Below are 68040 nucleotides of genomic sequence, written 5' to 3' on the forward strand. Positions count from 1 at the left end.
CCTTAATAAACAGTCATGAGGGAAATGCTGAAATCTCAGCAACAGAAAAGGGGAGTAAGGTTGATCAAATGACATCCTAAAGCACTTGGGGGTCAAAAAAGACAATAGCTAAAGAAAGAATTATTCATTAAAAAAAAAAAAACTAGTTCTAAATTTCTAAAAAATACATAAGCAGGTTGAGGAGAAAGGAGTTAAAAGAACTACTTATATCTTTCACATACTTGGATTTCACCCTGACAAGTTGCAAAAAATAATATTTAGAGAATAGTAACTCTAAGAGAATAGTATTATTTGTTTTTTCAAGGAATGCTCTTACATGGTTGCAATCTCTAGCCTGAAAAAAAAAAACACAACTGAAAATGTTGACGTTTATAAAAGTACGGAAGGAGTAAATAAAGAGTATTCATTTTTAGAGAACTTTTTTTTTTTTTCCAGTAGCAAAACATTAGAACCTAAAGGTCCTTCCAGGCTGATAAAAACAATCTTAGCTTTTACGACTCAACTGAACTGAACTGAATTAAGGAGGCATTGTTTTAAATCTGAAATAGATTTAAAATTGTAACATTTGAGTCACTACACACAAAACCCTTGACATTTATGGATTTGTATTTGTGGCTTAAATATATGTGATGCATAAAATTTCCCCCTAAGCAAGATGATGACCATAATCCCTTGCTATTGTCATAATATAGCATTCAAAACATGTTGTAGTCAACATGCTAGGTTGACTACAAAATACAGCTTGGATTTTAAAATAATATATATATTAGTACCCTGCTATGTTGGCTAGTCTCTACACCCCAGTTGCCACAGCCTCTGGTAATAAAAGAACTTATGGAAAGGCACTTCTCTAGCCATTTGCCTTTTCAAAACTAAATCTACTAAGTGTAGAATATAAATGTCTTAACACAATAACTATGAAAACAAGGTGAAGGCTATGTTAACCAGTTTGATGAAAGTATCTCAAATTGTATATAAAACCAGAACATTGTACCCCATAATTGCATTAATGTACATAGCTATGATTTAACAAAAAAAAAAAGTAGGTATCTCCTGTCACCTATGCCTGTTAATGAGTCTCCATAACCAGTTCCCTGGAGGTGGCTAACTATTCTCTTCTGTTCTCCCACAGGAAGGGTTTACATTTACTCCTACAATAAACAACCACGGCTAACTGCTCTTTCTGACTTTTTCAGCTTCTTAGTAGTGCGGGTTTCTTTGCAAAGATATTATTATTCCAGAAGCTTTTGGCTCTTGAAACCTTGTCTTAAAGGGCTTGACTCTGTCCACAATAAATAGTCATCCTAAACAAAGCACGAACTTTGCTATTTCCCCATCATGTATCCATAACCTCTCAGGATACTCACATGGCATGGGTCACAGGCAGTTGTTGGGACCTTGCTCCTTGATGCTCAAACAGCTCTCATAGAGGTCGACATTTTTCCAGTAGCAAAACATTAGAACCTAAAGGTCCTTCCAGGCTGACAAAAACAATCTTAGCTTTTACGACTCAAAAATATCACAAATGGAAGAAGTGTAAACATGCAGTCCAGTGTCAATTTTTCTTTTTAAGAGCTAAAGTTAGGTTTCTTAGGTAAACTCTCATTTAGGCAAGTTATTGCTGGCTTATTTCCTAAATCTCAATTTACTCACCTTTAAGGAAGGATTGTTACAACACTTGAGGTTGAGGGTTTACTGCAAATGCAATATGCCCTTTGCATGGCACTCCTTCAATGAATGCAAATTCTTTTTGCTTCCAAAAATATAAGCAAAGACAAATTATGAAGACTTAATTCTTTAGGTAGTCAGTAGTTTGATCAAGGTAGAATCTCAGCAAAATGGTAGATCTTTAACACTTTATCAGAATAACACTGTAGCTACATTGAAAGCTGTATTTCCAATACCCTTTTCAAAGAGCTTTCCAAAGTTTTCTAACATAATGATTCTAATGTTTCCTTTCTCTCTCTTGTTCACCATTAGAATATATTCCCATCTCTGTTTGCTTCCTGTCAACGAGGCAATTTTCAAAGGGACTTAATATTTGTAATATTCATATATTAGGGAACTAAGATGTGATGTTCATTCCTCCCCCTTACTTTAATTTTTTAAATTGGTTTTTAGTAAATCGTGCGATATGCACAAAAGGGGTGAAATCTAGTGCTTATGCTCAGATTGTAATTTAAACTTATAGTAATTAGGAATAGCTGTGTAAGATTGCTGCCTGTTGTAATTTTGAACCAAAGGTGAACCAACTGACATAATAATCCTCCTCCGCAGTTCTTATACAATTTCAAGAATTGTTTTAATCTAAATCCTCGGGTACCTTAGGGCCCATAAAACTTTCACCTAAGTAAAATACAGTGACTGCTGCAGGCACTGTCATATATTAACAATATCCTGTCTTTGAAAAAATCACTGTCGCTTTGGGGAAAAAGAAAGTAGCATTATAAATATTTTATACTATTTTATTTAGTCTCCAAATAATCAGAAAAGTCATCAAACGATAACCCATATTGTTTCTGTATGGGGGACATGCTTGTAATCCTAGCATTTGGGAGACTCACACAGGAGGATCGCTTGACAAAAGGGACTTGAGATCCAGTCTCTACAAAGCCCAACCGACCAACCAACCAACCACCTAACCAGCCTGCGGGGAAGCGTGCGCCCGTAGTTACTGCTATTCCGGAGACTGAGACACAAAGATCGCTTGAACCCTGGAGTTGGATGGCGCAGTGAGCTATGTGACCAAACCACTGCACTCCAGCCCAGGCAACAGAGCAAGACCTCGTCTCAAAAAAAAAAAAAAAAGAAAAAAAAAAGTAGTAATAAACTCCTATGCTTAACTTCACTTTTTTTTTTTCAAGTTTCAAGAGCAAGTTTTTAAAGAGAGATACTTCAGTTGGCAAACATGCATTAAAGGGGCTCACTGCTTTAAGAGAGATGCCCCATTTCCTAAACATTTTCAAATAAGACTCCAGACACATTTTGGAAATAGACGCAGTGTCGCAGGTCTAAACCGCAGCGTTCCATTTTCCGCCCAGTGCTAACGCACGCCTCTCCGTGAATCTGACCTCAAAACTCACACGTGCGCTCACTGCACAAGAGTAGGAAGTAAATGATCTGCCAATATTCAAACGTCAACGTTGGCGCGCACTTTTCGGAGTCCACTTCACCTTCAGTAATAAGTTTAACCAGCTATTTAGTTTCCTCCAAACGCCCCCCTCAGGAGACCCTAAACGCCCGGTTCCCACACTCCCAAAGCCGCAAAGGATTATTGGAACACGATTGCGCAGGCGCTACAGTGCCGCGCATGCGTCCAAACTCTGCGCATGCCCAGTGGCAGAAGCCGGCCGGGTTCACAGAGGATAACGGAGGCCGACCTGCCCCGCCCCCGCCCTCGGAGCTGGGCTTCCCTTTCTAGCCGGGTAGACTCTGCTTCCCTTTCCGGGCCAGCAGGCGGGGATTGCCGGTGTCTCTTTTTTCACTTATGCAGAGTTGGCTCCTGCAGCTTCCCATGGTGAGCGTGGTAACTCGGAGGAGCTTGGCCGCCCTGCGGCTCTGCGCCACAGGTAATGGGCGCGCAAAGGTGATGCCGAAGGCGCGCGGGGACCCGGCCCCGAAGTGGGTGCCAGGATGGGGCCCGCCCTGGGGTAGGTGCCAGGGGATGGGGCGAGGCCTGTGGGTCCGCGGAGATACCCACCTGCACCCACCTGCTGCCGGCCTCTTCCTGCCGACCCGCCGAGCCGTCCTGCAGCGACCTGACTGAGCGGACACCTTCCGGTCCTTCCCCAACCCGGGCTTTGCTGGATTGTGCCAGGCGTGCCTTCTGGGTTTTTTGTTTTTTGTTTTTCTTATCGTGGCAGGAATTTTCAATAGCGCTTACTCCATTGATAGGCGTTGATGCCACCATCCTAACCTATGGCTAACTCTTGGCTTGGTTTTCGGAGCCTTGTTAGAAGGATTTTTACCACCCAGCGTGAGAGAGGGCTGGTCAAGGGCAGATCGTGGTTAGACCGCCGGGACTGCGGTGTGAAAAGTGACTTGAGCGTGTGTGTCAGCCTGTCTCGGCCCCTGTCAGCATGGGCTACCCGGGTTTTCATTGTGGCTGACTCACTTACTCAGCAACCTTTCAGAGCCCACTATGTGCCAGGCACTGTTCTCTAAATCGTATTAGAATCGTAGTTTGACTCTGTGTCTCTCTATTTTTCCACTTTTGGGGGGGAAAAAAGAAGACTAATAGCATTTTGAATGGCATTTGAAGTTTTTACTGAAGAGATAATTCTTACTAGAGAAACAAATACAGAGGAATGGTTTTTACCTCTACTCCAAAATGATAGAATTGTAAAAAGGAAGAACAGAGGAGAGTGGAAATACGTAGAAAAAGAAACCCTATGTATTACATTTATTGACCTACATAGAACTTGCCAGTCACAGTATGGTTGCATGCGGAGGAAGCTTTCATTAAAGGGATAAACTGCTTATACTTTTGCATCACTTGTACCCTAGGGTGGATCAATGATTAATTGTTGATTAAGAAACCAAAAGCACTTTACAGGTAACTAAACATTCAATGTGAGACAAATTGCAAATCCACATTTATTGTTTACATGTCATATTTTCTTTTTTCCAGTTATTTTACTTGATGTAGCCGTCTGTCAAGGATTTGTAGAAGATTTAGATGAATCGTGAGTATATGTTAATAATATATATTTTAAATAGTATTTTAACTTTTTAAAAATAATTTTACCGTGTCTTTGCCATGTCTTTTTCTTGTAATTATATTGAGTGCTAAAATTTGATAACTACTGTTTGCTTATCTTTATAGTATTACTGCATCAATCATAAGGCCTTGCTTACAGTAGGTAAGGACTCTAGCACCAGGCCAAGATCCTATGCTTGGTGGTAGGCAATTACAAGGCTTTTCCTGGCAGGCCACAGGGGGAAGGTGCCCTCCCCACACCAAAGCTGGTACACAACCAGAGCATTGCAGTCTCTGGAGGGAGTTGTAGTCAAGGATTCAGGCCTCCCAGGCCAGCTGTGCTCATATGCATATGTGAACTTCTAGCCCAGTGGCATCTGTTTGGAGGCCTCCTTATTGGGGACTCCCCCAAGGCATTTTCTAGGCATCTCTGCCTGAACATCCTTATCAAAGTTCTCAGCTGAGTCACATTTTTGTCCTAGTCCGTTTTTCTCTTGTCCGCCTCATAAAGAGGCCAAAGCCTTTCTGTCAGCCTTCCTCCCCAGTGGGATGGAGTCCCCTGTCAGTGCTGGATCCTACCTGGCCTTGCCTGCTGCTGTTTCATGGGGAGGAATGGGACTCTGAGGAGCTAGTGCCTCTTTTTGCTTCTTGGCTGGCATCGTTACAAGAGTGAAAAAAGGCTTGCTTTTTACTCTCAGTACAGTTTCTGCTAACTGACCCCCTGGACACCTGACTGCATGACCAAATGGGGCATTGCTAGGGTAATCAGTTGAATACAGTGCTGTTCTAGAAGAGCAAAAGCCCTGGCTCTGACTACCCCACAGAGGCACGTGGCCATTTCTACTAATGGGTCTTGGGGGGGTGCACAGTGTACTATTTATAGAAACTTTGATTCTGAGAGAACTGTTGTTAACAGAGAGGCAGTCTTGCTGAAGTTAATGGTACATACGGGGTGTATCACAGCTGACCACCTCCTTCCATGTGCCCTAATAGTGGCAACTCTGCCTGAGGAGCAGGCAGGGGCTTTGCTCCTAATAATTGTTTTGTTACCCATGTGGATGGTCACCAAAAAGGACCCTACACTAACAAAGGGTCCTTAGCATGCTTGTCAGTTAAATTGAAAACTGAATTGTTCCTCACTCCAGAGTAAGCAGATGTAAAACCAGTTGCTTCTTGAATCCACAAGAGATGGCCCATGGAAATTCAGCATAATCCTAGACTAGGCAAGGACTGACAACAGTTGTGAGAAGACACCAAAACAGCATGAAAAAGCTGTCCTGCTTGTCAGATCCTGATTAAGGCTAAAAATATCACTAGGAACAGATCTGTGAAAACAGTGGGCCAGAGTGTTCTCTGCATCTGTAGTGTGGTGGACTCTGTGGTCCATCGGTAGTGTTCCTCCGGATCTTGTCTACACTTGCTGTTTCTCTGAGTTTGGCTTCACTATCGCTGTGTGTTCCCTGATTGGCCCACACTCTACAAGGCCATCCTTGTTTCCTATTCAGGTACCCCACAATCTTTTCATCTGAAAATGACCCTGATTTTTGGCCCAAGCTATATATCAGTGGCCTCAATCAATCATGGGGCGTATAATGACCTCTTCATTATCGTCCCTAATTTACAGGCTTGGCCGAATATTTTAATAAAGTTAAAGGACAGACCTAACCAGCTAATGGTGGGATACAAAATTACCCAAACCTATAGTACACATCTCAGGCTAGTGGTCTGAGATCTTAACTTAGCAATTCTCCAATTGAGTACTTTTCACAAATACTTTATGAACATGGAGCCATCAGTGCCAGAAAATGGTGGAAGCTGTTCTAAAATTCAAGTTCATCTATGCCATCCAACAACAATTTTGTAAACAGGTCTTTGTAAGAATAGCAGCCTCATGTCTGCTATGTTAACTTTTCCATACAGGGGTAAAATGAAATAGAAGTATGAGGGCTTAAATGTATATTTGTGTTTCTGCTGAATCCTACTTTAATTCTTTTTGTTGGATTACTTATTCCTGTTATTTTATTTTTGGTCAGGTAATTAGCTTTTCTTCTAAAGATGTTTAGTGAGTGGGTATGCTTTAGCAGTCCCTCAATAAAAATTTTACGTACAAATTTATTGAAAGACTTTGTTTCATGTTCCCATATTTATAAGTTTATTGTCCCTACTTATACCATCCAGTTGTAAAATGGACACAACATGCAAAGATTGGTTTTTCTTTTTTGTTTCTTTAGATTTAAAGAGAATCGAAAAGATGACATTTGGCTTGTAGATGTGAGTATGTAACTCTTATATGCTAATTATCCACCCTTCCCATTTTAAGTACCACTTTCTATTCTCCTTTTAAAGATGACAATATATAGTTAGGCTTATGTATATGCTCAGTTTGTTTTCTCAAATATTATTGTATTTGGGTTTTCATGTCCAAATGAATCTCAGAACTTTAAGGTTCTGGGCAAGGGAATTTATTGATGAAGCTGTAAGGGTAGAGGTGTTAAGAAAGGATGTTGGAACCCTATCTTATAATAAGATTACCTTAGGTAAATTATGGTATGATTTTATTCCAAAATTCACTCTTTCTTCATATTTTCTAAGAGATTGAGTATATTAATAATACTTAATATTCAAAATTACATTTTTAATCTTAATAGGGAACAGAATTTAATTTTTATCTCCCTTTCCTCACTTCCAAGTTTAGAATATATTTAAACCTTACCACAGTTGAGATTTGTTTTAACATATCTCAGCACAAAAGTAGAGTAGCAGCAGAAGAGATGGAATGAGAGTGATAGTCAGTGATTGTTGAAGCTAAAGGGCAGGGCATGATGGTACGTTGTTTAATTCATTGTCCATCTGTGCATATTTGAACCTTTCAATAGTATACAGTTGAAAAATCTTATTTCATGAAAGTAGAACAAGCAGTTTATTATACCACTTAACTAGAGGAACCTGTCACTCCCACCCTATAGTGATTCTGAGAACTGAAGGACTGTAACTTTGAGTTTAATCAGCCGAACTTGTCCCCGTCCCAAACCAGTCCTCCTCTTGATCTCCTGTGTCTTGTCAGTGCTTGTGATGAAAGTCAATAAAACCACGTACTGTCTTGGAATTCTTATGCTGGAAATAGATTGATATTCTTCATTAACACTTAGGGGGTGTGCATATGGTAAAGTATATGTGTGTTTATTTGGTGGTTTCATTTTATATGGAACATCAGCATAGGCACTTGAAAGCAAAGATGTTTTTATTGCAAAATGCATATCTGTTTTAAATAGGTATCAATAGTCATTTAAAATGAACTTAAAATTGTATCAGTTTTGAGTTACATGCCAGGAGTTAACTTATCTCGGTTTATGTGTCTTTTATCTTTTGTTATGTAACTACTTTGAAAATAAAATTTAAACTTTATTATTAGAACATTCAGTCAAAGATTCTCTAAACACTAAGATTGATATTTACACTAGCACAAAATTTTAATTTTTTTTTAACAAGTTTTATGCACCATGGTGTGGCCATTGTAAAAAACTGGAACCGATTTGGAATGAAGTTGGTCTTGAGATGAAGAACATTGGTTCTCCAGTTAAAGTTGGAAAGATGGATGCTACTTCCTATTCTAGTAAGCCTTTCCTTAGTTTACTGTTTTACTATTCTCATAGCAAAAATGTTACAATTATTTGCAGCAGTATTCAATGTGGGAGGAAGACATTTATGTTTTGCTCATATAAAATCAAAATTATCTTAATAATTTAAGACTGTATACTTTATGACTTAATGAATTCGCCATTGAATAGTGAATATGCAGTATTCTTTCTCCTAATATAGATGATTAAGCCATTTTTCTGACTTGGAATCTACTTGATATGATCAGTTTGCAAATGGCAGTTCCAGATAGTAGAGTGTTAAACTACTGATATTGCTGTATAAGTTAAGAAGAAAGTTTTTCATCTGAGTAGCTTTTGTCTGAGCAGTCTGAGATTGCAGGGAGAGGATTAAGTAGGCACTTGAGGGATGAGTTAACTTAGAATAAATACAGTGAGGATCAGGAGAACATTCACATTAGAAAGAATATTAGAACAGAATCACGAAGGCGAAAGTGAGCTTCATGAGTGTATACCAGAGAATAGAATGAAGCTGAAGTGGGCAAACTATACAAACTATGGGCCATAGGCTAAATCTGTCTAATTACCTTTTTTTGTGAATAGAATTATATTGTAACATAGCCACACTCACCGTTTACTGTTGTCTGTGTCTACGGCAGAATTAAGTAGTTGTGACAGAGACTCAGGCCCCAGAAAGCCTAAAATACTTACTATCTGACCCTTTTTATATAAGTCCTGGGGTAGGATTCTGGGATCCCAGGGTTGGCTGGTAACAGTAAAGTGAAGTAGGTGGAAACAGTAATTCTTCAGACGTTTTCAAGGGTAAAATCACAAATTTAATAGATTGGCTTTTCATTATTAAAAAGAAAAAACAAAACAATAAAAATGGTGGTGTATTTTTAGCTGTGTGGAAAAGAATACGCTTAATTTTATGTTCAAGTTATCAGTTATTTTGATTTTGTGGTCTTTTCCTTTACTGATGTTTGTGAATAGGGAATCTAGGGTATAAGCACATAAGATGTTAGAGCTGGAATTACTGAGTCACACAAATGAATTGTTGAAATTTTGAAAGAAGAGGAGATAAATGGCAGGAAATTGTTAGCGAGAGGAAGGCTAATGTGCTGGGATTAGTATTTCTTGAAGTCAGCTTTTAACAGTGTTTAAGAAGTTACAGCTCTCTACTATTGCTCGCGAAAGTACGTCTTATATCTACAGGTATATGTTGATTAGACTTGCATACACATCTTTATTCATAGGTGCATTTGTTTATTCAGTCAGTATTTACTAATTCGTGTTTGTGAAGTCCTTTGTATCTAGTTCATTAATTTATTATTCAGTATTTATTAAGTGCTCATATGTTTTAACTATTGATTAAGTGACACGATGATTAGGGAAAAAATAACTGAGATTTTTTTCCTGCATAGCTTAAGGAAGAAATTGGGGTGTTTTTTTTTTGTGTGTGTGTGTGTGTTTTAGGGTATAAAAGTCTAAGTTTATATTAGAGAAAGGAAGGAGTGGGGGAAGAGATGAGAATATGAGAGAGAAGGGAGCAGATAGGAGGGAGGATGGGACTGGAAGAAATTGTTTTAAATGCTATAAATAAAAGGCTGTATTCTTATATGTCTTTAGGCTTCATATGTAGTTTGCAGCTTTTTATTTTTTTAGGTATTTTATGGTGGAAACTTTTAAATTTTATTTTTTATAAATTAGTCAATGGTTCGATTTTTGCCTGATGCCATGATTGTTGATAAATTTTATTTCTTGTTCATTTAGTATTATATAATACATTATGTTGAATTCATAGGAGCAAAAACCTCTATCGGGGTTGCAGTCTAGGAAACATACCTGTATCTCAAGCAAACCATTTAGCCTTGGGGAAAAGGAAAAGAGAGCCTAAAATCTATACTGACAACCACCTCCCACCAGGCACTGTGATAGGTGCTTTTGTATACTCTAAGGTGTAAAGCCTGTTTTTTACTCCTTGGACATAGAATGCTAAACTTCCACACCCGGTCTCACACCTTACATCCCAACCTGCATAGTGATGCTTGCAAATCCTTGGGGCTCCTTCAATGGTCGAAACGTAGTTTATTGAAAAAAATCATCCCTTTGTAAAAGGAATAGTCCAGTCAGCATTCATTCATTTAGCAGATGCTGAAGAGCTCATCATGTGTCAGATGGACACGTCACTGAGCAAACATGTAAAAGTTCTGCTTTCATGAAACTTACATTCTTGTCAGGAGAGACAAACGGCACCAGTAAACGTAAGCAAATAGTCCAGTGTTGTTTAAGATTTATGGTCAGTGATGGATGGATTATCCATCTAAATATAACATCATGGAGATATTCTATATGTGTACAGAAAAAGTTGATAAGTATACAAAGTATTATGAATATATTTTTGCTTATAATTCCCAAATTTTCTTTGAATCCTTAAAGGCAGCTCAAATATAGGAGTTCAAGTTCTTTTTAGTAGAACTTGGAATCAAACGGTAAAGAAATTGAATTTTTTTTGAGCCATCTGTCAGTATTGTTTTATGCCTACCTGTAAGATATGAAGGATCGCCTGTCCTCTAGATAACACTTCTGTCCATACAGATTGCTGTTTGGGCAGTTAGAGTGTTAGTATTTCCAGCTTGGGGTCTATAGACTGTCTGTGTTAGGATGACCTGGATGCTCACTGATTATGCAGATTCTGAAGGCTTGCATCAGCCCTACCCAATGAAAATCTTGAAGATTGGGTCATAAGAGAATTTATATTTTTAATTTCACTTTAGGTGATTCTGCTGCATACTTAGGTTGGAGAACTACAAAGTAGAATTTTTTTTTTTTTTAAAGGACAGGTAGTTACAGGATTTTGGTTCAGGATGGGGTAGGATTATTCAAAGTGATCCAATGTGTATCGTCTCTAAGAATCTTTGATGGTAGCTTAGTTCTTTTTTATTTTATTTTATTTTTTTGCTGTTTTTGGCCAGGGCTGGGTTTGAACCCATTACCTCTGGTATATGGGGCCAGTGCCCTAATCCTTTGAGCCACAGGCACCACCCCGGTAGTTTAGTTCTAAATCATGAAATTGTAGTAATTGGAAGAAGCAAATGTCCTCAGACTCGGTCCAGTAAATTTCTATGTATAGTTTTTCACTATAGAGAAATATGAACTCTTATGATTCATCCTACTTTGTGTTTGGAATTGTACCCAAAATTTTGATGCATGATTTTAACTAATAATACCATTATCAAATAACATGAGAAGAGTTGTGTAATATCCATTGTAAATTTAGATGTGTGTTTGAGGCTTTTTTGTACATACCCCTTCAAATAAGGGTACTAAAAATGTTTCTCATGAGCAAGTTAAAATACAACATAATGCTGTCTATAATAGTGTGTGCTGGTTTTTATTATGGAACCATTGAAATTCTGTTAGTCTCCAACTTAGTGTAACATCATTTTAAGGTAAAGATCATATTTTCCCAATTTGATGTATAATTTTTTTAGTGACATATTTCTACTAACATTTTTATCCTGAGTTGTTCACAGATTATAGTTACAAATTAATTTTACTTCTCTAGATTACAGAGTATTTTTGGTTAATGACCATATTTCAGGGTTTTCAACCTTGTACTATTAAAATTTGGGGCTGGATAGTTCTATGGGTTTTGGTTTTGGTTTTTCAGTCAGTGACTGTTGTTCAGAGTTTATCATCTTTGCACTACTGGGCTAGGACATTGGCCTTCTGTTGTGGGGGAGGGTCCCTGAGCATGGCGGGATGTGTAGGCGCTTCCCTGGCCTTCCTTGGTAGACACATAATGACACTCACTAAATACGAAGAAAAACAATAACTTTTGAGATGGAAAAGAGTTCAGAGATTAACTCCGGAATTCTTTCCCCATCACCATTTTCTAGATCAAGAAACAAGGTAACTTAGATAAAATGACCTTGAGTAATTTCACATACCAAAGTTGGAAACAGAATTAGGCCTGGAGTCCAAGATCACCATGATTCACATCCCTGCCTCTCTCTACAATTATGTTGCTATATTTCAGGTGAAAAACAGAAATGAGAGGGCTTTTTTCGTGTTTAATCATGTTTTATAAATATTTGAAATTATAAAACTTCAGGGAAGTTACCCATGTTGTGGATTCTTTGACTTGTGAAGGAATTGACCTCAGATTTCTACATAAACCATTCCCTAATACGAAAAAAAAAATAATGAAAACTTTAAAGTCTAACTGAGTTTGTCGCAGCCCTGTTACCTGATCACTGTTTGCTCTCAAACAAGGTACCAAGTCTCCCTAAATTTTAGTTTCTTTATGTGAGTTAGTGCCATTCTTTTCCTTCTCACAAAATTGAGATGTAGTTGAAGAATATGAAAGGCAGTTATGAAATATTCTACAAATTGCTGAATTGGTTTTTATTAGTATTACACTATCTGCGTTGGATGTTTCAGCAGATGATCACTCAACAGTGAAATCAGAATCCAGAGTAGAAGGAAGTAGATTTAATATTTAAGAATCTTGCATGTGTCAGACTGTTTATATTTCTTTCCATACTTTTTCTAACTTTAAAATCCCAACCTATAACCCTGTGAGTAGTGTATCTCAGATTAGAATTAAAGAAGTCAAGACATTTATCCAAAGTTGGATAGCTAATAAATGAAAAGGGAATCCTAACCCATGTCATTGTATGGTTTGTTTGTTAATGTTTGTTTGTTTTTTACTGCCATTTGCCTTCAGAAAATGCTAAGGCTGAAATTTTAGGATTCATTGTCAATTAAAATTCTATCAGAAATGAAGGTTAATGGTCAAGGAGCCAAGGGGCTGTAGTTGGGTGATATCATCTCCATCTTCTAAATATGAAAACTAAGGTCAAGAAAATTAAGTCATAAGGCTGAATATGGAACTGAGATTGTTTTGTCTGAAGCCTGTTATGAGAATTGCATTTTCAAGCTACAAAATATCACCAGTATATTTTCTCATTGATTGCATACTTCATTTATTTGATTTTTGGGTTAATATATTTTAAAATAATTTAAAATAAATAAAGGGATTACTATGGGGCTCCCCCTCCCACAATCAAGCATCTTAATCTGTATCTTTTGGCAGTTTTTAATGCATTTTAATTGAAGGTAACAAGGGCTTGTATTTGCCTGTCTCCTTAATTTTGGAAGGAGATCAGGTTTTACTGACATAATCTCCCCAAAATCTTTTCTGTGTTTTTTCTTATAACAAGGTAATCTGCATAACTGCAGTCACCATTTATACTTGATAGAATTAAGTCCTACATTAGAGACTGGCACAAATTATCTAAGGTTGAGGAAGGGAATGAGGTAAAATCCACTTTAAAGGATTTTTGCCTACGTTTTTAAAGCAATGATCTAAATCATTATATGCTTCTATGTGACTTCTCTGGCCAATTAAAAGATTTTTTTGTACATATAATTAAGCCAAATGTTTAAAATGGTTACATAAACCATTTTACATAACTATTCACAGAAAAGACCTACATCTTTAGAATTTGTGTTCTTATTTGTTATTTCTGCTGTTTGTGCCCCCCCTCTTATCAAAATGAGTGTTGGCCCCTGGTCACTGTCCAGGCTCTTCCACTCACCTCGCTCCGTGTGTTTAGGGGAGAAGCTCTGGAGTTGACAAAGGAAGGTGCAGGGATTTTGGACAATATTTTGTCAGAAATTCACTTTGTTGTTATTCATGTGAATTGGTGAGAGGTGATAAGAATCCAAAGATTAATGAGGGTTATTAAAGTGATTGTTAAAAAAGAATTCAGATAAAAGAGTTTGATTGTAAACAACTGTGATAAAAAATATCCTGGAAATTACAAAAATTACAAAGGGATTGATCTTGTAATACAATATACTTTGTACTAGTGTAGTTTTGTAAATATATCAGGTAAAGTCTATTAACTAAGAATATTTTATTTCTTCCCTCCTGTCCTAGTTACTCTAAAGTATAAAGAAGTTTATTTTTAATTTGCTGAGTGATTTCCATAGTCTTTACAGGCCTAATTCCCTATTAATGTTTACTTGATTTTGTTATTGTTTCTTCTTTTCCCTCAAAAGGTGCCATTGTAGCACTTATTTCTCATTTCAATTAATACAAGGATTTCAGAATAATCTTCTAGATAATTGGAATTTTTGTAGGTTATCAAAAAAGTAGAAACTTTTTTTAGAGGAATAAATGAGACCTGAAAGAAGTGTTTGTTCTGGAAATGAAGTCAAATGAGGATTACTTTTTTTTAATCATCATAGCATTTAAAATAAGTACTTTATAGGTAAATTTTTAATTGTTCTTTCAGCATTTATTTATTTTGTCATAGAATTTTGTGCAGACCATAGGTTGGATTACTTAGCAATGTTTTATATGAGAATGTCATGATTTTTTTTTTCTTTTTCCATGTAAGTTTGTATTTTTTCTTAAGACTTAAAAACAACATATGGGTTTGTGTAAATATGCTTTTTAAGTAAAAGGCACATTTGTTACCTAGTTTCTCTTTTAAAAAAAAAATTTAGAATTATTTATTCTTTTTCTTATCAAGGCATTGCTTCAGAGTTTGGAGTTCGAGGTTATCCAACAATTAAGCTGTAAGTTGAGTGTTGTATGTTTATATGTGTATTTTTATTAGTTCACTCTACTTACATTTTATTACATTAATTTTCAGTAACTTCCTTGGAGGACTGAAGATTTGGGTTCAGCCATTCTTTGTAGGTGGAGTGTGTGGTCAGAGGAGGGCGTCTGCATCTTTATGGCTTTCTTCATGTTTGAGGAACTGTGTTGTTTATGGCTAAGTCAGTAAATGGGTTTGAGCACCTGCTGTGTGACAGGCACTGTGCAGGATAAGGTAGACAGTCATAAATTGTGAAAGGTCTTTACGCTCAAGGGCACACGGGTGTGTTCAGCTTTATTATCAAAACTCCTGTCTCAGCAAATTGAACTTTAATGTAATTAAAATAGACTTACTTCATTAGAGATCAAGGGAGAGAATCAAAGTTGATGGATGTGACTCCTGATGCGTTAGTGCTGATCAAGTGGAGTGGAGTGCACGAGGAGGAAGAAATGACATAGGAATTCTGGAGGACTTGTTCTAGAAACATGACTTTATTGAATCTTCTATGATTTTCATTAACATTATTTTGATAACATCGGGAACTTAGGGTTTGTTTTGAAAGTTATTTTTATAAGAAAGTGAAATGATTTTCAATATTTAAAAATCTTAAATGCCAAGTTGTGAGTAATTTAAAGTTGCGTCTGGGCTTTAGTGCTGACCTTTTCTTCTTTCCTCACATTGTGAAAAGTTGCTAAGCCTCTTTTACTTTTTGTGTTTTCTTTTCTTCCTGTTTAATTATAGGTATAAGATAGTGCTTCCCAATTTTTCTTTTCTAAAATTTCAGTTAATTAAACATCAAGTAATCGATTGGTAGGCTTTTAGAGAATTATCTAATTTTCTGATAGAGTTGTTTTAGGCATTGTTTTACCCTGTAATGTTGAACCATCTGTGAAGTATCTGTGATAGTGTATTGCTTAAAATTAGTTTCACCTCTTCTAAAATATTCTTAATTCCTTGTCATTATATTAACCTATTGACTGGGAAAATAGTGAAAATTACAGTGCTTTAATTTTCCAAGCTCTTGACTGTGAATGTGTGGAATATTCACTTTTTAAAAGCAGAGTATAATACAGCCTTTTTGTTTACATTTTTGAGTTGCTGGTCTTCTGAAAACAAATGCCTATTACATTTTATGAGTGTGCTACTTCTAAAACTCTTCTACATTTACTATCTTATATATTATACTTGTGTGCAACAATAGCGTGATTAACATTAAATGTTAAAACAGTTAAAATAAATCAAGTTTTTATGTTTTGTTTTTTTTTTTTAAGATTAAAAGGGGACTTGGCATATAATTATAGAGGACCACGAACTAAAGATGATATTATTGAGTTTGCTCACAGAGTATCTGGGTAAGTTCTTAGTAGGAAAGGCCTTACCTATACGATATTAATACTTGAAAATCAAATATATTTTCATAGGCTGTATTGAACATGCATATTTTAGAAACTTACCTCTATAAACATTTATTCATTTGTGAGAAAAATTAAGGTTTACATTCATATGCAAAGAGATACTTGAAAAAAACATAGAAAATAATTTGTATTGTATTACTTCACATTTAAATTCATTTTGTGTTTAAAATATTTTCCCCAATGTATTTTTAATGTATTTGGAAAATTTTGATCACTTATAGCAGTTTGTAAATTTTCATTTTCATTTTATGATGATTTTGCTTTTGGACTGGCTGGTTCTGAGATTTAAGAGAAGCCATAGAAAATGATTGTTTAGAATGGACTCAGACTTTCATACCTAGCCTGATACTGGAAGCTAAAATACTTGTCCTTATCTATCATGTGCATCTTCACATGAACTATGAAATATTTTTGCACTTTATACTTAGAGTGTGACACTTAAAACCTAAAGATCTAGTGGACGTACAGATCTTTGAGGTTTTACTGATAAAAAATCAAATTCTTCTGTGTTTCCTATGAGTTTGAATGTGGTGATTTTTTTTTTTTACTCCACCTTGCTCTGAGATATAAAGAAAATCTCTACTCACAGTTTAATAGGATCATGTGAAACTTCTTGAAGAGAAAATTCATCAAAGCACATTAATGTACATTGGCTTTAAAATATAGGCACTTAAGAGTTTAGCAGTATATATTATATTGATAGCTTTATGTAACTTTAAGGTAAATTAAAGTGGGATTGATTGGTTGGGTGGCATGATACTATCTCAAATTATTGGAGGAAATACAAAGAATTAGATATCATAATATGTTACAACTTGTAATACTAATATAATTTTCAGTGGATTTCCTATTGATTGCATGTTTTATTTTCTGGATAAATGAATTCCGAGATGACTTTATATGAGGGGGAGTGCTAGCAGGAGGTACATTATTCCCTCAGGATTTTTATTAGTCTTTATGTTCTGGTGATTTTTAAATGACTTGTGTTAAGCTTAAGATGAGATTCTTCTGATGTAATTAGAGGTGACTCTACTGCAATTGGAATTTCAAGAGGCAGTTCTGGAGTTGCATCACTCACAAGTTACTAAGTATTAACGACTAGTGAGAGTGAGTGATGCAATGCACCTAAAGAATTGTGCGTTGAGAAAATGTTGGCCTTTGCAAAATGTACTATGTTCTTTTTGCAAATTTGGTGGAGTGAAAATTCTGTAATGTGCACCAGATTTAAAAGAATTCTGTTTCTTTAGTTTTTAAAGGATACTTTGTAAATGATATGTTTATAATAAACTTTGGTGTTTAAATCATATCTTAAGTCTCATATCTTCAGCTTTGAAAAATGCTTGTATAATAAAACTCTTTGTATAGTTTTGTTTTTCTCTTTATGGGGGATCATTTTCCATTTTATTTTTTCTGAAAATACTTAATATACTTTTGATATTTTGGAGTTGTAACCTTCATGGGTGCTTGAAAACTAAATGGCATCTAAATTGACAGAGTAAAATATTATATGCTTAATATAGTACTATATTCTCCTGGGATGGTATTTCATACAGTGTTTTGGCGAATGATCTTTTGAAAGAGAAAACATAATTCCCTCATGAGTTGTTTTGTTTTTAACCAAGGACTCATGATAGTCCCTTTTTGCCTATCAAAATATTGGCAGTGATGCTAGTCTCTAAAGGGATAGATTTAAAATGTATTTTGAACCTGATACAATTTAATCTTTAGTATATAAGTGCAATAGTAGTCATAGGCTGTAATTTTTTAGACTTCTATGGATTTTGAGATATACTTAAAATACAGTTAATATGTTATTAAACCTTTATAACTTAACACATAGCTATAGTATAAATAGGTGTAAATTATGTACTATTTTTAGTTCATAATGCAAATTTATTTTGTGTTTATTTTGAAACAGAGCTCTAATTCGGCCACTTCCAAGTCAGCAAATGTTTGAACATGTACAGAAGAGACATCGTGTATTTTTCGTTTATATAGGTGGAGAATCACCTTTGAAAGTATGAAATCATTTAATTTTTTTATCCACACATGTATTATAAATTAATTTGCTATCTGGCTAAGACTTCACCAAAAACGCAAAACTTATTCCACTCTTACTGGAAATATTTTATTCACTCTAAGTATTTTTTTATAATAAGAACACTTTCTTGTATACTCTCTGTAGTGTCTGCCTTTATGACACAGAAGTGAATAAACAGTATGGGTAGATGCCGCCAACTTACTTCTCCTATTACTAACCTGGGTATTTAAATTTTGTATTGCTTTTTAATATTTAGAGTCACAAAACTCCAAAATGGTAAACTTTTTAATGGCAAAAGACCATTGTTTTCAGCTGATTTTTGTTTCTGTGTGCCTGTGTGTGCATGCACACATCTTATAATCATCACTATATTATTTAGCCTTGTTATCTAGTTAGTGATTAAATTAGTAAATGTGAATTGAGCTCATGTTACGTTCAGTGAACTTTACTTGGAGGAAGATACAAGCACTTACAGTGCTCTTTTGCCTTAAAATGCTGTTTGCTTGTGATATTCTATCTTTTCACCTAAAATGCCATATAGTAGTAAATGGTGATGATCTTCTTACTGCACAAGGTAACTCAGACTATTAATGAGGAATGATTTTGATCTTTAATATTTAAAAATGGGTTTTCTTTCTGTGTGTATCTTCACAGGAGAAATACATAGATGCTGCTTCAGAGTTGATTGTATATACATACTTCTTTTCTGCCCCTGAAGAAGTAGTTCCTGAGGTAATATGCAAAATTGGATATTAATGACACAATTTCATTTTTTTAATTTTTACTTGATTTTACTGTCAGATTTATTTACGATGATTTGTGTAGAAAGAGTAAAGATATTAGTCTGTTATTGGTATTAGATTGCTTGTTACTAATAAGCAAATAGCAGATTCATAGCATTTAGGGGTTATGATTATTACATTAGTGCTGTTTTTTCTCTTTAAAATAGAAGTGATGACAAGTGTTTTCTTAAACCTTAAGTTGGTTTATAAGTGGTGGATTAATGTGTGTGTGTGTGTTTTGCAGATGAAGTCCTTTGTTGGATTCTCATACTGAGCTATCAGTCCTTGGCAAATAAATATATAAACAGGCTATAAGTGCTATGAAATAAAAAAGTAGATAGTTGGAGCACATGAAGGTGGGATGGATGCTTTGATTGAATGATCAAGAAATGTCTGAAAAGAAAATATTTGAATTGGAACTTACATAAAAAAAAAAAAAACCTGTTGATTGGGTGTGTGATAATCAGAGAACAGATACTATAAATCCCCAAATGAGAATGTGGCTGGCATAATGCCGGGGCAGAAGAGGAGACCAGTGTGACTACAGTGCGGTGAGCTAGGAGGTCGTCGGAGGCCAGAGTCGCCTCAGAAGTCATGGCAATGTATGTGAAGTGGTTAAAGTTGTAAAGAATATGGGTTCCTGTTCATGATAAAGGCTAAGTACCAGTTACAGTGTTTCAGTGATGAAAGTCATTTAAATGTATGATTTTTTGCAGTATGTGAAACTGAAAGAGATGCCTGCTGTGCTTGTTTTCAAAGATGAAACTTACTTTGTTTATGATGGTGAGTTCCAAAGTTTTAACTCATATAAAAATCTTAACATTAAAATGTTTCTTTTATAGGACTTAGGTGTAATGGGAACGTTTTACAGTTCCTCTTTTAAATGATTGATGTTTGTAATTTTTTTTGCCCTTGAAATGTAGTTTTTCCATCTGTTGTTTTTCATTCTGAGTTTTATCTACAGTGAATCATTTTGTCAAAATTATTTGCCTTTTGAGAAGTATAAACCCCTGTACAGCTTGTATGCATTACTTTAAAATATTCAGAATTAATTTCTCTAAAAGTATCTAACATTCCAGAAACACAAGATGAAGAAATAAAACATATTCACTAGTGTTGAAGCCGCTGTGAATCGCTCCCTAGTTGCCTTTCTCCCTCCTTGTCAGAAGTAACATCTACCTGCTGTTTAGCCTTTCTTTATTGATGCAAATACTTGGTCTATTTTGAAAATATTTGAATTATGCTATCATACATACATCATTGTAAAAAGAGTAGTGAATAAAACCCAACATACTCATCATGTAGGTTAAAGAAATACCAGGATCTCACCACATTTGCTTCATCATCAACTTTTTTCTATGTTGAAAGCAAATCCCTGTGGCATTTTATCACTAAATACTTTATTATGATGCTCTTAAAAAATGGGGACTTTTTTCATATTCTCACATGCTGCTATAATATCTGATGTAATTAACAATAATAATCCCTTGGTATTATCAAATCCTTTCTCCTCTGGTTCCCAAACCTGTTCTGAGATCCTCAAGGGCCATACGACGAACTCACAGGGGCATCAGGAGAGACTTTGAATTTCAGTAGAAATAATTGAACTCTACATCTGTCAGGCACCACAGAGGCACTCAAAAATAATAGTGAATGCTAGGTCTCATCTAAGAGTAATGTTGGTAACATTGTAATTCCAATTTAATAAAATAAAAAATTCAGTTTCTCATTCTGACTACACCTTGTAAATGCTCAGTGGCCTTACGTGCTTGTGGTTGCCACGTTCTAGAACCCAGATGTACATAACAGAAGGGAAAGTAGGACTAGTGGAGAGCAGTAGACTTCAAAGTGCTTAAACAATTCAAATAGAAGACTGTCCAACAAAAGAAACATTTTGATTGCTTTGTTTTAGTAAAAGGAGATTTTAATTGCTTATATAGTTTAGATTGTTTGGTTGTGAAGGCTAAGAACTTACAATCTTTATTTTCTATTAATGAATGAGAAAACTGAATTTGATTTCTTGCTATAGAATAACTACCATTTATACTGTCATGATACAGACGGTACTGTCTGTGCATGAACTTTTGACATGTTCATTTCATGTCCAAAGTAAGCTGTTAAGTAGGTCATAAGGCAGGTACATTAATACCTTTAGATTACAAAAGGGGTAACTGAGAACATTAGATAAGGAGAGAAACGTGCCATTAAATGGTCATTTATTCATTGGATATTTATTGAATGTATTAGACATTCAGCTTAAAAGGGATGTAAGAGGCACTTATGCATATGAAAATATGAAAAAGAAAAGACAGAAGAAAGTTGGGGAGGAAAACAATTCATATCTGTGCTATAGAATCCGCTTAGTCTATCACCTGATCTTACGGTAGCCCTCATATGATAAGCACTGACTGTCTATTGTGTTATTCGAGCATTACAACAATCCTTGAAGATCAATATTCTTGTTATTTTACAGGTAAAGAAACAGGGTTTAAAAGATTTTTTTTCCGAGTTAAAATATTTCGTCCTAATGGTATCAAAATTCAGCCTTCAAAACTTTCATTCTTTTTCTATGATGAGTTTCTTAACAATTCAGAGAGCTAGTCTGTTTCTTTTTTAGAAAAATCCTGATCTTATCTATTTAGATTTGCCTGTGCTCCTTTGAGCCTGTCTAAGATTGTCCCCTCCCTTGTCTTTCCATATTTCAGCTGTGGTCTCTCTTGCTTAAAACAGACAATCATCATATGTTCAGCTTCTACGGCCACTGTAAAGGCCACATTTTTCTGACATGCAGTTATTGATATTTAGAACCTGCCTGAACCCTTTAGATAAAAAGGTTTTACTTTGAATTCTTATTGTAATGTTGAATTGTTGTTAATAAGGTTAGAAGCAGTGGGACTTAGGATGATGGTTTATTTTTGTTTTATTTATTTATTTGTTATTTCAAACTATTGGAGGGTATAGACAATTGGGTTACAGTGTTTACATTTGTTAGGCTAGTTTATTTCCTAGTTCAAAGTTGATCCATTTGTACCATCTTTAGGAAATTTGCTTTTGAAATCCAGTAGAGATTATGGCCCAGGAATCAGCTTCTAGTTTTTATGTTTATTTTTCTAATTCATGAGTCCACATGTGTAATTACTTTCAGATTTGCATTTTGTCACTTATTTTATGGGTTGATAACTTGCAAATGTTATGTTTAGCAATACAAGTGATGGAAAAAGCATACCTCTCAAGAAATTACTAAAATCCAGTCTTCAGTCAGACCTAATGGTAGGCTTTTAAGGAAATTTTGCTTTATATCAGCTTCTTTTTCAGCAGTTGTAATGATTTTCAAACCTACTTCAGAATTATATGTCTGATTAGGAAATAGCATTTCACTTAGGTATCATATTTTCCATTTGATTAACAAGAAGTATTTGATGTTGGAAAGGAGCTAATGTATTATGGGTTTGTATGTGTTTGTGTTGCCTGTATAAGAAAGAGTTGTGAACTAATCATATTATAAATAGAGAAGTGCAAAGAAACTATCATAAAAACTTCCCACAGCACCATGATCCGAGTCTAACTGTCTTCAGGAAGATAGGCCTTCATTTCATTATTGTGTCAGTTTATCTGTCTTGTCTTTATTTTTTACAAAGTTATGGTCTAATTTTAATACTGTTTTATAACCTTTTTATTTCAAATTTTTTATTATAATTTTCTGCTTTAATTTATAAGTTGTTTTTCTCAACATGTAGCAAAGTTTATGTGAATTATTTCCTGTTGGGGTCATTTTGATTATTTCCTTTATTTTTAATTATTTTTTTCTATTTTTAATGATGCTAGAGTGAAAAATTGCTTTGTGCATTAATCGTTTTATACATCTGATTATCTGCTTAGAATAAATTCCTAAAAATAAAATGTATAGATTTATGATTCTCTATCAGGCATTTTATACATATTGCCATACTTATCAATGTTTTGTTTTTAAGAATACGAAGATGGGGATCTGTCATCATGGATCAACAGGGAGAGGTTTCAGAATTATCTTACTGTGGATGGCTTCCTCTTGTATGAACTTGGAGACACAGGTAACAAGCATGTATACAACTATCAGTTGACAGAATTTTTCTTTATTTGGTTACTTAAATCATGTTCTGTAGGAAATGAATTTAAGCTCTAGGTCATAATTTAATCTTTTTGTAGGACATGAATTGCCGTTTCTGCCTAATGAGAACGTAGACTGAAATTACCAAAGAACTTGCCTTTGTATGTGGGTTAAAGATTAGCAGAAGACGCGGTTTACTAGTGGACCTGGGGGTCAGTGGGGAAACAGAGCCTGGGTAATAAAGGAATGAGAAAAAAGGAGCAGCCGAGAGGCTGTACTCAGGGGGCCTATCGTGTACTGAGAGTTGAAGTAAAACTTACCATGACCTTATAAGGCCTGCTTTTACTTGGGAGGGTGAAAAATTTTAATCAGATTGGCCTAGTTTCTTAATGTTATACTGTTAAGAATGGCACAGCCAGTGTAAAAATACGTACAAAAATGAAAGCTATAAGAAGCTAAATTATATGATTTCATAGATGGAAACTACAAAAAAAAAGCTGACTGAATTTTAGAAAGAGGTGTTTTATAAATTTATAGCAAATTAGGAATGAGGAATCACGGTTATTGTATCTCATTTATTTCCATTCCCGACTTTATGATAAGAATGGGAGCACTTCATAGAAGGCGTGATTGTTTGGCATGAGAAGTGAGGAGCTTACAGCTTCTTCATGATTCCCTCTCCTTGAAGCTGATTAAGAATACAAACTAGAGATAGTCTTACACAGTCCCTATTATTTGTAACTTTCCTTAAATACTTACTACTTGTTTTGTTCCCTGAGCCTGCTTTAGTATTCTGTGTCTGGTGGTGTTTCTTCTCTGCTTATCTTTGCAGAAGGTGCTGTGTATTAGCTTATCACATGGCTAACAGCTACTGTGAAATATTAGGTTTACTTAGCACTCTGGGAGGCCGAGGTGGGTTGATCGCCTAAGCTAATAGGTTTGAGATGAGCCTGAGCCAGCACAAGACCCTGCCTTTAAAAATAGACAGGTGTTGAGTGGTGCCTATGGCTCAAAAGGGTAGGGTGCTGGCCCCATGTACTGGAGGTGGCGAGTTCAAACCCAGCCCTGGCCAAAAATAAATAAAAAAATGGTGAAAAAAAAAAAAAAAAACCAGTCAGGTGTTGTAGCAGGCACCTGTAATCCCAGCTGCTTGGGAGGCTGAGGCAAGAGAATCGCTTAAGCCCCAGAGTTTGAGGTTGCTGTGAGCTATGACACCATGGTACTCTACCGAGGGTGACAGAGTGAAACTCTGTCTCAAAAAAAAAAAAAAAAAAATTAGATTTACTTTCTGATTCTCTCAGGCCCACAGAAAGGACAAAGGGAAAATACAGGGACAGGGCAGTTTTGCTTTTAGTACAGTAATAATAGAAGATAGCTTGACCTCCAGGTAATTGGAATAGATGACTTTGGCTGTACTCAGTTGTAATTTGGAAAAAAATTACCTAAGGCAATGTCCCTTTTGTGTGTTAGGCATCAGCTGTGGTTGCCCCCCTGCCTGTCACCCCACCTGTCCCTTTGTACAAGTGCTGCACCCTCTTCCAGCTCTCTGTGGCTTCAGACTCATATTGTGTTTCTCTTTGGTGGCTCCAGGTTCTTGTGTGTTCTGACCCGTGCCTGTATCTGTAGCCTCATTTCACTCTGGTCTGTCCCCATACGCTCCCTCTCTGGCCACGTTGACCTCCCAGTTTCTTTAAAAGGCTACGCAAGCAGCACCTTTCTGCGTTCTTCTTTCTCTTCATCAAATTCAGGTCAAATATTGCTTCCTTAGGAAGATCTTGATTGAACCCCTTTCTACTTTACTCTGTAATAGTCTTTTATAGCAACGTACTTCTTTCCTTCAGAACTCTAACTATTGTTAAGAGGACATTTATGTGATTAAAGTGTCTGTTCCCCCTACTAGATTGTACTTTGGCAAGTGCAGAGCTGGGCCTGTGTAACTCCGTTTTGTGTAACTAGTCCAGCGTCCAGTATGTTACCTGGTGCTCAGTTAATGTTCAGTAAGCATGTGAGAAACAGCCTGTGTTTGGAATCCTGCTGGCCCATGGGAAGATGCTGTACATGTTATAGGCATTTGAAAAAGAACCTATGAGGCATTTGCAAATTAAGGAAGCATGTAATAAAAGACACACACTCATTTGTAAATGAAATATTTTTGTCAAGAAGGTAAATAATCAACAGGAGTTAATGTTTATCAACAGAGGATTAGCAGAATTTAGTGAGGAGTTTAAGCAGTATGGAATTAGGGTAAGCAGTATTAAAATGCGGTGATGAAATTGAAAAAATGCTGATTTAATTTTACATTTATGTTCCTGCGCTGAGCCAGGTGTCATCTCAATATTTATGTGCTTGTAATCTCATTTAACTCTCCCAGTAACTCTACAAAATAGGTGATTTTGAAAATAAATGACACCTCACTGAGATTATGTCGCACAGCTAATGATGAGGGCACTTTCCTGTTGTTCTCCCAGGGCTTGGGACAGTGCCCAGAACCATAACCAACTGCTTGACTGTAGTGTCTGGTTTGCTTACTCCAAACCACTGTCTGGTTATGACATCATGCCACCTTTTTTAGAGGATGTCAGATGATGCGATTAATGTTCTCATTAGGGTTAAATAAATACAGGTCCATTTAATCCTGTGTATTATTACTGGCAAGTGGTGATCCATGTAAGGAAAAGGAAAGGCATGTAAAAATGATTGTCTTACTGTTACATACTGTTTAATAAGAGCTAAGGTAATTCTAAGTAGATGTCTTTTATGAACTTCTTATGGTTTTAGATTTGGATAAAATAGTTATCTTACACAGTTTATGGGGTATGTGAAAAAAATACAATTTGAGCATATAAGTTGTTACAAAATTACACTGGAAGTATAAATATTGCTATATGTTTATTATTTACCTTTTGGGGGGTAGGAAATTGAAGGGAATTTATCATCTGGAGTTGACTAATTCACTGACACACTCTTCATACTTATTTTCTCATAATGTGTTGATCTAATTCAGTATAACGTGTAGGATAATTGGAATTAAATTCTGCAGACATTTTACTGATTCCCTGTTTACAACTAAAGTGATTATTGAAAAGTTTATATATTGAGATTATTGAATTTAGACATGTTATTCTAATTTCAGGAAAGCTTGTGGCTATTGCAGTTATCGATGAGAAAAATACATCAGTTGAACATACCAGGTATAGTGCCCTAAGTAGCTTTAAGCTTCAAATGTCATTTACCTTATGGCCTTAGATAGATTTGATATGGTATCTTTCTTTCCTATAGCACATAGATAAGGCAGCAGATGCTATGATTGAATAAGTAATAAGATGAAATACTCATGTGTTTGTTCTACAGATTAAAGTCAATTATTCAGGAAGTTGCCAGAGATTACAGAGACCATTTCCATAGGTAGGTGCTGTATTCCATAAATCCCTTTATCTTTGTTTGTTTATGCTTTGTGATTCAGTAAAGCAAAAGTAGTATCATTTTATACTTTTCAAAGGTGAATCAAAGAACTGAATTAAAGGATAGTAGTTTCCTCTTACCCATGCAAGATAGTTTCTGAGATCCACTTTGGATGCCCAAAACCACAGATAGAACCAAACTCTTTTTTTTCTATAAATACCTGCCCATGATCAAGTTTAATATAGGAATTAGGTACACTAAGAGATTAACAATAACTAATAAAATAGAACAATTATGTACTGTAGTAAACATGTACTATATATAAAAGTACAAACATGTATTATAATAAAAGTTATATAAATGTTTATTTCTGGAATTTCATGGTAACTAAAGCCAGCGATGACAGGGGAGTACTGTAGGAAAGAGTATTGAATTTTAGTGTGAATTGTCTGAATCTTGAAATTCCTTGTGGATTGTGCTACACATTAAAAATAAAACTTTAATATAGTTTGTATCATACCTGCAGTCTGATAGAAATGGAGATAAATTTCATAAAAAGAAATCTGCACGTGTACCTATAAATTAGAGATAGTTAAATGAGTAATCAGAAGTCAGAGAGGTGGTGATGGTAACAGGAAGTCAAAGAGCAACTGCATATAAAAGTGACATCAACAATAAATATATTTTTGCTATGTGCTAAATCATTGTTACTGCTCTAAAGGATAGCCAATGTAAATTTGTAATATTCTTTAATTATTAATTCCTTTTGATCTTCTAATGACGGGTCAATATATAGTTTTCTTATTACATAGTCTTTATCATTTTTGTATTAGATCTTTTCTAAGGTAAATGGATAATTTTTCTAGACATACTAAAGCTAACAACACATATTTTTCTGCATTTTAAGTGTGCATAAAGGAAGTAGAAATGTATTAGACTTTGCCTTATTCTACCCATGTGTATTGGTATCTCAAAAGCCAGTAGCAGTGATATCCTTTTTTATACTTACGTTTGCGATTTGCGTGTTAACAGTTTACAGCGTCTATGTGCTTAGCACGCAAGCACCAATGTTCAATTTGTTGGGTTGTTTGCTTTTTAAATTTTTGTATTTAATATTGTGCTTTTCTTTTTTGGTTATTGTTGGTTAGGGATTTTCAGTTTGGCCATATGGATGGAAATGACTATATAAATACCTTGCTGATGGAGTAAGTAAAGTGATGAATGATTTTGCTGTCAAATCTATCAAATTTTTTATTTCTTTTTCTGAGAAATAGGCAGAAGGGTTAAGTAGCTGGTAAAAGCTAATGGTGTATAGTGATGCAGACATTCTTTCATTAAATATCTTACTTGAGTTTTTAAATTCTGTATTTGAAACTTACTGAATTGTGTAACTACTAAGTAGAAATTTTTTAGCATTCAAGAACTAATTGCTATTCTAGAAGAATGTATTTGAATAGACTAAAATAACTTTATAGAAACAAATCCAGTTTTAAAATAATTTCAATATATTATGTTTATGATGTATAGTCTAATTTGTCACTTTAGAAAACTGATAGTAAAAATATTTACCATGCCCTGTACTGAATTAATAAATTTGAAACAAGAACCAATTGTTTGAACCTGCCACCCTTGGTATATGGGGCGGGCACCCTACTCACTGAGCCACAGGTGCCGCCCATCCCCCCGTCTTTTTTTTGAAAGAAGAGAAAAGGTGTAGGATACTGGCCAAATAATAATTCTAAGCCTTTATTGAGCATTTTCCCTGCGTCCAACATTGGACTAAGTGGTCAATGTGTATTTTTTAATTTTGTGGTAATTTAATGAGACAGGCATACATATTATTATTTCTATTTAATTGTGATATTCAGCTGTTACATATTGGAATGTTTAATACAGTCTTAATTTAACCGATTCTAAGATAGATGTAAAATTTGAGATTTTCCTTATCTAGGCAAAGGGAAGCAAACCTGTTAATATAGCTTCCTCCTGTAATTGTAGCAACTGTGAGATAAGTAAATATCAGAATAAATTTATTGCTGTGTTTAATGTGTATTTTGATTTCTTTGTTTTTTTTTTTTTAGTGAGTTGACAATCCCGACTGTAGTTGTACTGAATACTTCAAACCAGCAATACTTTTTGCTGGATAGACAGGTTAAGAACGCTGAAGACATGGTCCAGTTCATTACTAACATTTTGGATGGCACAGTAGAAGTAAGTTCTTCCTTTTCATTTTAGAGGGGCCCATCACATAATAGGAATTTTATGTTTGTGTGTGAAAACATAAAATTATTAAAATTAAACTCCTGTGTATGAGTGAGAACCCTTCTATTTGTAAGTTAGTGAAACTCATCTCCAACTATGTAACACCAAAGAGATTTTGTCGGCTTATAGAGCTTAGAAATTCAAGGAGTGACCAAGATTTCAGGGATGACTGAGCACAGGGGATTGATTGATTTTTATCATGAGTTTTTCCCTTTCTGCCTATACTTCCTTACTGAGCTTTATCCTCAGGGACACTCTCCCTGCACAATACTAAGGGTGTCCTGCAGCAGCTCTGGTTCCGCAAGCTCAACTAAATTCACAACCTAGGCAGGCCTGGACTCGGTGTGGGTCAGCTTCAGTCCAGCTGTACAGATTGGAGGAGACCTTCAGAGGAGAATAAGGGTGCATTAATACAGGAAGGCACGGCTTGGTGCCTGTGGCTCACGTGGCTAAGATGCCAGCCACATACACCTGAGCTGGCGGGTTCGAATCCAGCCCGGGCCTGCCAAACAACAATGATGGCTGCAACCAAAAAAAAGAAAAATAGCCAGGTGTTGTGGTAGGCGCTGGTAGTCCCAGCTACCTGGGAGGCAGAGGCAGGAGAATCGCTTGAACCCAGGAGTTGGAAGTTGCTGTGAACTATGATGTCACAACACTCTACCCAGGGTGACAGCTTGAGGCTCTGTCTCAAAAAAAAAAAAAAAAAAAAAACACAGGAAGGCAAAAGGGACAGGAAAATGTCAGTAAACATTTACTATACAGCCTTTTCAAGAGAATTATGTAATATTTTGAAATCAACCTTTGACCTGAAATTATAAGATTACATGACATAGGAAAATAACTAATACATTAGGGGTACTTAAATGACAATGTAATTTTTTTCCTATTTAATTGAAGGCCCAAGGAGGTGATAGCATTTTGCAGAGATTGAAAAGAATTTTATTTGATGCCAAATCTACGATTGTGGTAAGTTGTAACAATTTGTTTGTGCTGTTGTTAATTAAGAATGAATGTGTTCTTTATGTCTAACTGGTAAAATCTGAGTTCCAAAGGATTAGGTCAAAATATGTCTTTTTGATTTGCAGAATATAAACCAGTCAGTATTTACACTAAGAAAATATTTTCATCAGATGGAAATTAAGTTTACCTAATTATTCATTTTTTAATGATTGGTGACTTAACTGAAATTAAAAAGTAGAGATTTTACCTGAACTTATAAAGGTTTTACTTAATTTCATGGAAGTATAAGATATAGTGAAATTTTTAGTCCTAGTAATTTTTGACATTTTCTGTCTATGAATTAGTCATTTCTTTTGAAGAGAATGATGTGTCTTGGAAAATCATTCCTTTTTATTTTTGCAATAGTCAAAATAAAATTGTAACTGAAATCAATTAAAGTTTTAAATATCTCTGTTAATTCTTTACTTCCATAATTGGTGAATAATTGGAATCATTTATGGATGTTTTTCCTTCCCCTATTTCCTATCTTCCTTCTCTTCCTTTTTTTTTATTCTTTCTTTCATTCTTTCTTTAAAAGCAGACTTTAAATGTAGAAGAAAAATGTGATGGGTCACATTTTTTCCAGTAGTAATTTTGTTTTTTATTTGTTCCTCCCAGTGTTGATTTGCAAGTGTTCAGTGTGGGTAGAATATTAACAGTGGTGGATGCCTTGAATGGACACGCCTGCCCCTGATTATACTTTCATTGGGTTTTTTAATAATTATAGTTTCCTTCACTATCACCTCTCACCTGATTATCTCTGTTAGTCTTTTCTACTAACCAGATGCATAAAAAATGTTTAAAATGTCATGTAAAAACAGTATATATACATATACTTCATAAAAGTAACCTGGTATATATATATACATATTCTTCATAAAAGTAACCTAGCTATCTCCCAAGAATAGATTTCTGTAGTTCAGGAAATAATTCTAAAACTCACATAGTTACGATCCCAAAGAGACCTTTGTAGTGAATATGGAATAAATAGGTGTCCACAGAAATGGTTGTAGAATGTTTGCTACCTGTTTCTGCTGCCGAGAGCAAGTTCTGCACACACTCTGCTGTGTGCATGTGTGTACAATTTCTACCTCTTATAACGGTGGTTAAGGGTGGTTACCGCTGACATACTGTTTCGTTGGAACTCACAGCAAATTGAATAGTTGCAAGTGGAAGAAATCTGTAGTTGTTTTGAATTCACTTCATGTAAATGTGAGGGAACTGAGTTGTAATTATCGTTCCACAGTCTATTTTCAAGAGCTCACCGCTTATGGGCTGCTTTCTCTTTGGCCTGCCACTGGGTGTCATCAGCATCATGTGCTATGGAATCTACACAGCGGACACGGATGGTGGCTATATAGAAGAACGATACGAAGTGTCCCAAAGTGACATTGGAAGCCAGGAACAGATAGAAGAGAGCACAGAACAGCAGGAGCCCAGCCCTGGAGGAGGCCCCGTGCCTGCAGTGCAGGAGCCCAAGGATGTGTTAGAAAAGAAGAAAGACTGAGGCTGTTGCTGCTATAGAATATGTGATAGGATTTCAGATTACTAAAGAGCCTATTTATTGGATTTAGACCATTTAATCATGATCTTTACAGAAAAGGACATGTTACTTGTATTTTGCTAATATCAGCTGCATGGATTAAACTAGTCCTTCCATAAACAGGGAGACGTTTGGAGTGAATAGAGGAGCAGTTTGTCTGAAACACAATTGAAGCGCTCCATCAAAGCGAACCTGAGAGATGCTGCAGCAGACCGGATCTATCTGCATGTTTCTCTATCTGAATATTCTGTGAGGAAGTTAAGAGTCTTTGGCAGAATGTGTAAATTGGCCAGGCAGGTAGAAGAGACATGGTTGATGTGGGAAAATAATACCTCCACCTCCTACCGACCATTCTCATATATTTTGGACAAAATTTATATGGTTACAATTAAGTCTGTAAAATTAGGCACTTTAAAGAGACCTAGTAAATTTTTACATATATCAAATGAAGATTATGAGGTTAAAAATAATGCGGTTTTATATAGCATAGTGGTTTTATTTTGTTATTTTTAAAGGAGAGGAAATGTTACTTTTTATACTCTGTTGCATTATTATAATATAAAATTTTGATATGAGCTTGTATAGTGGGGAAAAAATAGTCTTGCGATTGACTTTTGAAAAATAAACAGGATTTACTGGGCACAGTGGTTTCAGGCCATGCCCTAGGAAACTCCTAAGACCTGTCCTGTGGCCACTGCAGTGAGAGGAGGGTCTCTGTTAACCCTACCCTGCTTTCGCCAGAATCACCTCATATTTTTGTTTTGTTTCATTTCCATTTTATATATTGAGATTTCTTCTAAAATTTCCTTTGATAAAAATCTGCTTTTTGAAAAGTAATATGTATCATATCTTTGTTTATGATAAACCTTGATAGCTGGTGGACCAGAATATACATGTGTATAGCTGGACCCATGCCCAAGATTTATGGACACATCTGCTGTGTAATGCTGGGGGTGTGTCCAAACAGTCAGAACCAATGAAGAGATTGGCAAGTAACCCATGTCTGTGAGTGATTTCTTATCTTCTATGTATAGTTAAATAATGTAGGAATTCATTCCCAAGTAATGTCTAAAAACTGGGGGAGGAGGTGGTTTAATAATAGGTTGAGGTTTTATTGTAAATTGTTATTTTTGAGGCCTTCATTTTAGCTAAGTTTAGAATTTTTATTAGGTAACTATTATTTGCATGGTTATTCATTGAGTAATTTAGTTACCTATTATAAAACATTCTATTGGAATGTAAAAAATGTTTAGTCATTTTAAAAGTTTATAATTCATGGTCCCGACACTGTTGGCCACTAGACTATTTCTAATGCCACATTCATCAGGACTAAATGAAATTACTAGTAATGGTTTTATTGTATCCATGTTCTCTTTTATTATTTAGTAACTAAATGCCTACTGTTTATGTTTGACACTCCATTATTATTGTTTTTTTTTTTTAATGAAACAAATATTCCATCAATGTATTTCAGGAAATACTAGAATGAAATATTCGAAAGTGGAAACTGGAGATAAATGCTATTAAATTAACAAGTAGAATGCTCCACAGAGAATAATAAAAGATTCTTTGGCGGAAGATAAATATTAATACTTCCAGTGGCAAAGCTTGTTTTGAAGTAGAATAAAGCTTAGGTATGTACAGGTGCCATGCAGTGAGGAAGTGAAAACTTAGCAGTTGGAGACATGAAGAAATAGTTAGAGAAAATGTCATTGATTATTTTTCTTCTTGTTTATCACTATCAGATGTTGGTCATATGAGTATTTTTGTCTTGTTGATCATCACCTGTAAATGAAAGACCTCAATAGGAAAAAAAAAGAGTAGAGCTCAACATCTGTGAGCGACCAGAATCCAGGGACCTTCCTCTGTGTTCCCTCGTGTCCTTTCCGAATGAGGGGCCCAGTTCTCCCTTAGCCTTTCACAGCCTTGTACTATGACTTCGTGTTCTGGTTTTAGTTTTAAAGTGTGTCTACTGGGAAAACAAAATATGTAGGTGGCTTATAAGGGAATAATTTTATTCCTTTTTATATTACAATTTTACTTTTATCTTTAATTTGGATGATTTTTATTTACATTGTTAGACTGCTTGCAAAACAAATTTTAAAATCTATTCACTAGTATGCTTTTCCCTTCTGTGTGGTAATAGAGCTTACTATGAACACTATTTTCATTTTAGGAAAAATTAGAGAGAGAGATCTTTTAATAATTGATTCTAGTGGCAGGACATAGGTATCATTCTGATTCCAGTGATGAGTCTTATGATTACATATTAGTAATGAGGTCCTTCAGGGAGCTGGAGTTCTCCCTTCTCTTTCTGTTAAAATGAAGTTCTATTTCTAACTTGTAAAATTAGAAATTCTATATTTTTGCTGTTGCTGAATCTGGTGCTCAAACAATATTTAAGGATTTTCAAAGAGGCAAAGTGCATTGTCTAAGTACTGGTACCCTATGCACCCCATTAGTTTCCAGTTCTTCTTGTTTCTTTCATTGTACACGTCAGTATTTTCCTAGCTACTATTATCTAGAACTTACTTGCGGTGCATTAGGCCTGGAGTTTTTATTTTCTTCCTCACACATACTGACTGCTCTCCGATGTCTGGTTTAGAAACCATATGCCGAATGTCTAGGAGTGGAAGGGTCTTATGTGAGTAGTTAAAACAGTTAGTTGTATTGTTTTATTTGGTAGATTATATTAATGACATTTCTAGTTTTTTGCTTTGGGGGCCTTTGTGGTTTTGGTTTTGCACAAAGTAATTTAAATATTTTTATCATTGTTTGATTTGATACGGAGGTAGGATAGGGGAAAAAAATCACTCAGCCATTTTTATCATGCAGAAATTGTGGTATCAATTAATTGGCGAGATTAGGTTTGCTGTTTTATTTTTATAAATATATATTTTTTTCTGAATGTGTTTGAGTCCAAGAGTGGGCAAAAACTAATTTTCTACTTTGGACTAATCTATAGAGGTTTTTGAAAGTCTGTATTACTAACTTGTTGAATTCCCAAGGTCCTGCCTTAGGGCACAAATTGTAAACCTTTGTTTTTCTAAAATAAAATATTTGAAAACCTGTCATTGTTATTGTTGCTTTCTATCTTTTGGTTGTTTTGTGATATGGATTGTTTTCTGCATAAACAGACAAAAGCTAAAACGGACATTCCTCAGCACTTTTGTTTCTTTCATTAAAATTTTCAAGTTATTAATAATTATAGAAACATAGGATTTTAGAGTTTAAACAAACTTGATCAGATTATAATCTGATTCCATTATATAATAGATGAAAAACCAGACAAGGGGTTCCTATATTTTATATTTATCAAACCTAATAATTTTTCAGTATTAATTTTTCCAAAAATGTATCTCACTCTCTTTACAGAGTATAGTTAGAAGAACTGCGTCTGAATCACAGAGTTCTAAATTAGAGTGTTGGCACTATCTTGACCCGTCACTTTTGTTGTTAATACTGGAGATTTAAAGCCTCAAGTTTATGTTGAAGCTTTTATCCTATCCCTAAGATATTCCACTTTACATATGCAAGTATACAAAACTCCATAAATATAAAAAAATCCTAAACACTTCTGGTTTGGAGCATTTTAGATAAGGGGTACTCAACTGGTACCGGCCCTTTGTTTTTAATTCTTACCAACAAATATATGGGTAGATCTTAATTTAAGCATTATGAGACAACAGAAATTTCAGGAAAGGTATAAAGCAATTTTGTAGAACACGTCCTTCAGTTCCTTAACCATTTCCTACTCGCATCGTGGGTCCCACTCTGTTATACACGCATGCGCACAGACACTCAGCCTCACGCACGCGCACAAACACTCAGCCTCACGCACGCACACTCAGCCTCACGCACGCGCACAGACACTCAGCCTCACGCACGCCTCCTTTCTATGTGCCTTTTCTTCTAAGAACATTCTATTCTCTTATTCCTGTGCCCTCACTTTTCATTTTCTTATCAAATCATTTATATATATAAAATAGTAAATTATATATTTCTCAAGGTCTTCATCAACTTTTTAAATACCGGGCTAATTTCTGTTTTCTAGAGACTCTGCATAAGCCTTTCGATGCAGAAGTATTATTATGTAGCCAGTATTATAATTTTCCATTTTGTGTGTGGTATCTGTCACCACACTAGAAGTTCTCTCAGAGTGTACACATGTCATTCACTGCTGTGTCATCTCCCCGGTGCAGTGCTCAGCACCTAAGGTATGCTCAATAAGTATTGCAGAATGAGTAAATAAATGAATGTCTGCTTATTCAAAATAAATAAAGCCTCAAGTTTATGTTTTGTTTCTGTTTGTTTAACAGCATTAAGTGTATTGTGGACAAGCAAACCTGTGTACAGAGGTTAATTTTTAATTTATTTTTCATATTTTTTACCAAGGGCATACCTTTTATTGGGAATAACTGGCCCAATACGTGGACCCACAAACCTGAGAACTTAAAGTAAGTTAGGAAGGGACACTTTTGGTAAGAGTGACAGAGCACATCCAGCCATTTGTAAACTCCTCGGGAGTACTGCAGAGGCGTCCTGCCCGCTCTGCTGAGTGGCTGTATTGTGTGTGTGCAGCCCTGGTGTCACCTTCGTGGAGTTCATACTTTTGCTCCATCATTTACCTGTGTATGGTCAAGTAAGGTCAAGTAACCCGCTTGACCTCTCTGCTCCCGAGTTGCCTGTAGTTTGAAGAGGAGTTCACTGATCTCATTAAATTAATTAGACGTGAAGCACGTGTGGACCAATGACTGGCACATAGTACCTGGTCAAGTATGAATTCTAGCGTCAGATTTTTTTATTTCTGTAAATTTATTTGGTGCAAATGTAATTTTGTTACACTGATACATTGCATAGTGGTAAAGCCAGGGCTTTTAGTGATTTCAACATGCAAATTACGTACGTTGTACCCGTACCCATGAAGTAATTTCCTGTTATCTACCCCTCAGGTCCCCACGCGTCTAAGCCTCCACTGTCCACGTTCCGCACTCTCCATCTGTCTGTACACGTTGCTCAGCTCCCCTTAGAAGAACATGTGGTATTCGTCTTTCTGTGTCTGGTGTCTGAGTCGCTTTGTCCATGTTGCTGCCCAAGATGTGATTTCATTCTCATTTTGTGGCCAAATAGTATTCCACTGTGCATATAAACCACATTTTCTTTGTCCAGTCCTTCACTGATGGGCACGTACCGTAAGTCTGTGTCTTTGCTGTTGTGAATAGTGCTGTGACACAGGAGAGCAGTATCCTACCGAGACGTTGATTGTGTTTTCTTTAGGTAGGTACCCAGTAGTGGGATGACTGCATCAAATGGTAGGGCTGTTTTGAGGTCTTTGAGACCTGAACATACTGTTTCTTACAGAGGGTGTACTAATTTACATCCCCACCAACAATATACAAGCATTCTCCTTCTCCACATCCTCACCAACATTTGCTACTTCTTGTCTTTGATACTCGTCACTCTGACTGGTGTGCGGGGGGAATCTCACGGTGTTTCAGTTTGCATTGCTGGTGTGATTAGCGCTGTGGATTCTTTTCGCCACATGCTTGTTGGACATCAGCCTGCCTTCTTTTGAAAAGTGTCTATTTATGTCCTTCGCCCACTTTATAAAGGGATTCTTAGGTTTCGTCATGGACTTGTCTGCATTCCTTATATATTCTGTATATTATTTCCCTGTCAGATAAGAGATTTGCAAATATTTTCTCCCATTCTACGGATTGTTTACTCTTTTGATTATTTCTTTCTCTACACAGAGACTTTAATTCCCATTTGTCTATTTTTGGTTTTGCTGCCTGAGCATTGGAGGTCTCTGTCATATTGTCCAAAAGAGTTCTCTCTAGGTTTGTTCTGCTATTTTCACAGTTTCTCGTCTTACATGTAACTCTTTCATCTACCTTAAGTTGTTTGTGTATGGTGAGGGATAGGAGTCCAGTTTCATTCTTCCTCGCATGGCAATTTAATTATCCTGGCGCCTGCTATTCAAAAATGTCCTCTCCCTAGTGTACCTTCTTGTCTTTGTAAAAGATCATACTTCCAAGAAGTTGAAAAGAAAATTCTTCATTTCATACAGAACCAGAAAGAAAAAATAAATGGCCAAAGCAACTCTAACAAATAAAAACAAATCTGGAAGCATCACGTTACCAGACTTCAGGTTATACTACTACATATAACTACTATATATACTATAGTGATCCCAACAGTATGGTACTGGCCTAAAAATAGAGACACAGGTCCATGAACAGAGCAGAAAACCTAGAGATGGAACTCACCCCGTCTCACCATCTGATCTTCGATAAACCAAACAAAAGCATATATTGGGGAAAAGAATCTCTATTTAACAAATGGTGCTGGGAGAACTGGTTAGCCACATGTAGAAGACTGAAACTGGACCCACACCTCTCACCACTTAAAAAAATTGAGACCCGGGTGGTGCCTGTGGCTCATTGGGTAGGGCACTGGCCTCATATACCGAGGGTGGCAGGTTCAAACTTGGCCCCGGCCAAACTGCAACAACAAGAAGAACAAAAATTGCCAGGCATTGTGGCAGGCACCTGTAGTCCCAGCTACTCAGGAGGCTGAGAAGTTGGAGGTTGCTGTGAGCTGTGTGATACCACAGTTCTCTATTAAGGCCGATAAAGTGAGACTCTGTCTCTACCAAAAAAAAAAAAAAGAAAGAAAGAAAGAAAGAAAAGAAAAGAAAAAAAAAATGATGCCAGCTGGATAAAAGACATACATATAAGACACAAAATGATAAAACTCTGGAAGAAAATGTGGCTGTATAGTATTTTATTAATGGGAACACCTTTGAATGCCAGTGCTTTGGTGATATACTTAATAATTTCAATATGAATTCACTGATTTTACAGTATGAGTATATAAATGTCACAGTCTCTTAATTATAGATTATAAAATTACAGTGTAATTTTATGTATTACATAAAATCTAGCACATAAAACATTTGGATGGACTGCTGACCGTTGTTGAATATTGGGTCAGTTAAATCTATATAATGTTCATATGTAATTAATCACTGATGTACAAATGGAGACAACTAACATTTAAAAATATTTTAAACATTTCCTATTTCTGTTTCTCTTGTTTATTTCCACATTTAGTATCATCTGCATAATCTCAAATTCTGAAATGCTGGCCTTCAAAATAATGGCTTTTTTCCTATGGTCCTTAAAAATAGGCAGAGTCATTCAAATATCAAGTGTATGAAGCATAGCAATAACTTTCACAGGAGTAAACAATCTCTTGGGAGGGCATTTGGGAATTTTATTCCCCCTACTAATATTTCTTCACTCTATAAAAATTCTGTTAAGTTACCTTTCCCTTAAATAGGGTCACCATTATTGTAGGGATCCACAGTTATTTAAGAAATTATGAGGTATTCCTTAGATGTAATATGGTGGAAAAATTTTTGAGACTTAATTTTTAAGATTTATGGAGTGATATGTAGTTCAAAAGAGCCTTTGGAAGGCAAGCATAGGAGCTCATGCCTAGAACTTTGAGAGGCCAAGGTGGGAGGATTCATTTGAATCCAGAAATTTGAGACCAATTTACGTGACAAAGAGAGATTCTGTTTCTGCCAAAAACACAATTGTTTTCTGGGCATAGTAATGTGTGCTTGTAGTCCCAGCCACTGAGGAGGCTGAGGCAGGAGGATCGCTTGTATCCAGGAGTTTAGTTGCAGTGAGCTATGAGGTTGCCACTGCACTCTAGCTAGGGTAACAGAGCAAGGAGACCCTATCTCAAAAAGCTTTCAGAGATAAACTTAGATTTAGGTCTAAGTAGAATCAATAATTATTTAGTTCTGAAATTCTGAACAAGTCACTTAACTTCTATTACTGATATATTTTGTTGGCTGAGTCAAAAAGGATGGGAACAGTGACTTGTTCCCTATTTCCCTCCCAGCAGTGAAAATGGGGAATCTTAAACTGCTAACACTGTTGATGGAGTGACTGTGTATGTGCCTGCAAAAGTTGAAGGTTTATGGGATATGATAAGAAATGTTAGCATGTTAGGGTGTGTCGGCTACTTCCTGTAATATTCAAAAGGTCCTTACAAGAAGAGAAGGCTTAAGAGAACAGGAAGGGAGCGTGCACTTTGCTAAGAGAGCATTTTGCCTGGTGACAACAATATAGCGTTCCTGAGAGGTAAGCATTTTCCTTAACTTTTTAAATATACAAACAACAAATACCTTGCATCAAGCTTCAGTAAGGAAGAAAAGTCAACAACCTAAACTTGATGCTCCTTAGAAACGAGATAACTACAGATAGCCTCCATACACCAGCCTCTGATCTACCTTCCCGAGCACCTCCCCCGGCTACTGCCTCCACCAGCACACAGGCCAGGGGGGCAGGGCCCAGATCACCTGCCTCATCTTCCTGACCTGTGATTCCATTCCATCAGCAAAGGTCAGATTAGAAGTAAAGTGATGGGAAAAGTGACAGCCGAGTGTTGAGAAATAGAACCTATTGTAAGATGAAATACTGATGTAACAACCAAGACCCCACAAAAGCCATGGCATTGGCCACTGGCCCATGAATACTCCAGGAATCTGATAAACAAGCAGTCAAACCATTTTGTGGGAGCTGTAATCCTGAAGAATCTTCTAGGGCCCAGCATAAAATATCAAATAATTCCTCAACACTGACAATAGTTCTCAGTCATTGATAATCGCTTCTGGAATTTTTCTGTCACTCACATATGGCCATGGGGGGAAATAGGTCAATGAAAGTCTCCTGACCACACAGCTCACTGTCCTGCTGAGGGATGAGCCCCAGCTGTCTTAATCTAGTAAAATGTGTTATTTCCAGGAGGCAGTAACCATCAGATGTTGTTTCCTTATCTAAACTTCTGTGGGGGAAAAAGATTTCAATTAATTGATTTAATTGGATATCTCTGTGGAAAAAAAGTGAATGTTGACCTCTAGCTAACATCATACAAAAATTAAGTCAACAGGGATAAAAGACCTAACTGTGTAAAATAAAACAATAACTTTTCTTGTAGAAAACCTACAGAGTATCTTCATGACCTCCAGTAGGAAACAATTGCTTTAAGAGGCCACAAATGGGGGGAAAGTGTCAGTGGATTTCTTAAAAATTATCAAAAGACACTGTTAAGAGACCTAGGGGGCTGGGTGCAGGGGTTCACATCTGTAACCCAGGAATTTGAGAGGCCCAGAGGGGAGAATCACCTGAGGCCAGGGGCTGGAGACCAGATTGACCAGTAAAATAAAAATCAATAATTTACACAGGCACTGTGGTGAATGCCTGTAGTCCCAGCAATTAGGGAAGCTGAGGCAGAAGTACTGTTTGAGCCCAGGAGTTCAAGGCTACAAATGAGCTGTGATCACATTATTGCATCACTCCAGCTTGGGTGACAGAGCAAGGAAAAGAAAAGAAAGGAAGTGAAAAAGGAAGGCACAGACTGAGAGAAGATGGTCAGACAACACACCTTGTATATATAAAGAACATTTCAAGTAAATAAGGAAAACAGAACAGTGGGCAAGTGACACACATAGGAATTCTACAAAAGAGAATATTCAAATGGGCAATAACCATATCAACAGGTGCTCAACACCACCACCCATGCAGTTCCTTGCACAAATTTGTATCTCCAAATTCTAAACTTGTATATTCGATGTGATATCTCCACTTGGATGCTTAATTCAGAAATACATCCAGAACACCTTGAATTTCTCCCCTAGATGCCTGCTCCTACTCAGTCTTTCTCATCTCAGTAAATGATAAGTTCATTATTTAATCACTCTGGTTGGATCTGTGACGTCTCAGAACTTATCCATGAGAAATGCCCATCTGTTATATTTTCAAAGAATATAGTGGAATCTTCATAGTTGACCACCTTCCTATATTGATAGCCTTCTTAACTTTTCATAGACTGGGCATGAACCACATGTAGGTGTCAGCACAGTAGCTTCGTTCCTTATGTTGGCCAACTCCATGTGTTGACTAGTTTGTTATAGTCCCCTGAGAGGTCAACTCACAGAGAAGAAGCCAAACTTCTCACTACTTTCAAGATTAGCCTCCTGGTTTAAGCCACCATGAATGCTACCAGGTTCTGTACTTCTAACCACATTCTACCATCTAAAGATTACTTCTCTGAAGCATTCTTCCTACAGTGTAAGGCAGATGGTACCACATTTTAGCTCAGAACATTGCTGTTTTATTCCACTCATTGTAATAGCCAAGGTCTTTGGTAAGGCCCATATTACAGGGTAAATTGTGTCCTCCAAAAGTTTGTATGTTGAAGTCCTAATCTCTACTACCACAGAATGTGACCTTGTTTGAAAATAGGTCATTAGGACAAAGTGCTATTATGTTGGACCCTAATCCCATAGGACTGATGTCTTTATATAAGGGGAGGATCTGGAGACACATACACATGGGGAAAGCACCATGGGAAGATAAAGGAGAGATTGGGTGATGCCTCTACAAGCTAAAGAATGCCAAAGAATGCCCACAGTTCTCCAGAATTGGGGAGAGAGGCCCAGAACAGATTTCTCCTCCATGCCCTTCGGAAAGGACCAATGATGCCATTCCCTTCATCTTGGACTTCTAGTTTCCAAAACTGTGAAATGATACATTTCTATTATTTAAGTCACCAGTTTCTGGTAGTCTGTTGGAGCAGCCCCGGTGAATTATATAGCCCATAATGCTTTCTAACAACTTCCCACCTCCTTCCGAGTCTTCCCCAGCCCTGCCTCCCTTGCTCAGTTCCTTACAGCCTCGGCCTCCTGGCTGCTCCTGGGACACGCCAGCCTGCTCTTTAGTACTTGCTCATGCATTTGACTCGAATGACAGGCTCCTGGATGTCCACATGACTTTGTCCCTTGCTTTATTTAGATCACCTCAACATTAAAGCCTTTATTAACCACTCTATATGAATTAGGTCTCTGACCTCTCGCTCTTGCTAAACTTTCACACACCTGCTTTATTTTTTATAAGCATTTGTGCACAACATACTATATACTAGTTATTTGTTCACGGACTGTGTCCCTCCTCACATGCACTGTAAGCACTGAATGGTCTGAGAATTTATCTGTTTGGTTTCTTCAAGGCTATATTCTCAGCTCCTAAAATATGCTTGGCAGATAGTATGAATTCAATAAATATTTGTTGAGTGAATAAATGAGTGACTGGATCTGTTATTTTTATATAAAGATGTTTTATCAGTAGAGTGTTAAGGTTGAAGATTTATGACTTAAATAAAAACTGAAAGCATACGTTTTATTTTATGATGCTAGAAGAATTGGTGAGCCACATGTAGAAGACTGAAATTAGACACACACCTCTCACCACTGACAAAAAAAATAGACTCTTATTGGATAAAAGATTTAAGTTTAAGACACGAAGCAATACAAATTCTAGAAGAAAGTGTGGAGAAAACTCTTGACAAAATTGGCCTAGGAAAAAATTTTATGAAGAAGACCCCCATGTCATTTGCATCAACACCAAAAGATAAATAAATGGTGCATGACCAAGCTGAAAAGCTTCACAGCGAACGGCACCACAACTAAAGCAAACGGACAGCCTTCAGAATAGGAGAAGATATTTGCATGCTACAAGTCTGACAAAGGGATGACAATTAGAATCTACAGAGAACTCAAATTACTCAATGACAAAGAAAAAAAAGAGTAAATAACTCTATAAGCAGACAAGAGAAATAGGCAAGAGACATGAATAGAAACTTCTTTGAAGATGACAAATGAATGGCCGGCAAACACATGAAAAAGTGCTCCTTGTTCTCATTCATCAGAGAAACGTGAATCAAAACCAATCTCAGATATCACCTAACTCCAGTGAAATTAGCCTACATCACAAAACCCTAAATCTGCTGGCATGGATATGGAGAAAAAGGAACATTTTTGCACTGGTGGTGAGATTGCAAACTAACACAACCTCTATGGAAAGAAGTGTGGAGAATTCTTATACATAGAGAACTAAAAATGGGCCTTCCATACAATCCCACAAACCTATTACTAGGTATCTACCCAGAAGGAAAAAAAAATCATTTACCACAAGGACATTTGCACTAGAATGTTTATTGCAGCTCAATTCACAATTGCTGAGACATGGAAGCAACCCAAGTGTCCATCAACACATGAATGGATTAACAAACTGTGGTATATTTTATACCGTGGAGTACTATTCAGCCATAAGATAAGATGGAAATTTTAAATCTTTTGTGTTTACCTGGATGAAGTTGAAACACATTCTTCTTAGTAAAGTATCACAAGAATGGAAAAAATAATATCCAATTACTCAATACTAATATGAAACCAATATATAAACAATTACACTCCTATAGGAAAGAAAAGCAGAAGTATAGTCTAGTGAGGGGAAAGGGGGTGGGGAAAGGAGGGTAATTGATGGGATCTCACCTAATATGCACAATATGAGGGTGTTCAGCACACCCCCTGGATGAAATGCTAAACTACAACTTAAACTTTATTTCAGAAATGAAATATAACCTAAACATTTGTCCCCCCATATCAGTCTGAAAGTTTTATAAAAAGGGGGGGGGGAAGTATACATTTTATTTTAATTGAAGATTTTAGATGTATAGTCCAAAAATATTGAAATGCTTACTGATTGTGTAATAAAAAGAAAATTAATTAACATAAAAGGGTCATAAACTTTGAAAATATTTTAAGTTTTGATTTGGAAGATATGTTAGCATGGAATCTGAGATCTTAAGATTTATATAGTCATTGAAATTAAGAATAAATTTGATGTCAAATACTATGTAAACTTTTATGAAACCAAATAATTATACCTCAAATCCTATGAAACAATGAATAATTGCCTCTTTTGCAAATGTTAGCCTTTGAGATAATCATTATTGTATTTTAGGTCAGAGATTCTTAACCAGTGGTGCTTATCAGAATTGCATAAGCATCACCTCAGATGATTTCTTAACATACATATAAATCTTAGAAATATCTATTTGGTTGGTCTTGGATGAACTGCTGGAAGCAGAAGCCAGAATAGACAAAAAAACCTGCCCCTGTGGATTCTGATGTGTACTCCAAGTTGTGAACTGATGGTTTAAATGATTATTAGGAGTGGGGAAAGTGTCAGTGCCTTTGAGAGAAGTTGTATTTTTTGTGATTTCCTTCTGAGTGCACAGAGGTCAGATAGAGTACAAGAGCTTGATATGCTTCAGCAGCCACATCATGACATCTCAACCTCGGCTGGCAGTGAGGAAACCTGCTACACTACAGTTGCAGCTTCAGGAGAGTGATTTTTATTCTTGTTAACAAGAAAGCAAGTTATATCCAGCTGGGATTATTTACTTCCCTTTTTATTCTACCATCCGTCCTCCTCTAGCGATGAGTAAGAACTGAGCTGACTTAAATCAATCTTTGCTATCAAGGATGTTCATGGTAGAAGGAGCCCTAGTGACATGTGTCCTGAACATTAAAGTTTCATACTTCCTGGCTTAATCCTCATGAACCATTTTAATAGAAAACAAGATTTACAATACAAAAATACTTTAGAAATTCAAAAAATCCTCAATGACTGCTACAAAAATCTCTATTCCCAGAAATATGAAAATCTAAAGGAAATGGACCAATACCTGGAAGCACATCACCTTCTGAGACTCAACCAGAAAGAATTAGAAATCTTGGATAGACCTATATCAACCACTGAAATAGCATCAACAATATGAAATCTCCCTAAAAAGAAAAGTCCAGGACCAGATGGCTTCACATCCAAATTCTATCAAACCTTTCAAAAGGAACTAGAACCTATATTATACAACGTTTTCCAAAGCATAGAAAAAGAACAAATATTTCCTAACATATTCTATGAAGCAAATATCACCCTGATTTCCAAATCAGGAAAGGACCCAACAAAGAAAGAAAATTGTAGACCAATATCATTAATGAATATCGATGCAAAAATATTCAATAAGATCTTAGCAAAAAGAATTAAATAACACATCAAAAAAATTATATACCATGATCAAGTTGGTTTTATTCCAGGGTTACAGGATTGGTTCAACATATGCAAATCTATAAATATAATACATCACATCAATAAAATAAAAAACAAAGACCATATGATTCCCTCAATTGACGCAGAAAAAGCCTTTGATAATATCCAGCATCCTTTCATGATCAGAACACTTAAGAAACTAGGTGATGCCACATTTCTGAAACTAATAGAGGCCATCTACAGCAAACCCACAGCCAATATCATATTGAATGGAGTAAAATTGAAAACATTTCCACTCAGATCAGGAACCAGGCAAGGATACCCACTGTCTCCACTGCTATTCAACATAGTAATGGAAGTCTTAGCCATTGCTATTAGGCAAGAGAAGGCAATCAAGGGTATCCAAATAGGGTCAGAGGAGATCAAACTCTCACTCTTCGCTGATGATATCCTGGAAAATCCCAGGGACTTAACTTCAAAACTCATAGAAATGATCAAGCAACACAGCAGCGTCTCAGGATACAAAATCAATATTTACAAGTCAGTAGCTTTTATATACACTGACAATAGTCAAGCTGAAAAACAATCAAGGACTCTATTCCTTTTACAATAGTGCCAAAGAAGATGAAATATCTGGGAATTTGCCTAACAAAGGATGTGAAAGATCTCTATAAGGAGAACTATGAAACTCTGAGAAAAGAAATAGCTGAAGATGTTAACAAATGGAAAAACATACCATGCTCATGGCTGGGAATAACCAACATTGTTAAAATGTCCATAGTACCCAAAGCAATCTATAAATTTAATGCAATCTCTATCTAAGCACCCTTGTCATACCTTAATGAGGTTGAAAACAGTGCTTCATTTTATATGGAATTGGAAAAAAATAGCAAATACATTACTCAGAAATAAGAACAAATCAGGAGGTTTCAGATTACCAGACTTCAGGCTATACTATAAATCTATAGTGATCAAAACAGCATGGTACTGGCACAAAAACAGAGCCATAGATTTATGGCACAGAATAGAGAACCAAGAAATGAACCCAGCTACTTATCATCAGAGGGGCTTCAAAAGTCTTTTTTTTTTTTCTTCTGTCGAGACAGAGTCCCACCCTGTGCCCCTGAGCAGAGTGCAGCGGCTTGGTAGTTCACTGCAACCTCCGACTCCTGGCTTGTGAGCATCCCGCTGCCTCAGCCTCCGGAAGCCGCTGGGATTACAGGCGCCCGGCTGGGTTTTTCCATTTTTTTCATGAGTCGGGGTCTCACTTTCGCTCAGGCGAGTCTCGAACTCCTGAGCTCCAGCGATTCTCTCTCCTCAGCCTCCCACAGTGCTGGGATTACAGGCGTGAGCCACCGCGCCCGGCCAAAAGTCTTTTTTAAACTTTGGGTAATGTTCATTCTTTTTCTACCTGGTTCACACTCTGTATTCAATTTTGTAACTTAGATACTGACATTTAAAGTTTACTATTAATACAGCTTCTGTTAGATGACAAGAGAGGCTAAAATATAATATATATATATGTAATATGCATAACACGTGTATCCATATGTAAAATGTATGTTTCATTTCAAAACTAAAGAAGGAATAACAATTACGGTCTATAGCAGGTCATGTGATGGTAGCTGACGTGACCTCTACCTTCCACTTTTCCATTCCACAGTCTCCTTCCCCTCAGCAACTCCCAGCTGGTCCCCATTTTTTGCCTGATGAGCACTGTAAATCTTTTTTTCCTGAAAGGTTCTACCTGAATTGGGTAGTTACAGTTTTCCATTGACTTCAATCACAGAAAATCTGAGCTCTAACAGGCACCCCAAAGGGCACTCTGCCTTCCAGACACACCTTTCCTCACCCTGTGATGCAACGGCCACCTCATTTCTCCTTGATATTCTGGATCGAACACCCCAGCCAGTGAAGCAACCCCTTCTCTGCTTGTTGATTCAGTGATACGAGAATCCAAAGTGGTCAGCTGGCCCCTGGTGGAAGCAGTTCTTTCTTTAGAACTAAATCTCTAACCCAGAGAGCGTATGATCGCAGACACGAGAAGAAAGGATTTTGCCGCTGAATCACCGGGGATAATCAAAGAAGGCACCTATCATTTCCACCTGTTGATTCTCAGATCCATGAGTCTTTACTACAAGAGAAATAGCATGTGGTGTTGCTTCCTGATTTACTGTGTCCTAGAATAGTTTGCCAGAGCCCTGCAGGGAGTTGCCCCCTGGGTATGCAGGTCCTGGCCTAGGGTGGGACTATAACTTGTCTTCAAAATGCTGTTCCACTGTCCAGCAAGCCAGCTGCTCCAGGATATGGGGAACATGGCAAGACTAACGGATTGCTTGACAGGCCAACTACTATACTTCATTTGAGGTGAAATGAGTTCCATGGAAAGAGTGATTCTGATAAGGCATTCTATGGGTCTATAATGATGGCTTTGGCAGAAACACTGCAGGCAGGGAAGGCAAATCCATATTCACAGTCCTTTCAGGTATTTTTTTTAATAGTACTTCTTCTTTCATGACACAAATAGTTCAATGCGTCTACCTGCCTTCAGATTGCTGGCTGATTCCCATAGGGAACAGTGTACATGTTAAGGGCTTAGTGTGGTACTCATCTCTGGGCTAATGTTATATTTAGCAGTAGCTACGGACGGAATGGCTTTCACGAGTGCGTCCTCCCAGTCCTGCCACTGTGGATGTTTTGCTCATGAACATATTAAGCAATGGCAGGAGCAGCTCGGAAGGAGACCAGTTGGCATCCACAGAGTGGGTTATCTTATCTACCTGACTGTCTTTCCTTGCTAAGATCATTCTTTGTTAAGCATTCTAATGAAATGAATAGTCTGATATTCTTTAAGCATTCTGAGAAGTCTGGTCTCATTCCCTTGCCACACTTTTATATCCATTTCCCTTTCTCGCGCCTGAATTTCCTGTGAAACCTTTAAGCAAATGTTCACAATTCACAACAGAAATGAACCTCTAGGCATCTCTCCTTCTGAGCAAAATGAACAACCCAATTCTCGAACTTCTGTTCACTGGAGATAGAGATTTCCCTTCATCCCTGTCCTCGGGGCCATCCCAGCCTGGGTGGTGTGCTTCCACTGTTTACTTTGGGGTAGTACGTGCATATCGTACATAACTGTCTATAAACCACACCCAAGAGTTTTCTTCCCAGGATCACATGTTGTAGAGACCTTCTCATGAAGTCATGCTGAGGCAGAGACGGTAATGCAGCAGGAGCAGAGGTTAGAGGCATCCAGATTGCTTCCTCATGCAGTTAACTTGTCCGCTTAACCCCGACTTATGCCCAGCTGGGCACGTCCCACTTCCGTTTAATGGTGGAGTGCTGCTCTGCTGGATCAGCCCACACCACGTTCATAGTGAGAAGCTCAACTCCCATGGCAAGTTCATGGCCCAAGTTTAGTCAGCCACTCAGTCCCAGGAGCAAGCCAAAGCTGTTTCTCAAAGGATGCACAGATATCTACAGAGGACAAGATGGCTTTGTTCCAAAATCCTAAAGGTTGCTCTGTGATTCACTTACCAACCTGCTACGAGCTCCAAACATCATTTGGCCTGGCCCATAGATAAACACTGTCATGTCCGCAGAGTCACAGGGCCCAAGTCACAGCCTGTACCTATTTTAAAGCCCTCTCTTATCCTGGGCTCCATTCAAAACTGTCAAGTTTTAAGGTTTCTTGGTAGCCCAATAAAGTATAATTTGACATCAGAGAGGTTTATTAGATGTAGATGTACCACACCTTTCTTATTGTTTGGAGCCAGATTCCACAAGTTGACCCCTTCACCTTGGGACCACTGGGGCATTAGCAATTTTGCCAAGATGACGTGACCCTACATTTTTGTGTGACGAATTTCCTACCCTCTGGAACACGTCTTCCCAGTGTGTCTGGGTTAGTTGCTACTTCAGCAGGTTGCGTCTGTGTTATGGCTGAATTGTGCTACCCTGAAAACCCAAATGGTGATACCCTAATTCCCAGAACCTCAGAATGTGACTATATTTGGAGGTAAGACCTTTAAAGATATAAATGGGTGAAAATGAAGGCATTAGGTAGAAGGGTCTCTAATCAGACACGACTAGTGTCTTTATAGAAGAAGAGCTTTGAACGTAGACAGTTATAGCTGGAAAACCATTTTGAAGACACAGGGAGAAGGCAGCGTCTGCAGGCCCCGGGGAGAGGCTTCCCAAGGAGCCAGCCCTGCCAACACCTTGATCTCAGACTGGCAGCCTCCAGACTTGTGAGAAAATACACTTCTGTTGTTTAAACCACCCTGTCTGTGATACTTTCTTATGAGAGTCCTAGAAAAGACAGAGTCAGCATTACATTAATATAATACACCCATGTGATATCCTGGGAAGAAATAAATCTGTAAGAGTTCCCTCTAGATTCTGGTAGAGGAATGAAGATTTGAGAAATCCCTGCAGAACAGTGCAGGTGTATTGCTGGCTTTGCTTACAGGTATAAAGCAAGAGTCTGAACTTTTTATTAATAATTATTAATTTTATCCTGAATGCATCCATAAGGTCTCTAGCACAGAGTGGATCAATCATTATTTATTTTTCAGCAAACAATTTCATGGTTCTCCTGTGCCCAAATTCTCAGGTGTGGGCAGCGTGATGGAAGCCTGGAGCCGGCTGCATGCACAGAGTTTATATTGTAGGCAGGAAACCTGCAAACGTGAGTCCAGGCGCTTATGGAGCTGCTGGCCAGCTCCCCTCTGGAGAGAAGGAAGAAAACTTTCTTTCTTTCTGAAGAAAGGAGTTCTCATTCTAAGTCTTTGGAATATAAATATGTCTCTCCAGGGGAACGATGACACCAAAGCCTCCAGCTCGGCAGCCCAATGATGTCCCCAAGCCCAGGTCTCAGCAACCCCCGGAAATGAAGACAAATGCCTCTAGGAGGTAAGTGCCTCTGAAGATGAATGTAAGCAGTCAAAAATTACTTTCCACGGTTTGTATTTAGCCCAGGCCCCTTTCAGTCAAACTTGCTCCGAAAGTCCTGTGCAGAAACAGCTATTTTCTCTGATGGGCCACAAGGGGTCAGCAAACTTGTTTTTTCTGTAAAGTGACAGGCATTTAAATAACACAGCATCAGGTAGGTGCCGTCACATTTTCTTTCTTTGTTGTTTTCACTCTTTAGAAATGGAAGATCATTTCTTAGCTCAAGACTGGTCCAAAAACAGGCCATGGTCTAGATTTGGCCGGCAAGTTCACCTAGTATACAGATAAAACAATATTCACCAGATTAATAGCTACGTACCAGATACAGGGGGATATGTTAATTTCCTCCAGCGAAAAATCACATCTGGAACAGCAGCTGTAACACGAGTCACCACCTGTTTACATCTTCAATAATTTGCTTTTATTTCCCAATATCCACCTGTTTTCTACTGAGGCAGAAATAGGCTAGTGGAATGGAATCTCCAACCCCGGGTCTTTGAACTTCCTGCTGGTGGTAATGATCTCTGCAGTCCCTGCAGCAGTGGGGCGTTGCCTTTGGCTTACAACTCACTGGCAGTTCCCAGGATGCTGTCCCTGCCCTAGTCCTCCCTCCACGGTCAGGGCCCCGTGGTGGTTCTGCAGGTTGTGTTCATATGCTCTGCCCATTCTGGCACCAGGATGGGGGTGTTCCCACTATGGCATGGACTCAAGCAAAGACTCCACCCGTCATCTAACTTCCACAATTTCCTACTCTGGTCAACACGAGAAGTACTGTCAGTTTGGAACCAATATTCGCAAATCCTCAATGTCGTATTATTTTTACTCACCCATAGTTATCATCATGGCAAATAGGTGAATAGCCATGGGACTCTTTGCGAGAGGGCAAAGAGGATGCTTTACAGGTATAAATTATTTTTGTTTTCTTGTGTAACAGTGTTTTTATTTAGTTTTGTTTTTCCCTAAGGGTATCTGGCCTCTTTATTTGAGGGGCTTTGGTTGTGTAAACTGGGGGTTGACTGAGGAGCACAATTCTCCTTTCAGCTCACCACACTACAGCTTTGCTGCTTATTTAGATCAAGTGAGGTTTTGCCAGGCTGCTCGCTGCTTGCAGGTCTAGTCTGACCGGCAGACACCAGACTATCTGCCTTTATAGTGACCCGTCTTGCCTTTTGTGGTTTAAGTGTCCTTACTTGGCTGTGTTGGGGCTCAAAAAGGATACCCCCAAATGTCACTCTGGACTTCAAACTGAGAGTGCCTGGGTACAGGAAGCAGAGACTAGCTTCTCTAATCTGTAAGCAGTGGTGTCCTGGTTTGTTTTAAGTTTTAGTTCTCTAATGACATACGACCTGGAGGTTCTTTTCATCTTCCTGTTTCCCATCTGAATATCTTCTTTGGTGAGATGGCCATTCATAACTTTTGCCTATTTTTTAATCAGGTGGTTCTATTGGTGTTGAGTTTTGAGTTCTTTGACTATTTTAGATCTAAGTCTTTTAGCAGATAACGTATTTTGCAAATATTTTATTCTGGTCCATAGCTTCTTTTGACATTCTATGATGGACAGTGTCTTTAGCAGAGCAGAAGTTTTCAATTTTAGTGACGTCTAACTTGCCCATTCGTCCTTTCCCAGATGGTACCTGCTTTTTGAAAGAGAGGCACTTTGACCGGCAGAGATCTCAGACCACTGAGGATTGTACGAAAGGTCTTTATTGGTGGGGGGAGGGAGGCTGCAGAGCAGCACCAAGGAGGAAGAAAAGAGAAGAGAAAAGAGGAGAGAAAAGAGGGGAGAGAGATAAGGAGAGAGTGGGGAAGAGAAGAGAGAGAGAGTAGAGAGGAGCGAGGAGGAAGACGGGAGAGAAAGAGAGAAAGAAGGCAGGGGAAACATATTATATAGGGAAATTTTAGAATAGTGATGGGCTGGTGGGATAACCAATAAGGAGTTATTCCTCCAGCAGAAAGAGCCATTAGGGGTGGGCAGCGGGAAATTGGAACAGGGTGATGAGGTAAGCAGGCCATTCCCTGTGCTAGGGAGAAGTTGTAACTTTTAGGGTAGAAAGGGACTTTTGGGGGGGAAGGGGCTTTCTGAGGCAATAATCTAACACTTTTGGCTTTTGGTGCTGTACCTAAGTAGTCATTGCCAAACCCAAGGTCATCTAGAACCTTTCCTATGTTATCTTTTAGAAATTTTATAGTTTGGGGCTCTAGCTTTAGGTCTATGACCTATTTCGACTTAACTTTTGAAAAGGGTCTAGCCTAATCATTTTATGAAAATTTAAAAGAAATGATTACATGAAATGTTTACAGATGACTGCATGGTTGATTTAGTGCTAAAGAATGCTTTAAAGAAAACATGTCATACGAATAGGAGATAAAAGGTTTAGTTTTTAGTTAATCACTCAGAAAAAGCCAAGGTCCTGAGTACCTGTCTGACTACGTCAGCTGATTACCTAGTCTAAATTGACTAGTCTAGCTCAGTCTTCTGAAACTACTTAGTTAGTGGTTTAGAGGGGAGTCAACAGAGTTAGGGAACCAATCAGACTTTGATTTTTGATAAAATTGATAACTGTTAAAAATTCTTTTCTACTTTTATGGTCTGGAGTTTTTTATGTCTCATTCTGTAGATGAGGAAACTGACAATTAGAGAGTTTCACCTCTAAGCAGAGTGTGAAGGTCACGGAAGCCCATAATCTCTTCTCAGCTGCCCAGTCCCTCTCCGTGTAGCAGGAACTTGGAGTTGTCTTGGGTAGACTATTTTCAAATTCTCTTCTTTCCTTTATTGTCTATCCCCTATTCAGCTCCAGTTTTTCTCACTGATTTCCTTTCCAATGACTTTTAATCTAAAGCACTATTTAATTCCCACCATAAAAAAACATATGATTTATGGTTGTGTTTATTTACCTTCAATGTTTTGTTCCAGAAAGAAACTCTTTAACAAATAGCACAAATGCCTTAATCATTTCTGAAGATAAGAGATAATGGCATGACAAATGAGATACATCAAGTTAAATTCATTTGTTAATCTACCTATTTAGTCATCCGGCTAAATGAATAGAGATGAGTAAGATACCCCACTGGATTTCTATTTCTCCTCCTTAGCAATGTAAAGAAGCAATCAGAAGGTAATAGAGTACATTTGACATCTGGTTTCTCATCAAGAGTATTCTAGCATTCCCTCTAAAATCAAATTTTATTGACCCAGGTATGTGGCCAGCACTATGCTATACCCCTGTGTATACAATAAAATCAGTGCAAATGTTTTTAGGCCTTGCAAAGATTGCAATCTATTCTGGAAGTTAAAACAAACCAAACACAACATTTTATTTAAGTGCTGGGTGATATGCTAGACTTCAAATGTCGAAGTAACATGTGGAAATTTTAAAGTAATTTGAGTGTTATAATTTCTGATGATTACTATTTCTTAGATTGTTAATTTTAGAATAATTTCAAAAATAGGTATAGTTTTTAAATGCTTCTACTAATGAGTAAACTGAAATTAAGTGAAATAAATTGTGTGTCTAGGGTTACAGTTAAGCCAGGACTCAAAATTAAGTCTTTTCACTATTATTTCCTGGTACACTTCTGAAAAAATATCTGTGGGATTAAAATAGTTGGGGCAGGTTCATGAAGTGAGAAGTTCCTATATCGGATATGAAAATATTTGGGGGATTGGAGGACATGGCAATAGAGAAAGAAATCTAAAATAAAATAATAGAACTAAGGAAGTGGATGGATCAATGTGTTGGTAATAAGTTAGCACTGATAAAATTTTGATTGAGAATAATGGTAAGTAATGTTATTTTGCACAAACAATGATCAATACTAGTTATTGATTTGCAGTTTCAATTTGTAATATTGTGTCACCTATTGCTTCCAAATTCTTGAGCTGTATTGATATGGAATCTGGGTATATAATGATGCTAAAAAATGCTGAAGGCAACATGATTCACGACTGATACATTTCTGAAACAGTGTACCTACAGAGAGCCCCGCAAAATCTAAATGTGAAATTTATACACCTAGCTTTTTATACTTCTTTTTTAAGTTGAAGATGAAGTACAGTTATTTCAAGAGACACAGAGTCTATGATGTGGTATAAAAAAGAGAGAGAGAAAATGGCATAGATTCTCCAAAATCTTCAGTCATTTACTGACAAATATGACTCAGTAGACAGTCAGCTTCAGAAAACTGAGTATACCCTGGAGAAGGATCACCAGTTGCACAAGAGTAATAAATAAATCTAAATTATAGGAAAGTAATGCTGATTTAATTCACAAGATGCTGCTTATTCCAAAGTTTTCCACTTGGCTGAAATATTAAAACTCTGAATAAAACTCTCAAACTAATATTGTATAAGGCTATCCCACTAGATCCCTATTTCTCCTCCTTAGTGATGTACAGAAGCACGTAAGAGGTAATAAAGTACATTTGAAATATGGTTACTCATCAAAAGTATGATAGCCGAGAGAATAAAAATTATTACAAAGCACTTAGCAAACCTAAAGTGCTACAGGAATGCTAAATAATGGTTCAAAGTTGCCAGGTGGGCACGTAGAGTCTGTTAAGGAACTCAGGATGTATTTCATTCTTTAAGGCAGAACCAGCTGAGTTTGAGTAGTAGAATTCAACCGGAACCAGTGTGGTGCATGTATGCAGAACTGGTGCAAGGAGTATGCATGTGTGTGCATGTGTGTGTGTGTGTGTGCATGCGTGTGTGTGCGTGTGTGTGCATGCGTATGTGTGCGTGTGTGTGCATGTGTATACTTATGGTGATGGACAGACATCAGATACATAATTTCAGTTACCTTATCTGAAAAGTCTATGTTTTATAAGGCAGGCAGTTTAATTTGAATTCAATTTAAATAGGGTTTATGCATCATCCTCTATACATTAAATACTATGTTTAGTAAGTAGAATTTAAAAAAAAAAAGGATTTAACCATGTGACCCTTTTCCGAATTGAGAGGGAAAATAAATATATAAATGAGAAATCTTGATCGAGGATATTAAAACTGTGTCCTGCTCCATCTTTAGCTTCTTATTACAAAATGTCTAAGAGTGAGTAATTTATAATGAACAGATTTATTTTTTACCATTCTTGGAAGCTAGAGAATCCCAGAATGAGGGGTCAGCCCACGGGGGAAGGGGGCTCCTCTCATACAATGGCAGAAAGGCAAAGAAAGGGCAAGAGATCAAACAGGGTCAAATCATCCTTTTATACCCAACAAACTTCCACCGTAACACACTGATTCCCAAGATAATGACACCAGCCCCTTCATGGACATGGATCCTTTATGGCCTAGTCACTTTTCATTAGATCCCAACTCTCAAAGCCGTTGCATTAGGGTTTGAGTTTATTGGACCTGCTTTTGGGGGAGACAGATGTAAACCCTGGCAAAGTGTAAGACAATTCTCCAGCTGTGCAGAAACCAGCACAACTTCAGTAACCTGCACCGATACCCCCGCCCCAGGGAAGAACTGCGGTGGCATAAGGACTCCGCACTTGCTTGCTGAGGTCCCCTGTCAATAAATTTCTTTTCTTTTTTTTTTTTTTATTAAGTCATGTATACATAGATCATGAATACATTTATGCCTTTGTGGGATTCAATGTGTTGATTATTTGTACAAATTGGAGTGCTTATACCCTACTAATTAACACAGCTTTCACCCCATTTACTTAATCACAGTGTTAAGACATTTGTGTTCAATACTTGATAGACTTGACTTGTACCCTTGCAATATGCTCCATAGGTGTGGTCTCACCACTAACCCTCCCTCTGTCGAACCCCCCCCTCCCTTCCCATCTCCCTCACCTTCCCTCCTTCTACCTGGGCTGTAGTCGTGATTCATCTTTCATATGAAAGTGTGAGTGATTATAAATTGGTTTCAAAGTAGTACTGAGTACATTGGATCTTAAACTATCTTTGGTTGAGATTGCTAAATTATACCTTATTTGACGGTAAGAAAATGACTTGTTATAAATATTGGAATAAATTATGAGAAACTTGCATTTATAAACTGTGTACATAGCCCCAAGAAAGACAGGAACTATAAATTATTAATATTCTGATTTTTGGTGTGACTTAGAGTGGACATCTTATGTCTTACCAGAGCAAAGCATCTTATTCAAAAGTAGGAATACCCAACTAGTATTCCTTTTATATATATTTTAGCTGAATATATATAACATATATAAAAATATACATATTTAATAAAAATATATAATATATTTTTTTTGCTATGTTATATAATAGCTTTTTTTTCTAATTATATCTTTTGCATATTGGTACACTGACATGTCGTATGTTCTGATTCTGGCTATCAAAATAGGATAAATAAAAGTTCCTCAGAATTCTAAAATCAAAAAGAAAGCTCTTCAAGGTAATTCCTCAATACTTAATAAGATCTAATTGGTAATAAGTAAATTTTAGAGATTACCATATTTTTCTCCTTGTATTTGTAATCCTGACCTTACAATAAAACAGATTGCTGTTATCTTATATTCCACCTCATAAATACATTATTTCAGTGTAGACTTCATATCAATAAAAACAATCCAATTTGATGCCATCGGCATTGGTCTTAAATCATAAAGAAATTCAGTCTGATCATTTTCTTCCTTAATTCTATGTAATTATTTTAGTCTTAGCATTTGCCACTCATTTTGATCCTACTTGAAATTTCAGGATCAACTCTTGGCAACTGATTAATTAAAAACCAGAGATGCGGCTTATGTGATTTTCGAAGGGGAAGGTATTCTCTCTCTCTGGTGTGCTGAACTTTTCCTCCTATTGTTTATACCTATTTTTAAAAACAGAATCCTGGCAGGAAATCATACCATAATCTGTAAGTAATAACCTGTAGGGATGGCTGCAGGAGCAGCAAATTGATGACAACAACCGTAATCAATAGCGTGGGAGTCAGTAATGTTCCGTGAATTATTTAGTTTTATATTTCTTCCTTAGGAAAAAAAAAATCAGTGGCTGGGCAGACAAATGTTCTCATTCCACCCTGTCACTCATCTCTAACCACACATTATTGGGTGGTTATTTAGAGAAAGATTATATCTGTAGGAGCAAACGCGAACTCTGTGACTCTCCAGTAAAACACCACGGAACTTTGAAGAGCAGGTTTCCAGGGGCAAATCGCCCCCCTCGGCTCCCCAGTAAAGCTTATTATCTGTAAGCCATGCTGCACAGTATTTCTTAAATAAAACGGTGTCTTTGCACAGACATCGAGTAGGCAGAATCCGAAGAAAGATATTAAGCCAAGGTCTACTGATGAAAGGATGATAAGCTCTACTTGTGATTTGGAACTCGTGGTAAACAGTAAGCAAACCCGAGATAGCGTCTGTTCAGCTGTTCCTCCCTGGCTCTCCAACCACTTCAGAGTATTCTGTTGAGAACCAAAAGGAAACAGGAGAAACAAATGAAAAAGGCAATTCTTTTCCTTTCCTTTCTTTTTACAAAACTCTGCTATTACCTACAATGGCTGAGATTCTGACACAGGACAGACAGAGGAGCGCGGAGTTAATAGCAGAGGAGAAGTCCCTGAGAAGGGAAGGATGGTTGGGTGTGCAGGGTTTGAAAAGCAAGTGTTTATATTGTTGGGCGCCTCTCTATGAAAGAACCAAAATAAAGCTCATTGGGAGATGGTATTGAGAACCCAAGAACCCAGTAGAGTTAGTGGATCTAGCTCTCTGCTGTTTCCAGCAGAACTACAGGAGGACCACGTTCTTCTAGAAACATGTGTCCAGCAACTCCCAACTGGATCTCAAGTCAAAAAAGCCAGTAATGCCAGATACTATAAACCAAGGAAGGAAGTTTTCTTTTTAATGCTGATTGTTGCTCCCAGACAGGCTGAGGGTATCTTAGCTCCACCAGGGTCTCCATTGCCACCTTCAAATAAATGTGTTGTTATGGAAAAACATGGGCAGGTAAGTCCCACAGCCACTTCCTCTGTCTGACTCCTATCTCCCAAGTTCTCCCCATCACAGCAATTCTGGAGCTGCCACAGCTCCAAACTGGACACCATGCTTAGAATTGAGTGGATTCTGTGTCGTGCTGGGAGCCTGGAATAATGAGAAACATTTTGTAACTATGGGATCAGGCAGTTACTAAGCACATCCAAGGACAGAGTGCAGGGGAAATGGGGTCATCTCTGAACGTGAAGATTCGAGTGCAAAGCCTAAAGGCTACTGCCGTCTCCTCACCCCATATTTTTAGCTAAGTGAAAACTGGTAAAATAAAAGTTAAACAGCTACTGTAATAAAAAGATCACCAGAGCGCAGCCTGGAGGGTGGCCAGGAAAGGCCTGTGAGCAGCCTGCTCCATGTTGGGGTTGTGGGGGACCAGGGAGCTGTGTGTGAGACTGGGATGTGTGTGGCAGGAAGGGGAAGAAACTTGAGACGTGTTGCAGGAAATTTGCTCATAATGTCGTAACTCCCTTACTTAGCTGCCAGCCAAGCATCCCAAGGAGAGGGAAAGGTGCAACCCTGGTTCCCTGAGTGACAGTCAGCTCTGTCTGGAGAAGCAAGACATGCTGATCAAGGTGTAGTGAACACGAGGAGGGGTATGACTCAGGTTTTCTGCATTTAAATCAGATCAGTTTGCAGGCACGGTAAAATTTACATATTGCCCTATTTCTGCAGATTAGATCAAAATGACATGGTTTTAGGCATGGAATGCCTTTTCCAACTCCCCTCCTGCTGACATACCTTCTAATAGCATATGTACGCTGTGATTACAAACTAATACACAGCCAGACATGGTGGGTGGCTCATGCCTGTCATCCCAGCACTTTGGGAGGCTGAGGAGGGAGGATCACTTGAGGCCAGCAGTTCAGGACCTGGGCAACAAGGCAAGACTCAAGGTGGTCAATGCCTGTGGTCTTGGGTATTCAGAGGCTGACTTGGAATGACGGCTTGAGCTCTGGAGTTAGAGGCTGCAGTGACCTCTGATCCTGCCACTGCACACCAGCCTGGGCAGGCGGGAAACTCTGTCTCTAAACAGCAGTGAGCAACAACAAAAAAAGCTGGGAAATAATTCAATTTTCTTTCACCTAAAAATCAATCTCTGCTGTTACTATTCACAAATTCTTAGTTAAAAACCAGGGCATTTTTAATATTCCCAATTAATATGATTGATAACGCATGGATAGAAGCTATTTTTCTACAACAGTTGGCAGAGACCATTGTGAGCAGCTTAGTTGAAATGCTAAGATAAATATTTCCAGTAATTTCCTGTAGAAGTAGCAACTATTAGGGCTTATCCTAAAAGGCAATTGGGCAAATCATTTTCATATTTAGAAACCAAAGAATAGTGGTTTTAAGAGAAACCGAGAACCGCTTGTGAATTAATTCTTATCTATTTAGCAGCCCATGCCATAGCATGTATTAATTTGCATATTGTTGAAAATAATAAGGGCTGAGTTTCCTTACAAGAGGGAAGAGCTAAAAGATAAGATAATTATGCATTAGAAGCTATGAAATCCTTTGTAAAAAGCTTTCACCATTTTTCATATGACTTTGTGTTTTTTATTATTCCTTCTTACTGGGCAGGTTAGGCAGATAGGTGGAGCCACATGTCTTAAATAAACTGTTAACTAAGGCAGCATATACGCAATTGCTTCAGAGGATATTAGCATATCCTACTTAGCAAAAGGGCCTGTAGTCAATTTAAGAAAGAAGTTAAATATATCACAAAAGTTTTTATATTTAAAATTTCATAGACTTTTACATGTTAATGTGAATTATAAATACATAAGATATATTCACATATATACGACTTCTATGCTAATTCCCTAGCCTATTTCCTTTTTGGCAAACTGTTCGTTTTTCTATTTGCTTATTTCTGTGACGTGTTTCAACCCCATTATTTTCCACTCAGTCACGTCCTTCCAATGTGATGCACCACGTGTGCAGGAAATGATACTATTTTGATCCTGTTTGATAGCAAATGTTCTTTCATATGCTAATTTGATATTTTTATATTTATTAGATTGGTGATAATCATCTTTGGCCATATTATTGATACTTACTTGATATTTTCTGTTTGATACATTTTCTTGTTTAATGTTTTTCCTTTCGTTTCAACTTATTGGGTGTTAGAACTTCCTACTCCTTTTGATTGCTCTAGTGATACAGATACTCTTCATTCTGTCTCAATTATTTTAGCAGATGTTTATAAAGCTTATTTAAAAATAAGCTTAAGTATCAAATCAAGAATTGTTTATGAGTTTGAAGTAATGGTTTGGGCTTTTTTATTTTTGTTTTTTCTACAGAGCAAGGTAGCAGACCTCTGTAGTCCCATGTACTTGGGAAGCAGGAGTTTTCAGCTGTCCCGTGCTCTGCCAATCGGGTGTCCACACTAAGTTTGGCATTGATGTGGTGACCCCCTAGTACTAGGGAACCGCCAGGTTGAATAAGGAAGCGTGAACTGGTCCAGGTGTGAAATGGAACAGGTCTGGACTCTCATGCTGGCCCCCAGTGGGTTGCACCTGTGAATACCCACAGCACTGGAGCCTGTGGAGAGACTCTGTTAGGGAAGGGAGGGGAGGGGTGGGGAGGGGAGAAGGAACACAAGGAAAGGAAAGGAGGAAAGAAAGACAAATTATTTTTTTTTAATAAATACTTTCTTAAAAACTGCAAAAATAATTTCCACTATAAGTGCAATCATGATCTATTTCTGATATTATTTCTCCTATCTCATACTTTTTTCTCTTGAAATTCTTTCTCACTTTGCTAAAATATATCTTCCAGTTATCTGGCATTTTTTTCCAGAATAGGTGAATGGATGATAATCTTTCCTAGTCCCTTACTTACAGATGAGAATGTCATCATTTTATCCTCACATTTCAGTGAGACAGTCTAGATTCAAGCTGATTTTCCTTTAGAATCTTAAAAATGTTGCTTCCTTTTTCTTAGATTTCTATATTAGCAATAGAAATATCGGCTTGGTGCCTGTAGCTCAGCAGCTGGGGCACCAGCCACATACACCGGGGCTGGTGGGTTCAAACCCAGCCCCAACCTGCCAAACAACAATGACAACTGCAACAACAACCAAAAAAAGGAGCCATATGTTGTAATGGGCACCTGTAGGCCCAGCTACTTAGGAGGCTGAGGCAAGAAAATCACATAAGCCCAAGTGTTTGAGGTTGCTGTGAGCTGTGATGCCATGGAACTCTACCAAGAGCAACATAGTGAGACTCTGTCTCCAAAAAGGAAAGAAAGAAAGAAAAGAAATAGAAATATCATTCTTATGCTCCAAAGTCTCCTATTTTATATTAAGCTTCTTATTCTGAGATATTTTTAGACTTGCATGTTTATGTTTACTGAGTTTCCCTCAGAGAAAACATCTTGTAAAACTGTGATAAAATGTGGCGACCAAGACATTGGAATTGATGTGACCTGGGAATCTTCCCAGATATCCTGTTTTTACTGCTCCCATTTGCATTGGTGTGTGTGTTTAGTTCCACGCGGTTTCATTGCCTGTGTAGTTGTACATAAAACAACGCAATGAAGACACAGATCAGGGCAGACACCAAAGGGTACCCCCTGCGACTTGTCGATATCTCGTGCCCAGCCCTCACGCTCCCAGCCCCTCACGCTCCCCACCCCAGTCTTCACCCTTGACAACCACTGCTCTGTTCTCCTTTGCTTATTTTTGTCATTAACATCATGTTATATATATTTAACACATGATACAGTGTATGGCCTTTGGGATTACCTTTTTTTCACTCAGCATAAATCTTCAGAGATTCCTCCAGGCTGTCACATGAATCAGTACTTGGATCCTTTTTTATTGTTGGGTGACATTCCATGGTACGATGTACCAAGCTTTGTTTAACCGTTTCCCAGTTGAAGGACAGCTGGCTGTTCTCAATTTTTGGCTACAGCAAATCAAGCTGCTGTGAACAGAAGTTGTTTGCGCGATTTCATTTCTCTGGGGTAGAGGCAGAATAGAGTAATTTCTAGGTCCCACGAGTACTGCGTGTTTAGGGTCATAGGACACTGCAAAATGTTTTCCAGCGTGGAGGAACCATTTCACATACATGTTAATAATAGTGGAGAGACTAAGTTTCTCTGCAGCCTTATTAGCTTTTTAGGATTATAATGATTTTTTTTTATCTTAGTCATTTGAAAGGTTTGAAGGGTATCTCATTGTGATTTTAATTTACATTTCTCTGAGGACTAATGACATTGAACATCAACTGAAGCTGTTAAGTTGATAAGCTGATAATCTATTTTCACAGATTATTTATTGATTTAAACCTCTTCCTTTTGCAGTTCACTCATTAGGAAAGCCGAATTTAAATGGTATTTTGGTTCCATCATTGTGAACGTTATGATAGATTTACTTTCTAGTTCTCCTTTTTACTTTCTTTTCCTCATTTGATCTCATTTCTTTCATCTGTATCTTTTTGAACTTACATTAAAAGGCTTAAGTGAGGAAGCAATAACAATAACGGTAACAATACTAATGGTTATTATAACCTTCAAACTTTAAAATGCTATTCAGGCAGTGAAGTAATTGTTTTAAATGTATTGACTATTTACTGAACACTATTATAATATAACGAATGTTTATTATTCAACAAATGTTTATTATTCTTATGTCTCAGTAGCAAATCCAACTCAATTCCCATTGGCTTAATACACAGAGTTTTTTCTCTTGCTTAAAATATTATGCATATGAACCTGAGTCAGAGGCTGGAGGACTCTGGCATATGTAGACACCCCATGATCCACCCCAGACAGATTGAGACTCTGCATCTTGTACCTAACAGAGAATCTTCTTTGTTACAAATCCACTTACTTGCATGACTAATTGCTAGGACTAGTTACACAGTTATACTCTACATTAGGGGTGGCAATAAAATAATCTAAGTTTGAAACATAATGAGAGAAGAATTGGTGTGGATGAGTTCTAGAAGTTTCCATACATTCTGTTTAACAGTTTCAGAAATGAGTTTTAGCAAGACTGAGTGATTTTCCAAAGTCCACATACCCAGCAAATCAAGGTGTTGGCATTTGGACATGAGTCTATGTGAATTTAAGGTGAGGATATTTAATAGGGTTTAGGGAAAACTAAGGTAGGAGAAATTTTTTAAATGTGATTTCCATGGAAGAATTTAAAATGGGTCAAATATGACTCATATATTTTGAGATAGAGTAATGAGAATGACAAATTTGGACTCAAGAGTGATGCTGTCAAACTAACAGGATGCCTATCTAAGTTTTTAATATTTCTTCCGATGAGAAGTAATGGTGTTCAACTGTAGCTCATATCTTGATATAAAACATAGTTTTGTGATTACTTCAATATCAGAATTGAAAGGCCATAGCTTTAGTTTTAAACAAGTGCTTTCATGCAAAAAGACTCAGGATTGTATTTTTAAGTTGAAAATGTTTTTAATTTACTGTGGCTAAACTGAGGTGGTAGCTCCTTCTGGAATTAACAGCTTCCTTCTGAGATATGCTTTTATGACAGATAACTTATGATCACTTGTGTATTCATGCGTTCAGTTTGCTTGTTTAAGGAATATTTAATGAGCTCCATGGATGTGGCAGTTATATTTCTGAGTTCTGGGAGCATAGCCGAGAACGTAGAGAAAGTACTTCCGTCATTGAGGGTATTTGCAGGTGGGGAGAGAGGTACAAAAAGATAAACATGATAAAATTATAGAACATTAATGAAAGTGAAGATGAAAACATAAAAGCAGGAAAGAGGGATGAGACATTTGGGGGCTGATAAGTCCAGGGATATTTTGCGTTTCTCAGGTAGCTGTCTGGAAGTCAAAATACTCAGCAAAGTGCTAACATTTGTTGCTTTTCTTGCAGACCCATGAACAAGAATGTGGTTCTCCAAAGCCACCATGATGGCACCGTCAGGCATGAGGTGCTTGACGTAGTTAAAAAGAACCCCTTTAGATACTTGTGTGCATTAAAACTATGCTGATGAAATCAGAGAGGTTTATTGAATTCCTGGTCAATAGATAAAAAATAATATGCTCATTAGTTTCATGTTCTAGCAGACGATTTTATTGTTGAGTAGTAAACTTTGTGTTACAGTGTCACTTAGCCTTGTGTAAGGAAGTGTCGTTGCAGACACGTGATTTATGTTTCATGTGTATCCTATCAGATCAGATGTCACTTCTGATTCAACATACTGAATTTTAAGTACACAATACGGTACTGTATATAACAGATTTCTAGAACTTATTCATCTTGCATGACTAAACCTATATACTCATTAAATAGTAATTCCCCATGTAAAGGTTTTAGATTAGCCACTCAGGTAATCATTGGGGGCTTCAATAAAATGATTTCAGTAGAATAATTAGGATTTTTATTAAAGTAATACTAAATGGCATAAGAAACAATCCCCAATATGCATGATGGCTCAATATGACAGAAATTTTCTTATCTTTCTCATTTAAAATATAATTTGAGCATTTCTAGTTTGCACAGTTCTCTTCCAAATGGTGATTTAAGAACCCAGGTTCCTTCTACCTACGGCTTTCACAGCTCCACAACCTCTGACTTCAAAGCTGTTTGTCTAGAGCAGATCAAACCAGCTGAGGGGAACAAGTGATGAGAACTTCAAGGGCAGGACTGCATGGGTCAAGTCTGCAGAAGCTTCTGGGTGCTTGGTTTATCCTTCTCTGGAGCTCATTCACACAGCCACACTATGTGCAAAGGATACTGGGGGGAAAATGATCCCTGTTGATAGATAGGAGGGAACAAAAAACTATTGGATGAGCAGACAGCCGATCTCTGCCAACTTTGGTGGGCTTACGTGAGAATGGAAATAGTTAAAGAATCAAGTAATCAGCAAATATTTGTTTTATGAACAAGTGAATATCTATTATATCCTCATATTAAGCAGATTTTGTTCAAGTTCTCAGGTAGATGGGGCAGTAGCAACTAAAGTGAGACTTGGAGAAATTAAATAACTTCTCTAATCTGTAATTCCCAGGCCAATTCACTGTCCATTGAAACATTACCACATGCATAGAATATCTATAAAAATGTGACTAAGTTGTAGAATAATAAGGATTTAAAATGTGACCAGGTCTTTTCTTATCATCCTATTTAGGGGTTTTGCCGCATGTACAAGTCAATGATGCCTTCGTATATCTAAACTAGATTAGATAAAATACGACAAAAAATGTGATGTGCTCTTTTAGCTCAAATGGAGGAAACCAAATTTACTTAAGTCATTTTAAATAACATGGGTTTACTGTAAGGGAAAATTGGAAATAAAAAGTATAGGGCATTTTTTCAGTGATTCCTACCCCACTGATCTCCTGTTAAACTGAAATACCTTTTGGGATGTAGCAATAGCCTTAATGGCTGAATGATCTGTGTGAATCAGAATTGGATATCTGTTGCTTGTTTGAGTCAATATTTATCTGCTACTGTTTTTATTTCCTTTATTGCTCCTGGTTTTTCCCCACAAAGTAATTTAATGACATTTCAACATGCTGTGCTTTGACTGTGCAGTTTCCTAAGAGGTTTATGTTGCAGGGACTAGTGTGAGCAGTCTACATAACTGGTTGCCACATTAGAGAACCCAGTCTGTGGGCCCAGTGGGTTAACAGTTCACAAGCTGGGGCACTTCACTGCAGCTTCCTTCATATGGGGCGGGGTGGGGGGTCTTGCAGTCTTACAGACTCCTCTACCAGTGTTTTTCCATTTACCACATAAACTGGCTTTTGAAATATTTAATACTTTTAATTACACCTCTTTGTAAAAATTGTTTCAGGCTCATTGAAGATACAAAGAATAGGTTACACTGTTTGCATTGGTTAGGTAAAGTCCCACTGATAATTGTGTCCTGTCCCCAAGAGGTGTGCTATACACTGTGCCCCCTCAACCCCTACCTTGTCCCCTCTCCTCGCTCCCTCATTCTCCTGCCCCCCCCTTGAATTGATCTGAGTTTTTCTCTTATGTGGGTATGTATTAGAGCATCTCTATTTCATAGTAGAATGGAGTACATTGGATTAATTTTACCCCTTCAATGATTTTTTTTTTTTTTTTTGCATCCTACTGCAAACACCAAGAGGAGGCAGCAAACTCTCTTGAGAGGAAAAGACCCCAAACTGGGCAGGATTGGGGAGCGCAGGTTATGTGTTTGCCCTTACTTCTTTTATTTTCTGACATATTCATTCTTTTCTCCTTATTTTTAGAAATAAGATTTGAGTTTTTAAAATGGTCAACTTTGTCCCTTGCCATACTTGGTTCCTTTCAAATCTGCAATGTTAAAAACGTGCCTGTTTCTACAGAGTAGGGGTGGGGAATTGATAATTTTTAATGTAATCAGGACGTAAAAAGTATAATAATCTAGGTAATTTTCATAAAATGGTCTTGATTTCACAAGACGACTTTGAATCACAGCTGTAACTCCTCTAAAATCATAATGCTTGGATAAAATATTATAGATTCACAATTTAAGTATCTAAGGGAATATTTTAAATCAATTGAAGATAGAAAAAGTATATCTATTATTAAAAAAGTAAATTAATTCCTCTTTAATTTTCCCTTCAGTACAACTCGATTTTTCTCACAGGTGTTATTATTTTATTACAAGAAAAAGAAGACAGGGAAAAGGCAAAAAGAGGAAAAATGAGCACAGAGAGAAGAAAAATAATCCCTGTAAATACTTAAAATTAGTGATTTGATGGGATTCTTTCACAATATTGAATGTGATATTAAAAATACTTAAAGGAAATTTACAGATGGACATTTCAGATTGAGAGAATATGAAATCCAACAAGGACGTGTAAAAGTCCTGAATGTTTGTGCATTTTACAAATTTGTAGCATGTAATTTCTAATTTCTATCAGAAACAGAAATTCTTAAAAATATCATAATATGAAAACAAATGATCAGTGTAGCAAACTTTAAGGATTCTCTAGGCAAGGGAGAGACCAAAGAAAGAAATAAGTCAGGGGTTACAGGGCAAATAAGTCAGGGGCTGCAGGGGGAAATAAGTCAGGGGCTGCAGGGGGAGATAAGTCAGGGGCTGTGGGGGGAACTATGTAGTTAAGAAGCTTGAGCACCATAGAAACAAACATCCAAGAGAAATGTTATGTTATTTTCAACACTGATGACAGTTGCAGGAATTGATCCTGTATAAATACATCTATTGAGTAAAAATGGGTCTGAGATTGATACCGGACAGGTGCCATTCCAGCCAGCTCAGCCGAGTAGGGATGGAGGACCTGCTGCCTCTGTCTTGATGGTGTTGGTGGCAGCCAGCAAAGGAACCAGCAGGCTAGAGCGTAGGCAAGCAGGGGGAGCTTCCCTCCCCCAAGGGAGGTTCCAGTAACCAAAGGAAGGGGGGGATGGGAGACACTGGTGATTACTCCAGAGTATCCCTGATTGGTCTATTTTGAAAACCTGTTCCTGATTGGTCTGTTTTCAGAACCCAAAACCTCAATGGACAACTGCCCCTATATAAGGCCCTGAGCAGAGAGCCCAAGTGCAGACCTAAGCAGACCTCCAAGAGAGAGCAGGAGAGCAAGGAAGTTTGGTTTGTGGTGAGAACTGTAACACTACCTTACTGCTAGTCTTGCTCTGCCAGGAGGTTTGGTTCCTTGTGAGAACTTTAACACTTGTATTATAAAATCTATCTGACTGCTGATCCTGCTTTACAAGGAGGTTTGGTTCCTTGTGA

General features: G+C 37.2%; 1 protein-coding gene across 2 annotated transcripts; it reads left to right on the top strand.

Annotated features, from left to right (window-relative positions):
- The first annotated feature begins 3460 nt into the window (after positions 1 to 3460).
- Positions 3461 to 33489, top strand: TMX3 (thioredoxin related transmembrane protein 3). 2 transcript variants are annotated; one of them, XM_003788405.3, is made up of 16 exons: positions 3461 to 3569; positions 4631 to 4685; positions 6931 to 6970; positions 8189 to 8312; positions 14844 to 14889; positions 16184 to 16264; positions 18246 to 18345; positions 19023 to 19100; positions 19867 to 19933; positions 23122 to 23220; positions 26371 to 26428; positions 26589 to 26642; positions 27788 to 27844; positions 28721 to 28850; positions 29799 to 29867; positions 31147 to 33489. In XM_003788405.3, the coding sequence occupies exons 1-16, from the start codon at positions 3488 to 3490 to the stop codon at positions 31405 to 31407; spliced, it is 1401 nt and encodes a 466-aa protein (XP_003788453.2). In that variant the 5' UTR covers positions 3461 to 3487; the 3' UTR covers positions 31408 to 33489. The 2 variants fall into 2 exon arrangements, with proteins under 2 accessions (XP_003788453.2, XP_023368171.1); XM_023512403.1 differs by lacking the exons at positions 3461 to 3569; positions 14844 to 14889.
- The last annotated feature ends 34551 nt before the right edge of the window (positions 33490 to 68040 follow it).

Source organism: Otolemur garnettii, unplaced genomic scaffold, assembly GCF_000181295.1.
Source record: "Otolemur garnettii isolate 467f Iridium unplaced genomic scaffold, OtoGar3 scaffold00027, whole genome shotgun sequence".
NCBI lineage: Eukaryota > Metazoa > Chordata > Mammalia > Primates > Galagidae > Otolemur > Otolemur garnettii.

Excerpts from the sequence above, each read along its gene's own strand:
- TMX3 (XM_003788405.3), top strand. The coding sequence starts at position 3,488 with ATGCAGAGTTGGCTCCTGCAGCTTCCCATGGTGAGCGTGGTAACTCGG. Across the intron at positions 8,313-14,843 it reads GGATGCTACTTCCTATTCTA|GCATTGCTTCAGAGTTTGGA; the intron begins GTAAGCCTTTCC and ends TTTCTTATCAAG. Across the intron at positions 19,934-23,121 it reads AACTTACTTTGTTTATGATG|AATACGAAGATGGGGATCTG; the intron begins GTGAGTTCCAAA and ends TTTGTTTTTAAG.